The 72,089-nt window shown below is 39.5% G+C and overlaps 1 gene segment (V, D, J or C); it reads left to right on the forward strand.

Annotated features, from left to right (window-relative positions):
* Window positions 1-17,271: 17,271 nt before the first annotated feature.
* LOC147918139 (T-cell receptor gamma chain C region C10.5-like) lies at window positions 17,272-33,990 on the forward strand. The segment is given in 6 exon segments: window positions 17,272-17,380; window positions 26,969-27,296; window positions 30,808-30,869; window positions 31,123-31,170; window positions 31,449-31,496; window positions 33,652-33,990. Coding segments are annotated over 6 exon segments (738 nt in total).
* Window positions 33,991-72,089: the final 38,099 nt, after the last annotated feature.

Genomic DNA, 72,089 nt, shown 5'->3' on the forward strand with positions numbered 1-72,089 from the left:
CACTCATAAGCTCTGTGGTATGTTTCATGAATATATTCTGGTGTCAAAAGTGCCCTCTTTTCATTACTGTAGCTCTATAGTTCTTTGTACATTCTGGTGGAGTAGTTTTCTTTTTTTGCTCTTTTACGAATTTTCTTTCCACTCTAGTGTGATGGCATTTTCTCCTTTCTGAGCTGTAACCATGACTCTGTCCAGCAGGGATGTTCTGGGACTCTGAGGCATTGAGCTTGCTTCCTGCATAGTGACCTGGAATGTTCTCTTGCAGAGCTGCTGCTGAGACCCCTCATGTCCCTGCACATGGGGTCCCTGAGGCAAAAGAAGGAGCAGCCCGAGTCCCCTCCCTTTGTCATTCCCCAGCTGTCTGTTAGGAAAGGAGAAGAGGAATCAGCTGAGAGAGAAGCCAAAACAATGATGGAGAGGGGCTGTGTCTACATTCTACTACAAATATTGTAAACATGTATCCAAATCCATTTACAAAAGTGGGGGCTCAGAATCTGTGTGCACCACTTCAATTCTCCCATCATTTCACTATTCTTGTTTGATCACCTATCTACCCATCTGTGAATCCAAGTAAATCGCAGATGTGGGTACACTTCCTGAGGGGAAGCCCGCCTAATAAAACACAGGATGCCCGAGGAAATCTGAATTGCAGATAAACAACAAATGCTTTTTTAGTTCAAGTGTGTCTCAAATATTGCAAAGACCATGCACTTTTTTTTTAACACTAAATTTGGCAACCCTATATGAAGTGGCCTTTTCACTTGAAGATGAACAGAAATCGTCTAACAAAATGACTTGTTGCCCGCACACACACACACGCACACCCATTTACCTTTAAGGAGAGTCAAATGTAGACCAACATAATCGATCTTAATTTCTTTACTAAAGTGGGCTCAGTGCTTATCAGCTTTGCTGTTGTGCCTCCAGGTTGACTCACAGACGTGAAAAGGAAGGAGGATCAGGGCAAGAAGCAGCTACATCGCAGGAGAAGCCCATGGCAGCAGCGTGAACATGGAAACCCTGAGTGGCAGGGCAGTTCCCCGACTCAGGACTGCTCCCTGCACTAGGGGACAGGCCAGCTTCATCCGTGCTTCTCCTGCCCACCCCGTGGGCTCCAGACTGTCCCTCCCTCTGTCCTGGGCTTTCAGGGCCCCTGGCCTCTCCTCTTCTGGAGAGGGCCTGCTCTCAGCCTGCCACAGGAGGGCTCTCAAGAAATGGGTGGGCAGAGAGGCAGGCTCCTCCCCCGTCCTCCCCCAGCACCGCCCCCTCTGGATGATCAGCCTGGTGGTCTTCTAGGAGAGCCCCTCAGTCACTGCCCTGCCTGGGACGCTGTCCAGAAGCAGCTCTAACTCCCTGCCTCGTGTCCTGGGCTCACTGTCTTCTGAGCGGGACTGGAGTTCTGAGAGGGTGCTCTGCTCCTCCCGTCATCTCTCCCTTTCCTTCTGAGGCCCAAGGAGGAAGGCATGCTGCGGGCTCTAGCCCTCCTTCTAGCTTTCCTGGCTCCTGGTGAGTGTGCTGCCTAGATGCTCACGGGATTTTTCTTTTCTTTTTTTTTTGTCAATAGGAGGCCACACTAAGGAATTACTGTTACCTCTTCCTCATTACTTTTTGTTTTTCTCATTGCAGCCGCTGAGCTATCTTCCAATTTGGAAGAGACACAGATGTCCATCACCAAACAGGCTGGGTCATCCGTTGTAATCATTTGTGATATTAAACAAAGCAATGACTATGTCCACTGGTACCGGTACCAGGAGGGGATGGCCCCACAACGCCTTCTCTACTACGACTTCTCCAGCTCAAAGGTTGTGAGGGAATCCGGAATCAGTTCATCAAAATACCAAGCTTATTTAGGCACAGGAAGGACCTGTAAACTTTATATCAATGTTGTGGAAGAAAGTGATTCTGGTGTGTATTACTGTGCTGCCTGGGAGAGGCACAGTGATTCAGACCTCCCCTACACTGCACTGAAAGTTTTGCTTGTGGCTGCCAAGAGCAGCCTTGGCACACAGGCTAGACCAGCCCCTGCCCCGCTTCCTGCCCTGACTTCACTGTGCTCTGAACAAAGAGAGACCCTGAGCTCAGTGCCAAACCCGGCACCCTTATATCCCACTGGCCTCTCCCCTCCCCCAATGAGCCATTGCACTTTCCTAGAGATGAATCTCCCATATCCAGGCCTTAGGCAAGCAGTCTGGCAGACAGAATGTTCTTTGAGCTCTCCTAGGAGGTACTGGCATCCAATTTAATTTGCTTCCTGTGACAGACAAGGTCACCTAGAGTTGATGTGTTAGGGGAGACATTTAGGAGAGCAATATGGGAAGGTTTGTGGTACTGAATCATTTATCCAGAAAAAATGGCTGGGAAAGGAGTTCACGCATCATTCAGGAGAATGAAAAATGATGGAATGAAAACTTTGGACTTCATGAAGAACTCAAGCTAGTATATGATTTATCTTTTGGACAAACTGACATTGCCCTCACGATAACCAATGGTATCACTATTGATCCGTGAAAATGTAGGAATAAAGAGATTCCTGTACAGATGCTGATATTGTATTCTACTCACACATTCTTTTCAAGATCAGCAACAGCCAGAACTGCTCTGTCCTAAACAAGCAAAGCTCCTTTCTAGCCAATTCCCTAACCTTGACGTGGCGGATTCCTAAACTGGAATGAGTCTTATCAGATTATTTTTTTCTCAATCATTAAAATTAAGGGACATTTTGGGTGTACAAAAATTCTGGATTCATGTGTGTATGGTCTCTTGTGTACTGGATCCTCCAACTTTCCACCAGAACTCTTAACATTGACTGTAGCTTAGAGTTTAAGCTCCTAGAACAGTGTTTCTCAAACTGTGGTCCATGAACCGCCTGCATCAGACGCACCTGGGAGGTTTGAATAAAAGTGCAGGTTCTCAGTAACATCCAACACAATAAATCACAATCTTAGGCTCAAAGCTGAAAATATGTATTTTTCAATGACCTCCACACTCATTCTTATTCAGATTGATTTGTAACAACTGCTGTCCTAGCAGTAACAGATAGATTAATGTGCCTCTCTCTGAAATGGGTGGATTCCCAGCCTCACACAAGAATGCATTCTAGAAATGTAATCACAGGCTTCCTCCCAACCCACAAACCCACCCTCCCTTTTCATACCATGGATGCTGCTGCTCTAACATGTCATCACATTTCTCCATGATAATTCCACCAGAACCAAGTGGGAACTTCAGATTCACCTCACTTCTGTGATCTCAGGCAAAAAGCATTGTATACTAAATGAACCAGCTTTAACTTGCTCTACTGTACCAGTGACCATGTATTTCAACTATTTTGCAGCTTTCAGAATGTTTATTCCTTACTTTGAAGTGTAAACGTTTTCTGATTTTTGTTTTTCTAATAGTGTTAAGGCTCTGTTCTGCACATTTATCTTTGATCTGCTTTGAATTGAATTTTTGTGTATGGGGGTAAGGTAGGAACCTGAATGCAGAGATCCAATTTCTCCCCAAATTATTGACTAATCCCTCTTTTCTCCCACTGTTTTTCATTGTCACCCCCGAGATAACTAAGCTTCCATAGGCTCACACAGCCTTTTCTGCTCTCTTTCTTTTTTTCCACTGTGTGTGTCCGCTTCCACGTGACATTTTCTCTAAGGATACAGCTAGAGGTGGAGTCACTGTGTGTGCACAACTTCACCTTTTCCAATGGGATGAAATCCCTATTTCATCTATTCCTGTGCCAGGAACACAGTATTCTAATTAGTATAGCTTTATAATAATTCTTGCTTTTTGGCAAGCAAATTTTCTTGCTTTTTTTTTTCAAAATTTTCTTGGCTTTATTTTACCCATGAATAAACCCTCAATATATGTACATTTACTTATTTATTAAGCAATAAGTCATAAGAACTATGGTAAAAATGCATTGTGCATATTACCAAACAAAAATATAAACAATTAAAAAATATGTGATAAAACAAAAACAAATAGTAGTTCTAACATTCTCATCCCCCACACCAATGTATTATCATATGCACCCCACTTTGGAAACCACAGCACCACCAACACCAATGCCAATAACACATTTCGTTGTAAATTCTTCCTCTACCCTAACTTACCTCACATCCCTAAGACAAATCATACTCAATGTCTTCTTTTTTCTTCAAACCAAATTCTCATAACCCCTTTATAGTGCACCTTTGTTTCATTCTCTGAATTCCTTCTGGGCTTATGAATGGACACGTGATGGTGTCTTTTCATGTTCTTTACAAGGAAATTCTCCCAAACCTGAGAAATCTTGGGCTTGGTCAGCTCTTTAAAGAGCCCTTTGTGAGGAACGTCCAGGGAACCCGACTTTCACCATCTGTTGACTGAGAATACTGGTGTGCGCCTCACAGAGGTTCATTATCTTCACTGGTTATAAACATGAGGTTACTGCTGTGAAAGGGCCTGGCCCCACACCTGGCGTGTCCTGGGTGCTCTGGATGAGGTTGTTGAATTTGAGATGACAGGTTCACTGCATGAAAGGTGCTCACACTAGAAAGGAGGGAGGGGGTGTTCTGATCCTGCCCCAGCTGCTCACGGGCCTGTAATGTTGAAGGACTCACCTTCGTTTTTGGAGCTGTTTTCTCATCTTTAAAAATGAGAAACAGTGAGGCTTCTGGAAGGAAGGGTTCCTATTTCATCTTCAAGGGTCTAAGCTTCTGTGTTTCCTAAGCAAACCTATGACTTGGTTTTATAAATGGGGTTACTAATTCTAATAAAAGGCAAATGATTTTTTGAGAAAAAATATTTACTTAACACACAGTGTTATAAAGATGTAAATTGGAGATAAATGAAAGAAAATTGCATCCACAGTCCTCTCATCAAAATATCTCAATGGCTTTCTTCTTTTTGGTTTTCCAGGCTTGTCCATTTCACAAATAATTGTCCTCACGTGTACATCTAATTAAGTCCATGTGACTCAAATGAAGAAGTCAGATTAGATTAATTCTCTGATTCTGTGATGGTCAGAAGAGCACTGTCCTGAGGGAGATAAAGTACACCAGGGTCTCAGAGGTGACATTAAAAGGTCCAAACTTCAGTAATTGGATCTCAACACGCTCATCTGCCTGAGTCTGGATCTGCTCTCCTGCACCCACTGCCCCCAGGCTGGCTGAGGTCTGCTTCCATCAGAGCAGGTTCATTCCTGGCAGCAGCAGGAAGACCCGGGATGAGAGGAAGTTCTGCTCCCTCAAGCAACACCTATTTCTCTCTTCCTGGGGACCAGTGGCGTCTCGATGAGGACCCTCCAGACTCCACGTGAGGGCTGAGAGGGAAAGCCCTGGCTGCTCTTTGACTGTGTCCTGCCCCAGGGTTTTCCTCTATTATTGTTTAAACATGTGTCTCTTTTAGACGAGTGAAACCTTTCAGTTCCCCTTAGAGAGGAGCACAGACACACCACAGCAGGAAGAGAAGCAGAGGAAAGGAAAACAAATGTCACCTGTTGAAATCATGTTCTAGGCCCAACATGAGCCACTCCTGCCCAGGATGCCACGTCAGCAACCCGAAACCTAGATGACTTTCCTGTCCCTGTAAATCCTGTGCTTGACCAGAAACACAGTGTATCCAGCCAGCCAGTCCCCAACTGCCAAGAATGTGTGATGATCTCCCTGTTCTCAATAAGGTCCCATGTGCAACTCCAGCCACTACCTTAAGCCAAGTACTCTTTCCTTATTCCCTGATTGACCTGCTGGCCTTATAAGGAAATCACTGAGCTCCCAGCTAGTCCTGCCCTGTTTCTGCATTGCTGCCTCTAAGGCTCCATAGAACTCCTCTCGCCCAAAATCCTTGGGAAGAGGGCTCCACTGCCTGTGAGGCGCTGGACTCCCCAGTCCATGGATTGTGTTCCCTTGAATAAGGGCATCAATCTCATTACTAAATTGTATTGTTTTTGTAATTGGATGCACTGGAAAGACTATTTGGCTGGGTATTTGAACAGAAAACTTTAAAATCTCTGGCTGGTTATTGTCACCATTTGTTGAGCTTTAAATTTGAGCAGTAATTAAATAAAAGTGGTAATAATAATTGAGACAAACACAGTTTTGAATGTTGACAATGTGAAATAAAATAAAATTTTTTTCATAAACCAGTAAATGGATGTGGATTTTTGTCCCCCAAAGCAATGTTTTCTTATTGGTCAAAATCTAGAATATAAAGAAAAATACAAGGGAAACGGTTCACCCAGTTTCTCACCACCCAGTTGCTCATTGACTATTTTGAAATTCTTTCCATGAATCCTTTTGCCATGCAGATGTCACCACAATTGTCACTTTCTTTTCCACTTAACATTTTACCACAAGTGGACTAGACATCTGAAGAATGTATAAATGATAGCCCTGGAATAATCTTGTACTTGTAGTGCATCAGAATTGGCCACCCCATAATGTGTCTCTTTGCCTTGATTATTTATTTTTATTTTTATTTTTTGTGAGGAAGATCAGCCCTGAGCTAACATCCACTGCCAGTCCTTCTCTTTTTGCTGAGGAAGATTGTCCCTGGGCTAACATCTGTGCCCATCTTCATCTATTTTATATGGGACGCTGCCACAGCATGGCTTGACAAGCGGTATGTCAGTCTGCACCCAGGATCCAAACTGTGAACTCTGGGCCACCAAAGCTGAGTGTGCTAACTTAATCACTACACCACCAGGCTGGCCCCTGCCTTGAACATTTTTAAGAATAAAAGACTCTGAAAGAAACTTTGACCTTCCCCCTAACTGCGTAAAAGAATTTAAGATAGAAGGCCTATTCCAGGAAGGAGCTAATACCATAAGATAACATTGTCCACAAATGGGCCAACAAACACTGTTTAACAAACATTTGCTTTTCCATCTCCATGTGAATTGTCTTCCTCCCCTTTGAAGTCCCAAACCACTACCCCCAACACCTTCCTTTGTCTTTAGCTGAAGATAATATTTAAGATCATGGCTTTGGTCGTTCTGGCAAGTTACTCAGTTTTTCTGAGTTTCTCCCATGTATACATGTTATAAAGCTTTGTTTGATTCTCTCCTGTTATTCTTTCTCATGTCAGTTTAATTCTTAGACCAGCCAGAAAGACCTAGAGGGAGAGGAATTGTCTTCCTCCCCTACATAGCAGAGTATTCTATTGCTTTATATTTGGCCAACACCACATCAATGAAGCAGAACCCAAAAGCCTACATTTGGGGAACTTGGGACTTGAATCTTGGTTATAGCTGAGCGAGTCTGGCTTTCAGTTTGTACTGTAGAAGAGGAGCTCAGGAACTGGGTCTGGTAATGCATGCTGAAGGACCCACAACTTCCCTCCTCAGGCCCAGTCCCCTTTCCATCTCCTTCCTCTTCTTTGCCACCAGGGTATAATTAGGGTAACTAGTTAGCATAACTATACCCACCAGGCCCTGGGTATGGTTAGCATAACTGGAAAGGAAGCTTCCTTTCAGTTGGAGGTCTAGGCTACCTGTATATCTCAAAGCTGCATTTCAGATGCATTCCTCTCTGATCTTTCACAATGCCCTGTCTTACCATTTCTGAGGATATGGCACTGGAACAGGAGGACATGGTCCTGCCCCCTGGCCATCACTGCCTCCTGGTTCAATTTAATCTTCTTCCTTTGGCTATTCACTCACACACACACACACACACACACACACACTTGATTCTCCAAAAGAGCGATATTCTCTATAACTTCTACTTTATGTGAACCCCAGAGACCATCTACTGCAACCTAGCCAGTTTCCAGGTGAAACAATAATTGGTACAAATGATTAATGAAGGAAAAGTCTAAATAATCTGCAGGAAATCTGTCCCTCAGATTATTATATCATCCTCTATCTCCCTCAGTTTATGTTTTTGTGCTTAGAAATTTATAATTAAGACATGTCTGCTGTGAAAGAGACCAACACCTCCCACCCTCCTCTGAAGGCCTGGGTTAAGGCTAAGACCTCCCAGTATGTTTGAGAAGGGGTCCGGGTAGAGGAGGCTGAAACTTACTTTCGCTCTGTTTTCAGGTTGTTCCTTCATTTAGTCTTCCCCGTTGTCCTAATAAAACACAATCCTCTTCAGGCACCATCTCAGTGCCTGACTCCAGGGAGGACTGAGCTCTGTGAACTGGTGATAATGAGGGGCGTGGCCAACAGGGGGAACAAGCTCCTCACTCATCTTCTTACAGAACATCATCCCCATTCCCCAAGAGGAGCTGCCCAGTGCTCTGCTGTGAACCCTCACACCACTCTAAACCCCCATCTTCACCCCTCACTGACTCCTGCTTTGGCTTTATAAGGTCTGTGACATTGAGCGAGATCTTAACTCTGCTTAAAGGGGGGAATTGAGGCTGACAGTCAGGTTCCTGACTTGGACAAAGTTGGTAGCAAAAAGTCCTTCACTGAGACAGGAAGAAGAGATGGGTTGGTGGGAGAAGGAGTTCACCCTGGTATGTGTACAAAGTCAGTTTGAGCTCCTATGTCAGACACTTGAACATGCCCAGTAGTCAGCTGGGTATGTGGGTATGGAGCTCAGGAGATGATGTGGGATGGAGATGGATCTGTAATTTCCTCCTGGCATCCCTTGCCCCCATTCCCTCAAGATATTTAAAGCCAAGAATGGGAAAAGATCTCTCAGGCAGAGAGGTAAAGTGAGAAGAAAAATCTGGAAAACAGTAACTTGGTGGATTTGGAAGAATAGTCGATAAAAATAAAAAACATACCCTAGGCCAGATGGAATGTCTTGGGTTAGAAAAAGTAAAACAGAGAAATAGGAAACTCAGGAACCCGGAAAGCAGAAACCCAGTTTCATAGAGGAGGAGCTGGGGTTTAGTAGAGATACATTGTTCCGGTGGCCGAGGGAGAGCATGTCAATCTGAATCTTAAACAGAAGCAAACAAACCAGAATAGAGTATTTAGACCCCTGAAGGTGCCAGTATCTCTCAGCTGTTTGGTGTGTGGGCAGCTGAACAGGTGGAAGCAGACTGAGGAACCAAAGTCTCTCCAGCTGGTTACAGAAGTTCTCTGTGGGCCCAATGATGCATAACACAGCCTGGACCAGCCTCCGTTCCCCCCACCAACTTTGGCCTGAAAACTCACTGGGGTTATTGAGGATTTATCCTATGACAGGCAGTCGGAGAAACAAGAGAAGACCAAGATCATAGCATTAAGTCACACCATCTCCCCATTAGACAGCTCTCCAGGGTTAGGTGCCATATCATTGCACCTTTATTATACCCAAATAATTTAGCATAATGCCTTGCACATACTGAAAGCTTCATGAAGAGTGTTTGTATTAATGAGCCTACTCAGAGTTCTGTGGTGGGCACCCGTACTTCTCGTGTGATCTAAGGTGAGGACCTGGCACTACTGTCTTCACAGAGAGTGGATATGCTAACTGGTGGTGAGGACACTCCTTCACAGTGAGTCAAGGGAGCCAAGTTCACCCTCCCCATTGGGAGGTTTGACTTGGTGACTCAGCCAAGCCACAGTGGTCTGAGACTTTCCTCAGCAGTGGTTGCAGGCTGCCCTAGAGGAGAGCACAGTTCATTCTGACATGCTGTCACTCTTCCCAGCATTACCTCTGGCAGTCCTTGGAGCTTGAAAGTTGTGTCCCTCCCCAATTCCCTTTACAGATATTCTCTAACTTTGTAATTTTAAAAAATTTGTAAGGTTTTGCTGATTACTCTTCTCCTCCTCTTCTTTTTCAGTGTGTGTGCATGGTGCGGGTCATCTAGAGCAACCTCCACTTTCCAGAACCAAAGGACTGTCAGAAACAGCCCAGCTGGAATGTGTTATCTGCTGTAACAATTTCTACGAAGTCCATACATTGGGATCAAGAAAGCCCTGGTCAAGCCGTGCAGCACCTGCTGCACATTTCATCTGACAACACTGTCACAATGGAGGCAGGCATTCCCTTGGGTAAATTTAAGGTAGACAAGACACCTGAACCTTCTATGTCTACCCTCACCGTTCACACTGTAGGGAACAAAGACTAGCCACTTACTATTGTGCCTTCTGGGAGGTGCACAGTGGCAGACGTTAGAGCCATGTCAGTCAATAAGTGTTCAGTGGTTCTTCATTCATTGTTATGAACTGGGAAAGCACAGTTACCACCTGTATGCTTTATGTAGTTTTCTAGATACACATTCATATGGGTGACTGTGTATCGAGTTGCCAAATTCTATATTTTCTCTTGCACTTGCATAAGTAAGTGCAAATTATCAGCCTCGTTTTTTCAGGAATCTACTCTCTCCCCAACAGGCTTTCCCATGGCATCCATGTTTATTGATCTGGGTCAACCTCTCCACTCTCTCCATTTTATTTTTTGCCAAGATATGTACATCACATCATTTCTGTGACTTCTTTTCTACTAGTCAATTTGCATTACCTTGTTTTTTTTGTGATCTGCCTTTCTGCTTTTATTAAAAAACTGGATATTAGATTAAATGCTCTTCATTCTCTTAGAGGCTATAATGTAACAAACACAGCATGACCTAACCACAAGCAGGGCCGACTGCATCATAATATATCAGATGCATGCCCTGGAGTGGTGATATTTGATTTTTCACAAAAGTTATAAACACTGATACTTAATGAGTCCGATTCATAGTCTACTTTGGATTGGAGTTTGAGGAGTCATTCATCTTCTGGCTTAGGATTCCATTCACCCAATGGTGAGTGTTTGATTGACTCCTCTGAGCCAGGCGCTGTCACAGCAGACAATACAGATCTCACCTGCTCTGTCAAGGCTGCAGGTTGCTCCTGTAGAGCCCTTTCTCCTGCTGGGCTGCCATTTTCTGGCTACACATACGGTACAGCAAAGTGGTTAGGACCTAGGCCTCTTGTACAGAGAGATCCAGGTCTGACTTGGGCTCTGACACTGACTAGCTGTGCATCAGGTGGATATCTTCTCCAGTCCATTTCCTCACTTGTAACACAGAGGTCCTATAGTTACCTCACGGGTTGTTGTGAGGGTTCCTGAGATGATGCACACTAAGGATTTGGTCCAGTGCATGGCATGTTGTCAGAACTCAGTAAATGTTAGTGAATAAAAAACAAAGAAACAAAATAACAACAAGTTTACATATACATACAGAAACACACACACACACACAGGTATCACACATCTTTGTATACTAGGGCTTAGCACCACATCTGTTGTAGTGTGGTTGACTATTACAGTTTAGTTAAAGAGAGATTAACTAGATATCAAAAGACTCTCATGAGTAGTCATCCCAAATCAATTTAAATCTGTTTTCAATCATCGTTCTGTAGTCCCCTTGACTTACGCACATTGGGGAGGACAGTGGCCTTGTGCTTGGACCCAACAACCACTATTGAGGGAAAGCGAAGTCCATATTTGGAGTCATTTCCTCCTCTGTTAGGCTGTGGTGAGCTTCCCCAAGGTATTTGGTAAACACACAACAAAGGCAAACCAGCCAGAGGAAACCAGCCCCGTCCTAAGTGAATGTTTGCCAACTGAATGGTGGTTTAAATTGCTGATTCGTAGAAAGACTGAAAGCATCTTACTAGAATGTACAGCACTGAATATAGTGGGGACTCAAGTAATGTCTGTTGAAGTGAGATGAATATTTTGATTTTTATTGTGGTGTTCACATTCTGTAGTGGGTGGGAGATTTTGTGTACTTGGATGCCTGAAAGATCCTGATGATTTTGGCTCAAATTATTTTCCTTTCAGACCTGAAGAGAGTGAGACACAATGACTCTGAATAATAGAAGCAACATTATATTTTCTAATGAATGTTGCAGAAAATTCAAGAAATTCTTCAGAGTCACTGTTTTTCATATAACATATATATCATCTAACTCCCCACACTAACTCCTCCTAGTACTGTGGGAAAGTGATATCTATAACTTAGGAGTCATCTTGTAAAAATCATGATTCAAAAAACTGTGAGGCCCACCTGAAACCCATGTTGACTGTTCTGTCTTGGGGGCTCTTTTTATTCAGCCCCAAGAATGTGTTCAGTGGAAAGGGCACAGCTCTGCAGTGGTCATCTCTGGATGGTGGGATTGTGGATATTTTTTTCTATGTCATTTCTGTAGTCCTCAAATTGTCTAGTAGAAAACATTCATGACTTTTGAATTTTATTTTAAAATTTATTTTGAAAAAAAAATTCACATTTCAAAATATTAAAACTCTCTCTGCATATTATTGAGCGCATAGAGACCACATGTGAAATTGGGCGATTAGAAAGGCCTGTAACGGGCTCTGTCTTGATGATTTTTTCTCCCCTTTTCTTTAACAACTTTTGATTTTTACAACACAAAGTCTGTTTTCTCTCCTGATTCTTACGGAACCTGTCTGCCAAGTCAGAGACATTGTTTCTGCTTGGGGTGCTGAGGGTGGCTTATTGGGCTTGAATGTCTCTTTTGCCTTAAGTTGTACAGATACGAAATATTAATGATAGCAGTAAAAATGCTCAGTTCTTTTTTTTCTTTTTCAATTTACTGAGATTTAATTTCTCATTATATTTATTTTAATTATTTTTATTTTACTTAGGTCACAGTGATTTATAACGTTGTGTAAACTGTAGGTGTCCACCATTATATTTTGGCTTTTGTATAGACTGCATCATGTTCAACCCCAAATGTCTAGTCTCCGTTCACGTGTAGTCACCATACAGAAGAGCCCCTTTACCCCTTTGCACTTCCCCCACCCCCTTCCCCTCTAGTAACCAGCAATCTGTTGTTCTTATCTGTGTGTTTGTTTATCTTCCCCATCTGAGTAAAATCATGCAGTGTTCATCTTTCTCTGACTTTTTTCGCTTAGCATAATACCCTCAAGGTCCATCTATGTTGTTACAAATGGAACTATTTCATCCTCTTTTGAGGCTGAATTGTATTCTAATGTATATATATATACCATATCTTCCTTATCCATTTATCCGTTGATAATGGGCACTTGGGTTCCATCCAAGTCTTGACTATTGTGAATAAAGCTGAAATGAACATAAGTGCGTATATATATTTTTGAATTAGTGTTTCCGTATTCTTTGGAAATACCCAGAAATGGAATAGAGGGATCAAAGGATATTTTTACATTTTAATTTGTTGAGAAATCTCCATACTGTATTCTATACTGGTTTTCCCTGTTTGCATTCCTTCCAGCAGTGTTTGATGGTTCCCTTTGTTCTGCAACCTCTCCAACACTTGTTATTTGTTGTCTTTTTAATAATAGCCAATCTGACAGGTGTGAGATGATATCTCATTCTAGTTTTGATTTACATTTCCCTAATAATTAGTCATGTTAAACATCTTTTCATGTGCCTGTTGGCCCTTTGTTTGTCTTGTTTGGAAAAATGTCTGTTCATACCCTCTGCCCATTTTTTGATCAGGTTGTTCAATTTTTTTGTTGTTGAGTTGTGTGAGTTCTTTATATATTTTGGAAATTAAACTCTTATCTGATATATGATTTATAAATATTTTCTCCCAGTTGGTGGGTTGTCTTTTCATTTTGTTGATGGTTTCTTTTGCCATGCAGAAGCATTTTAGTTTCATGCAGTCCTATTTTTTTTTAATTTTTTCTTTTGTTTCCCTTGGCTGAGGACACAAGGTATTCAAAAGGTTGCTGCTAAGAGCCAGCCCTGATGGCCTAGTGGTTAAGGTTCCATGTGCTCTGCTTTGGTGGCCTGCATTCGGTTCCTGGGCACAGAATCACACCACTCGTCAGTAGAAATGCTATGCTGGCAGCTCACATAGAAGAGCTAGAAGGACCTACAACTAGAATATACAACAATGTACTGGAGCTTTGCGGAGGAAAAAAAGAAAAAGATGAAGATTTGTAACAAATGTTAGCTCAGTGCGAATCTTTCCCAGCAAAGAAAAACCAGATACTGCTAAGACTGATATCAAAGAGTATACTGTCTATGTTTTCTTCTGGGAATTTTTGTGTGAGGTCTTACATTTAATTCTTTAATCAATTTTGAGTTAATTTTTGCATATGGTGTAAGATAATGGCCTACTTTAATTTCTTTTCATGTGGCTGTCAAGATTTCCCAACACCATTTACTGAAGAGACTTTCCTTTCTCCTTTGTATGTTGTTGACTCCTTTGTCAAAGATTAGCTGTCCAAAGAAGCGTGGTTTTATTTCTGGGTTCTCAGTTATATTCCATTGATCTAGGTGTCTGTTTTTCTTCCAGTCCCATGCTGCTTTGATTACTGTAGCTTTGTAGTATGTTTTGAATTCAGGAGTCTGACACCTGCATCTTTGTTCTGTCTTCTCGGGATTGCTTTGGCTATTTGGGGTCTTTTGTTGTTCCATATAAATTCTAGGATTCTTTGTTCTATTTCCTTGAAAAATGTCATTGAGATTCTGATTGGGATTGCATTGAATCTGTAGATTGCTTTATGTAATATGGACATTTTAAGTATGTTAATTCTTCCAATATGTGAACACAGAAATTCTTTCCATTTCTTTGTGTCTTCTTCAATCTCTTTCAACAATGTCTTTTAGTGTTCAGTGCACAGGTTTTCACCTTCTTGGTTAAATTTATTCCTAGGTATTTTATTCTTTTTGTTGAAATGATAAATGGAATTTTATTCTTGATTTCTCTTTCTGCTACTTCCTTGTTAGTGCATGGAAACACTACTGACTTTTATATGTTGATTTTGCACCCTAGAAATTTGATGCTTTCATTTTTAATTTCCAATAGTTTTTTGGTGGATTCTTTATAGTTTTCTATATATAAAATCATATCATCCACAAAGAATGACAGTTTTTCTTATTCCTTTAAAATGTAGATACTTTTTATTTCCTTTTCTTGTCTAATTGCTCTGGCTAGGATTTCTGATACTATGTTGAATAAGAGCAGCAAAATTGGGCATCCTTGTCTTGTTCCTGTTCCTGAGGGATAGCTTTCATGTTTTCACAATTGAGTATAATGTTAGCTGTGGCTTTGTCTTATATGGCCTTTATTATGTTGAGGTATTTTCCTTCTGTACCCATTTTATTGAGAGTTTTTATCATAAATGGATGGTGAATCCCGTCAAATGCTTTCTCTGCGTCTATTTAGATGATCCTGTGATTTTTATTTTTCATTTAATTAATGTAGTGTATCACATTGATTGATTTGTGGATGTTGAATGACCCTTGCATCCTTGGAAGAAATTCCACATGATTGTGGTGTATCCACAATGTATTGTTGTATCCAATCTGCTAATATTGTTGAGAATTTTGCATCTATGTTCATCAGCAATATTGGCCTGTGATTTTCTTTTTCTGTGTCACCCATATCTGTTTTTTGTACCAGGGTAATGTTGAAATTGTAAATGACTTGGGAAGGGTCCCCCTCTCTTTAATTTTTTGGAAATGTTTGAGAAAAAAAGGTATTAAATCATTTTTGAACCTTTGGTAGAGTTCACCAGAGAAGTCATGTAGGCCTGTACTTTTGTATTTTTGGAGGTGTTTCATTGCTGTTTCAATCTCCTTGCAAGTGATTGGTCTATTCAGATTCTCAATTTGTTCTTGATTTCATTTTGGAAGGTTATATCATTCCAGGAATTCATCCATTTCTTCTAGCTTATCCAACTTGTTGGCATATAGCTTTTCATAGTATTCTCTTATAATCCTTTGTATTTCTGTGGTATCTGTTGTAATTCCTTCTCTTTCCTTTTTAATTTTATGTATTTGAGCCTTCTCCTTTTTTTGTTAGTGAGCCTAGTAAAGGTTTGTCAATTTTGTTTATCTTTTCAAGGAACTGGCTCTTAGTTTCATTGATCCATTCCATTTTCTTTTTAGTCTATTTCATTTATTTCCACATTGATTTTTTTTTTTTCTGTGAGGAAGACCAGCCCTGAGCTAACATCTGATGCCAACCCTCCTCTTTTTTGCTGAGGAAGACTGGCCCTGGGTTAACATCCACGCCCATCTTCCTCTACTTTATATGGGACGCCACCACAGCATGGCTTAACAAGTGGTGCGCCGGTGCGCACCTGGGATCCGAACCGGTGAACCACGGGCTGCTGGATCGGAGCACGCGCACTTAACCACTTGCACCACCGGGATGGCCCCCATATTGATATTTATTATTTCTTTCCTTCTATGGATTTTGGATTTGGGGCTTCATTTGTTCTTTTTTTTCTTGTTCCCATAGGTGTAATGTTACAGTGTTTATTTGAGATTTTTCTTGTTTTTACAACTAGGCCTGTATTGCCATAATCTTTCCTCTTAGTACCATTTTTGCTGTATCCCATAGAATTTGATATGCTGTGCTTCATTTTCATGTGAATTTAGGTATTTTTAATTTCTCCTTTGATTTCTTCATTGATCCGATAGTTATTTGGTAGCATATTTGTGACTTTTCCAGCCTTCTTCTTTTTCTTTTTTTGTGAGGAAGATCAGCCCTGAGCTAACATCCATGCCAATCCTCCTCTTTTTGCTGAGGAAGACTGGCATTGAGCTAACATCTGTGCCCATCTTCTTCCACTTTATGTGGGACGCTGCCACAGCATGGACTGACAAGCTGTGCGTCGGTGTGCGCCTGGGATCAGAACCTGGGCCGCCAGCAGGTGTAGCACTTAACTGCTACACCACGGGGCAGGCCCCTCCAGCTTTCTTCTTTCAGTTGATTTCTAGTTACACATCTTGTGATCACAAAAGATGCTTGATGTGATTTCAGATTTTAACTCAAATAAACAATCTATTATTTCTTAGGAGATAGAATTCTACAAATCTCTTCTTTTATTCCAGGAAAAAAAATGTCTTCACAGAAATTTTTTTCTCCTTTGGCATTACCAGGTAAAGAATCATATTGCCAAATGATAAAAGTGCCCTTAATAAAAGTGAAGAAATTTCTTCACATTTCTCAAGTATGTTTGCATTGGCATGTTTCCATTTCAGTTACTGAAGAGTGTCTTCCTTTCAAAAATACATTCCCAAATTGCTAACGAAGCAACCCTGGTAATTGCGAGAACAAAGGGGCCTTTGCTTTGATGTAATCTCTGAGCAGTTTCAACACAATTGAACACCTGGAAATTAAAAAAAAAATTTAATTCACTGAATTCTTTTTCTAGTAATTTAGAAAAGTAGTTGGTTGACCAGTTGGGTTTGATCTCTTCTTTTTCTGCTCTTATTCTTTCCATTTTCCATCAGTGCTTTTCAATGATTAGTGCCTTCTTGGAAAACAGACGTTTTGGTCAATTTATCTGAGGAAAACTTATAAAATATCTGACGCCACAAAATTTATGTTCAGGGACTTCCAAAGGAACCCAGAAGATCAAATTGCCAGTACACAGTTTTTTCACTAATAGTTACATCATGAAGCTTAGGAGGAGGCTGAGTTTTTGTAGAAGGTGTAACCAGTGTGACAGATCAAATTGGATCAAGATATTTGGAAAAGGGACTAAGCTCATAGTAACTCCCTCTGGTAAGTAACGTTTTTCTATTTTTGCCCTAGTAATGAACAACTGATAGATGCTTTTTAGAAAAAAACAATGTAGGATCACCCTTATCTGACTGCCACATACTTGGCCTCAGCATAGGAACAGCAAGTTTGCAGCTACTAGTCACTGTATATGAAAACAAAACTACTTCATAAATTGTTTGTTCACATTCCTGCTTGTAAGCAGATTAAAATTCTACTTTTAGAGTATACACACACACAGATGATCAGGTCAGGCTAAAAATTATGATATTTTTTGGACCATATCTGTAAACCATTGTTATATGTTACTGGTTCAAGATACTTTTCTTGTAGACAGTCTTTAAGGTGAGAGACACATTTGTTATTTACTTCTCTTCTATATATTGAGATAAAACACAGTGCTCTTTTCTCACATTAACCTGCAAAACCTATGTTACTAGTTTTCCTCTCATCCCTCACAGCAGTGCAAAACATTAATTCTTAAAGTAAATGACTATAGAACATTGATAAATCTCACTTCTTATTACTCTAGCTTCTTAGAGATAGGCAAGATCAGTCAAAATTTATGTTATTACAAATCTTGACAAATTGTCTAAAGATGGGCCCATTTAAGGGAATTTGTAAGCCCCATAGTCATTCCAGCTCCAAAATCCGTGAAAAGAGTCTGCATGGTTTTACGTTCTCTTTTGGTCATTCATTCTGTCAGCAGTATTCATTGATGGCAGTTTCTGTGCTGGCTACTTGAGATAAATGGGAGAAGAAGATAAAGCTAGAACAAATCCCAGTGTTCCAAAACTTCTAGCCTAGTGGATAAGTGTTCTAACACCAACCAGATCCTCAGAAGCCATTCTCCGCCTGGGGATATTAACAAGAATTACCTAGTTACATCACTTATGAGTCCCTAAGGGGTGGAGATGTTAGATCCATTTAGTCTTTCTGTATTGAAAGACTTGTAATGATGTTTAGCTATTTTATTTTCCAAAAATAACAAATGGGGAAAAATTAACAAAAATTGCTAAACATATCATTTGGTGAGAGGATGATTAATAGCAAGTATTAAAATATTAACTGGGCAGCCATATTCAAGAATGTTACAAGATGGGGTTTTTTTTTCCTAAATTCTGTCCAGTAAATTTGCTCAGTCCTCATTTGCCTTAAAGAAGAAATTTTGCCTGAATGAGGGAGAATATCTCACTAGTATATTCTCAGCTTACTAGATCTATCGAAATGAGAGTTTTCAAAGAATTTTCACAAAGTTGATAAAACATTGAAAAATGAAAGAAATTATATATTTTGTTTTCTTTAGTGGTTGTGATCATATGAACAGGGAATTCATAGATTGAAAAGCAACTTTCTAGTCTTTTATTTTTCATCTGAGTACATATTCATGTAAACTGTAGCAATCAAATTAAATAATGGTGACATAGAAATAATTCATGTTGGTCCTGAAATGTTTTTAGGAGAGTCTGGTGCAGGGACATACATGGACTTTGATTCTGGGTCTATCATTCCTGTAAATTCATCATTTAGCAAATAAATTTTGATTCACTCATTATGGGTCTACTAAAATTATAAAAATAGCACTTCTCCATTATGAAAAAAATTAGAAAATAAAAAAATAAAGAAAAAATTAAAATTTCATATCAACACATACCTCTGTTAACTTTTTATGTTTCCATCCATTCGTTCTGCCTATACCATCTCAGTGAATGCTCTGAATATTAAATGAGATTAAGTAAGGAAATTACCAGCATGGTCAGTGATAAAAATGTGAATTCTCTAGAATTCAAATTACCACCGCTGGAATTCCTTATGAAATCAGGAGTACAGATAAGTACATTAATTACCCTCTAGTCTCCAGGTCACATAAGGACAAATGGTCAGTATTTGGATAAAACTTTCAATTTCTAAGACTAATTGCTACTTGCTTCTGAAAAGGATTAGAATATAATAAGCATTCTCTCAAACATTATTAGCCTGAATATGAGGTGATCTCTCATTTTCCAGTAGAACTATCTGGAAGAAAAAACAGAGGCTTTTGCAAATTGAATGTACTAATTTATAGTGATACAGATAAAAGTCAAATACCCAATTATATGTAATTTTCTAATTGCATTATAGCTACAAAGTTAAAAATTATATCAATACAAATACCAGTTGATAAATATTGCTCTTTTTGCCCTCACATTTCATTAAACTTTTGTTCAGAATCTTCACACACATCTGAAACATCTACCTTAGAGGAACTTTCTAGGTCATCTCAGGGTCTGAGTGTCTGTTCTGGCACCTCCGTAGGATGATGTCACTGGATATTTTGTCTAAAGAGACAATTATCTTATAAAACAAAAGGAAAGCATTTTTTTCATTTATTCTGTTATATTATAAATGTGCAACACAGGCATAAACTGTAGAAACTTTATTCCCAAGTTATAGTCACCAAATCCTTGTTAAGCTTCTTTATTTTCTTTTACCAGTGCTAGCTCCAAAACGAGCATTAATTGAGTTCATTTCAGGTGGAGATCTTGTCCAAGTAGTATTTTTTGATGACAGCAGAGTATTAGAAGAGCATCTTTTAATATGAGAAGTTACACAAGGACTGAAACATGAGTCAACTCTTGTTTTCTGAGGGGTAATTTTGGGAAAGCAAGCCTCACCTTACGTTCCAGGACTTTCAGTCTGTTTGAATTCTGCATGTCTTGTGTCTAAGTCACAGAGCTAGGATTTGCAAACATATTCTCCCATGTCTCATGTCATATTCAACTCAAACCTCACTAAACTATCAACCGCTGGGGTAGAAAAAGAAACAATATAATACACAAATTATTTATCATTTATTTCAACTGCCTATTTCCAAAATCTACTTGAGAAGACCTAAAATCAAAAACACAACTACAGGCGTATCTCATTTTCTTGTGCTCCGCTTTATTGTACTTCATAGATATTGCATTTTTTAAAAATTGAAGGTTTCTGGCAACCCTGTGTTGAGCAAGTCTATAAATACCATTTATCCCAAAGCATTTGCTCAGCTCATTTCTCTGTGTCAAGTTTTGGAAATTCTCGCAATATTTCAAGACTTTTCGTTATTTTTATATTTGTTACGGTCATCTGTGATCAGTGATTTTCGGTGTTGCTATTGCTTTGGGGCGTCATGAACCAGGCCCATATATGATGGTGAAGTTAATCGATAAATGTTGTGTGTGTTCTGACTGCTCCACCTACTGTTCCCCCATCTCTCTCCCTCTCCTTGCGCCTCCTATTCCCTGAGACACAACAATATTGAACTTAGGCCAATTAATAACCCTACAATGGCCTCTAAGTATTCAAGTGAGAGGAAGAGCTTCACGTTCCTCATTTTAAATTAAAGTCTAGAAATGAGTAAACTTAGTGAGGAAGGCATATCGAAAGCCGAGATAGGTTAAAAGCTAGGCCTCTTGTGCCAGTTAGCCAAGTTGTGACTGCAAAGGGAAAGTTCTTGAAGGAAATGAAAAGTGCTACTCAAGTGAACATAAGAATGATAAGAAAGCAAAACAGCCTTATTTCTGATGTGGAGAAAGTTTTAGCTTTCTGGATAGATGAATCCAGCCACAATGTTCCCATAAGCCACAGCCTAATCTAGAACAAGCCCCTAACTCTTTCAATTCAATGAAAGATGAGAGAAGTGAGGAAGTCACAGAGGAAGAGTTGGAAGCTAACAGAGATTGGTTCATGAGGTTTAAGGAAAGAAGCCATCTCCATAACATAAAAGTGCAAGAGGAAGCAGCAACTGCTGATGTAGAAGCTGCAGAAAGTCTTCCAAAAGATCTAGCTAAGGTGATTCATGAAGGTGGCTACACTAAACAACAGATTTTCAATGTAGATGAAACAGCCTTCTTTTGGAAGAACATGCCATCTAGGACTCTCATAGCTAGAGAGGAGAATTTAATGCCTGGCTTCAAAGCTTCAAAGGACAGGCCGACTCTCTTGTTAGGGGCTATTGCAGCTGATGACTTTATGTTGAAGATGATCCTCACTTACCATTCTGAATATCCTAGGGCCCTTAAGAATTATGCTAAACCTACTCTGCCTGTGCTCTATAAATGGAACAACAAAGCCTCAGTGAGAACACATCTATTTGCAACCTGGTTTACTGAATATTTTAAGCCCACTTTTGACATCTATTGTTCAGAAAGGAAGATTCCAAGTATTATTGCTCATTGAAAATGCACCCGGTCACCCAAGAGCTCTTATGGAGATGTACAATGAGATTTATGTTGTTTTCATGCCTGCTAGCACAACATCCATTCTGTAGCCCATGGATCAAGGGGGAATTTTGACTTTAAAGTCTTATTATTTAAGAAATACATTTCACAATGTTATATCTGCCGTAGATATTGTCTTCTGATGGATCTGGGCAAAGTAAATTGAAAACCTTCTGGAAAGGATTCACCATTCTAGATGCCATTAAAAACATTCATGGTTTATGGGAAGAGGTCAAAATATCAATATTAACAGGAATTTGAAAGAGGTTGATTCCAATCCTCATGGATGTCTTTGAGGGGTTCAAGACTAGTTGAGGAAATAACTGCAGACATGGTCGAAGTAGCAAGAGAACCAGAATTAGAAGTGGACCTTGAAGATGTGACTGAATTGCAGTAATCTCATGATAAAAATTTAATAAGTGAGGAGTTGCTTCTTATGAATGAGCAAAGAAACTGTTTTCCTGGGATGGAATCTCTTCCTGGTGAAGATGCTAAGAATATTGTTGAAATGTCAATAAAGGATTTAGAATATTACATAAACCTAGTTGATGAAGCAGTGGCAGCTTTGAGACGATTGACTCTAATTTATTTATTTTTTAATTTTTTTTATTTTTTTTAATTTTTATTTTTATTTATTTTTTTTTGTGAGGAGATCAGCCCTGTGCTAACATCCGCCAATCCTCCTCTTTTTTTGCTGAGGAAGACGGCCCTGGGCTAACATCTGTGCCCATCTTCCTCCACTTTATATGGGACGCCGCCACAGCATGGCCTGACAAGCAGTGCGTCGGTGCGCGCCCGGGATCCGAACCAGCGAACCCCGGGCCGCCGCAGAGGAGCGCGCGCACCCAACCACCTGCGCCACCGGGCCGGCCCCGATTGACTCTAATTTTGAAAGAAGTTCTGCTGTGGGAAAAAAGCTATTAAACGGCATCACATGCTACAGAGAAATTGTAAAAGGAAGAGATAATTGATGCCGCAAACTGCATTGTTGTCTTATTTTAAGAAATTGCCACAGCCAAACCAACCTTTAGCAACCACCACCCTGATCAGTCAGCAGCCATCAACATCAAGGCCATACCCTCCACCAGCAAAAAGATGACAACTCGCTGAAGGCTCTGATGTTTAGCATTCTTAGGCAATAACGTATTTTTCTTATCTGAGGAAGATTCACCCTGAGCTAACATCTCTCCAATCTTCCTCTATTTTGTATGTGGGTCACTGCCAGAGCATGGCCACTGATGAACTGTGTGGGTCCACACCCAGGAACCGATCCGGAGCCGCTGAAGTGGAGCCTGCCGAACGTAACCACTAGGCCTCGGGCTGGCCCCCAGAGGTTTTTTTAGTTAAAGTACGTACATTGATTTTTTTAGACTTAATGCTATTGCACACTTAATAGACTACAGTTTAGTGGAAACCTAACTCATATGTGCACTGGAAAACCAAAATATGGTATGACTTGCTTTACTGTGATATTCGCTTTATTCTGGTGGTCTGGAATCAAATCTGCCATATCTCCGAGGCATGCCTGTACACTCAGACCATGAAACACAAAAAGAAGATCAAAACCACCAAGGAAGGCAGAAAACAGAATATCTGTGATTATCTAGCAAGAAGCAGAGGGTCAAATTTTATGCTCAGAGCTAGGAGAAAAAATGAAGTGGAATTCATAGTTTTCATTAACTGATGAAATGAAGCACAGTAAAATTTCAAATAGGCCATGTTTTTCCCACCATAGTATTAGAAAAGGACTTCAAAGTATGAGTCCTTTAGGAAGAAAGTGAAGTAAAAGTGTGGACATTGACTTTAACATCCATTTTGTAAAACAGAAGAAATTGTCTTTCAGCAAACCCATTTTATCCCCCCACTGCCTCAATGCTATGGGCATCATAACTTGAATGTCAGCCACAGATGGTGACCCTCAGCAATATGGTCATTTAGTGATCTAATGTGACAATAAGAGGATTTGAGGACAGACATCCTGCCATCTCTCTAGTCATTCTGCCTTGAAGCCCACTGCCAGGAATTTCAAGCTGAATTTTCCCACGAGCTGGAAAGATGTCAGTTTCAGTCTGAAATTTCTGGTGAAAACTCAAAATGCAAATAGGTTGTGTTCTTGATTAGGGAAAGAGCCATTTTTTTGGACAACACGTGTGAAGCAGTTCCATATACTGACTGCATATTATTAGGCTTTAGCTAACGTTCCCTTTGATTTTCTTAACACTGGGAAGGCAGCAGGAAAGACAATGATTCCCTGTTAATTGGGTGTGTGAAAGGCACATTTCCTGTGTTTATGGCTTTGAGAATTCCAGGCATATTAGAGCAAAGTGGAATGCAAAGGAAGGAACAAATCTTCAAGCTTTCTTGCCATGGATCTAATTGCAACCCCAAAATACTGAATCCCGTATATGAGTGCATGCTTGGTCCCATGAGATTAAAATGTCATGTTAGAGCACACAATCCTCATGAAGAAATTGTTAATAATAATGATAATAATGACCATAATAATAATTATAATCTCTATTTCGATAGCATTTTTACTCAAATGAGCTTCATGCTCATGTTTATCAGAAAAAAAGTTTAAACTCATGCAGAAAATAGTCAAGATGTAAAATCAATTATAGTAGAAACTTGTCATAAATTTTAAATAATATTTAAATATGAAATAGCTATAATGATTTATTTCATAAAGGAAAAATTACAAGAAGAAACTAGAAAACACAAAGTCAATATCAATAAGTTAGTTTGAAATATCATACTTTAAATGAAAAATGTAGTTGACATTTAGTAAATTTATGTAGAATTCATGATGTTGCATCATAATAAAATGTAAACAATGCAGGCAAATATTATTTGATTATGCAGATGAATGTATATAAATGAACGATAGAAGTTTATTTTTTTACCTGGTTTCCATTCTATGCATCATGAAAATGACTTTGACCATAAATACACTATTAATAAGTATTAAACAGAATGCTTAAAGGAATAATGTGTAATATAATTATTTAAAATATAGGTACTAACCATATACAAAAAAGTACACTATTTAATGCTCACTTAGCTATTACACTGAAAAAGTAATGGAAATGTGAGATTCATTTTGTTTAAAAAGAATTAAACAAAGAATATAGGTAAAGAAAAGGGACAGGATAAGAATAGTGTGTTATCCTACTGAAATTTTTCAATTCAGCATTTTATTTTCAATTTCTTTACTATAATGAATCAGAAGTATTCTTGTGAAGAAAAAAAGTTCCTAAGATGAAAACTAGATTCTTTAGTATATTGACTAAGGACTAAAATTATTTAAATATAATGTATGATTGAAAAATTAATCTTATTTTATATAACATGATTTTAAAATCAAAAACAAAGTATAGGGGCCGGCCCAGTGGCGTAGTGGTTAAGTTCGCACGTTCTGCTTTGGCAGCATGGGGTTCACCGGATCAGATCCTGGGCGCAAACCTACTCATCGCTCGTCAAGCCATGCTGAGGTGGCATCCCACATAGAGCAACTAGAAGATGTACAACTATGACATACAACTATCTACTGGGGCTTTGGGGAAAAAAAGGAAAAAAGTAGGAAGGAGCTAACATCTGTTATCTCAGGGTGAATCTTCCTCAAAAAAATAAAAATAAATAAACTCCTTCTGTAAATAGAGTCTATAAAAAATGTATAAGGTTGGAGAAATATAGTGTCCTACTGTCATAATGAAAAATACCATTTACACTAAAAGCAAAATGTATAAAATTAAAATAAGCACAATATGACCTAACTGTATTTACAGCATGAAAAAACCCTCAACATTGTTTGCTTACTAATTTACTATAAAAATCAAGAGCTTTGCTATATAGGCAGAAATTTCAAGAATTTTTTTTCTATTATTCTCAAATAAGAAATCAAATTCTTCTTTTCTTAAGAAATTGCCGATTGAATTATTTAACTCCAAGCTAGCCCCAAAGAGAATATTAATAAAGCATTTGTGTCAAGGAAATCAAACTGAAAAGAGTTTTGACATTTATAATTCCCAATGTTAGATTCACAATAAATGTATAATCAACTAACATTCCAGAATCCAAGGGACATGCCTTTGTAAACTATGATGTTTTGTTATATATTTCGACATTATGTCTGCAAGAGACTCTGGAACAGTGACATTTAACATTACACCAATTATATATATACTTTATTCAGCAGGTGAAAACAAAGAAAATAGTGGAGCTCTAAAACACTTCAGCAGTCTTACAGGGTAGACACAAATTTTGGAGGAGACATTGAGAGTCAAAATATGGTGTATTCTTAGTCATGCTTTAACATCAAGAATTTCCAAAATAAAATGTGTTTTTTGTGAACATATTCTAAAGGGAAACAAAATTCTGATAAGTGTATTACTTGATAAGATTGATATAATAGCATTTCTGAAAATAATGAATCAATGTTTCAATAGGAGTTTTTGAAATACAGCTATTTTGCTTCTAAGTTCAAGGCATTGTGATATAATTTGGAGGTGCAGCTTAAATATTGCCCTATTCAGAAAGCTGGGGTGGTTCAGATGTGGAATTGCGACGTTATATAAAATTAGACATTAAGTACGAGAACTCCCTTACCTCAGAACTGGGCATGAGATCCACATTTGAGCTAAAGGCCGACTTGATTGTCAAGTACACGTGGAAATGGATTCCCATTAACAAGTGACCGTGTGTTTTTAAAAAATGAAAAATTTCCTCCTCATATTTATTTATATAGCAAATAAGATGAATATGGGTGCATTCCAGAAACAGTTAAATGAACAGCAAGGTTTCACAAAACTGCAGACCATGAGAAAGTGTTATTTGGCCAAAAGAGCCTAAGTTACAAAATTCCCAGGATGGGAAAAGGGAAGTACTTTAGAAAGTACTAAACATTCTCATGTGTAGAGAGATTATCAAAGTTACCTCATCTTCTCTCCCATCCCCACCACCTACCTACCCACCTTGAAAACATGCTCCATTATGATAGGGACAAAAGAGATTTTAAAAAATACGTGTGCTCATGAACGTTAGATGCCTTGAAATGCGGCAGTTAAAAGTCATACTCCATCTTAGCGTGTGGAGAAAGAACAAAAGCCACATTTTAATACAGGCTCTGCCACTTATAGTTGTGACTCTGGGCAAGTTACATAACCTCTGGAAGCTCTTTTCCTGTTGAAAATAAGAACAATAAATACCTCACAGTCTATTGTGGATGGAAGGCCACGGTAAGCACTAATTCAATGGCAGCTTTTCTTCCATTTACTATATGCACTAGGTTGTTCCGGAACAATGTTTGTGCTTCTCTAATGATTCTTTTTAACTGCTGTTCCATTTTCCCCCACAGACAGAAGCCTTCCTGCAGACGTTTCCCCCAAGCCCACTATTTTTCTTCCTTCAATTGCTGAAATAAATCTCCATAATGCTGGAACATACCTTTGTCTTCTTGAGAAATTCTTCCCAGATGTTATTAAGGTATATTGGAAAGAAAAGAATGGCAATAGAATTCTGGAATCCCAACAGGGAAACACCATGAAGACTGATGACACGTACATGAAATTGAGCTGGCTGACCGTGACGGGAACGTCAACGGATAAAGAACACAGATGTATCGTCCAACATGAGAATAACAAGAGAGGAGTTGACCAAGAGATTCTTTTTCCTTCAGTGAACAAAGGTATGTATATATAAACATAACCTCCCAGAACACTTTTTTTCAAAGGGATATCCCATTTTTTCTATCATGTATTAATGAAAAACAAACACAAATCTTTCTTAAATGTTGTTGCACTTATTGGTAGCATAAATATCCCTCTATTTCCTCTTAGAATTAAAATAGTATAGAGTTTGGAAAACAGGAAAAGAAAAGGATAAAATTCCTTAACTTTTCTCTGCCTCAGTTTCATCAACCAAAATATTAAGGTCTCAATCTTGGTTTTTAGAGTTATTGATGGATTAAATGAAACAACATACGTGAAAGCACCTAGCAATTTAGCACACAGGAAATGCTCAAAAAGAGATTCCTCTTTTGATGAACTTACTGGATCAGGAAATAAAGCAATTATACATCTTTCTGGAATATTCTACTCAGTAAACAAAGTCACTCTCACTTTAATCTTGCTATGATCAGAGTATAAACGCAAAACAATGTTATTAGGTGACAAACTTGTGGTCTTTTGATAGACCCAAATTGTGGCTCAAGAAAAAATAGCATAATTTGGCCATTGCAGTTTTATTATGGTCTTAGGTTTTCTGAATTTGTATTTTATATACCACCATAAGGTAAAACTTCATAATTAGACTTTGGATGAGGCTAATGCGTACACACATACTTTCATTCTACATAATGAATGTATTTCTTGCCATTGGTAAATGCAGGTCAACAAACATTATTGCAGACCTAGCCTGTGCCTGGCCTGGTAGGGATGTGTGGATGAGCACACTGGGATGAATTAATTCCCCAAGGAGGCTGCACTACAGTAAAGAGAATGTATTCTTTTCCTAATCTCTCAAGTTCACTTGTGATTCAGGCATGATGTACCAAAGGAGTCCTGGCAGTGGTCCAGTAGCTCACTAGACTCAAGACTTGAAGTCCTGAGTATCAACACAACAGACCAAAGGTCCCAGAGTGCCCATCAGAATGAATTAGTTTGTACTTTTCCCTGTTGTTAACGGCCCTTTTGAAGCAGTGGGGAACAGGCACACAACAAAACGTGCGAAGACCTGTGCTGTGCACCAGTCGAATTTCTGAAGTCAGGCTTTATCTTCTCAGATCCTCAGTTTCTTCAATGATCAAATTATGTTCCAACACTTACCTTGACTTTCTCCTGGGGCCGTGATGAAAAGTAAATGTAATAATGTCAGTGAAAACACTTGATTTGAAAACGTAACATGATATATTTATTTATGTACTTATCGTATTTTTTAATACTTTCCTAAAACTCACTGATATAAAATTTAAAAACCAGCTCTAATTTACTATTTCTACAGCTGAGAAACAGAAAGTAAGCAAATATGCAAAGCACACATTTAATGTAACCACCAGGCTGAAGTGTCCTATTAGGTTTGATTTTTCTAGTGACTAGGGAAAGATAAGAAGTATAGTAAGTTCCATGGTGATGATTATTATAGAGTTCTAGTTCATAATGTGTTTTACTTGGCACCTACTTTCTGAAACAAATGCCCCCCATGGCCTTCTCAGGGCAACAAAGCTAAGGAGGACATTTCTGTTACTGTCATTCTACAGCAAATTTCTAATGCTGTTTCCTGGGAGTTTTTTGTTTTTGATAAAAGTTAGGAATATAACATGGAAGCACAAATCAATGAAGTCATTTTGAAGAGATAAAACTAATCTGGTCCAAGTTTTTCACCAACCTTGACTGAAAAAGAGAAGTTATGATATGTACACAGATTTTATTATGAAAAATTGTTACTTTATTGTTTTTCCTCAATTAATGCATGGTAATAAAAGAATTTTATTTATCTTTTAATGAAAAAGTCACTGTTAAGAAAAAGAAAGAGACTTCTAAGACACATTAAAGTCATTGTTGCATATATTTTAACATCTAAACATGACTATGTTACTATTTTTACTTTTGGAATTTATTCCAAATCCTATATCTCAAATCAAGTTTTAGAGTTGTAAAAAACATATAGCTCATTGAGTGCATAAAATTGTATACCAGATCCACATCCATATGGACAAGATCACATCTAGTAGAAAAAGAATACCAAAACGATTGATTCAACTCTTGTTTTCCTCTATCCAGCAGTCAATTATCTTTTAAAAAAAATTTGTTTGTATGTTTGCCTTCCTTTTTTTTTTTTTTGCGTTGTTATAAGCCTCACCTCAGGTTGTATATATTCAAGAAGTATAGATGTGATTTAGCTGATATTTGGAAAGAATTACAGTGAAATGTTGAGTTCCTGTAATAAAATGTTCATTACCTAAAAATATTTAACATATTTTGAAGAGAAGATGTTTTCAGTGTTCACAATAGTGGAATTATGTTTTTTCTCTATAGATTATTTTCTATTTCTATGGATTATTTTTACCAAGTACTTTCCACATGCTGTACCTCACTTAATTTCCCACAAGGATCCGTTGAACACTGGCTCTGCTGTCAGGGCTCTGACTCTCAGCAATTACATACACTCTCAACCTTGCTTCCTCATCTGCAACAAGGAGTCCTCCAAACTACAACTCACTTCAGGGTGACTGGAGCATTAAAGGACATAACACATGTGGAGCATTTAACATAGTGCCCGGCACAGTAATAATCACTCAATAGCTATTACCTGCTTTTCTTTTTGGTGAGGAGGACTAGCCCTGATCTAACATCTGCTGCAAAACCTCCTATTTTTGCTGAGGAGGATCGGCCCTGAGCTAACATCCATACCCATCTTCCTCTACTTTATATGTGGGATGCCTGCCAAGCATGGCTTGACAAGCAGTGCATAGGTCCGTGCCTGGGATCGGAATCTGTGAACCCCAGGCCATCAGAGTGGAGCACACAAACGCAACCACTACGCCACTGGGCCAGTCCCAATAGCTATTAGCTTTTATTCACATGGTTGTCATGGCCACAAACACCACCGTTCCAGAAAATCACGTGTATGAGTTGGGGATATTGGGATACGCATGCTTTGGAAAGGTATGCCTGATTTCCTTTGTTTAGATGGGAAATTTGCATAAACCAGACTCCTTCAAATCTGAGATCCTGTTGTGGATTCTAAGATTTGATGAGTTGATTTTGGTAGCAACTCTTCATGTCAGCATCGTGTGCTGAAGACTGTAGAGTAGCCACATTTTCGGTTTATTTTTCCATTCAACAAGTATTTCTCCAACACCTCTTTTGTGGCAGTCACTGTGCTAGGAGCTATGAGTACAGAAGGAAAACAGGATAGTCTTTAATATTACCAACCAATTCTAATAAAGAAAACAATGTATCCTTCATGAAGGTCAGCATCTTCATGTGCAGAAACACAGTACATGAATTAGATCTACTGAATTGCATAGAATCAGGTGAGCTACTCCTGTAATCATAGGGCTCATATTTTTAAGGAGGGTCTCTCTGTCAGCGGATTGTATGTGTGTGTGCATACACACATACTCATATAAACAGATACACACCCTGTCAAATAATGGGCATGAATAATTGACTAATACTTGCTCTCATTTCTTCTGGTTGCCACCTCAATTTTCACTACTGTCGATTCCACAAAGGCTTATCCGAAACATAAAAGCAGTAAGTGATTGTCTATGTTTGCCTCTCTGTCGTGCTGTAGCCTTTTTTTCCCTCCCGATCATCTTAACTTTGGCACTTCTCAGGCTTAAAGTAGAAAAGACCAATTATTCTTGGAATTGTGGGACTCATAATTTTCATATTTTTAATGACTATCTCTCTTGTCTCGGCATATTTTATATATATACACACACACACACACACTTCAGGTAATGGGCACGGACAATTGACTAATACTTGGTCTCATTTCTTCTAGTTGTCACTGCTACTGATTCTACAACAGCCTCCCCAACAGAGGAAAGTGGTAAGTTTTGTACACGCTTGCCTTCATGTCATGCTCTAGCAATTTTTTCCCTCCTGATCAAATTACCTTTTGAACTCCCTGGTTCATAGTAGATAAGACTAATTATTCCTGAAATGGTGGGGCTCATATTTTTCATGAGTATTTCTCCTGCCTCTCTTTGACATATTTTATATAAATATGTGTGTGTGTATATATATATATATGTACATATACGTAAATATCAACTGTCAAATAGCAGGGGTGAACAATTGACTAATACTTGCTCTCATTTCTTCTAGAGGTCGCTGCTATTAATTCTACAAAAGCTTGTCTGAGAGATGAAAGCAGTAAGTTTTGCATGTTTGCCTTCATGTCATGTTTTAGCATGTTTTCTTCCTGACCAACTTAACTTTTAAACTCCCCTGACTTAAGGTAGAAAAACTAGAATGGCTGGATGTCACAGAATAGACTGAGTGATACTTTAAATCAGTCCATCCTTTCCTGGGAGTCATCTTAACCCCATAAATGCTGGTTTGGGGATGAGATGACTGAATTAGTGGGTGCAGTGATAGGCTCTGAATTATTTCGACAACGGACTTCATTCATTTGCATGGCTTTTGTTTCTAATGACTCAGGAATTTGTGACATCAACGTGCTTCTAGATTTTTTTTTGAAGTCTTTGGTCCTTGCTACTAGCTAATAACATGAACTGAGAAGTACTGAGAGCTTCCTGTACAGAAGGCATTGTGCTGGGTTTCGCATGCATTTTCTTGTTTAAGTCTCATAATACTCCTAGGAGGTGGTATGATATTTTTTCCCCATTTTATAGATGTTGAAAATGAGATCAAGTTAATTAGGCCCTTGCACCAGACCACACAGCTAGATCTGGGGTTTCAACCTGGCCATCTGAGTTAAGAGTTCATACACTTACCCAGTCTTCCTTTCTTCCTCTAAGATACAGTCTTAGAACAAGAAACCCCAAAACCAAGGCCCTGAGACACGATGGACATGGTGGGGGGTGGGTCTGTGCATGGGATTCACAGTATCACTGAGCAGACTGAGCAGTTCTTTTAATGATTAGTTACATCAAAATAGGAAAATTACTTACATTTTCTAAGCAAGGTTTTCCTCATCTGCCAACCAGGAATTTATACACCTAACTCAGTTATTGAAGAGATAAAGTCACCTGTGTGGAATGTCTAGTATAGGGTGTCTCATTTGGCTGTCACAGAATCAGTATTAGTTTGAAGCCCTTTCTCCCTACATATGTACAAAAAAAGGGACTAGAAGTGCTGGCTTGAGTCCTGCTGATCTTTCCTTCATTTCCAATATCAAGGCAGCTCTGGACCTCAGCGAACACCTTACTTGACCAAGAGCAAGGAATTATGAGCACATTACCTCTGAGTTCCCTTTCTACACAGAGTGCTAATGATTCTGGAGTTTTGACTCCATCAAGATAAAACACGTTAAAGAGTAATTTCCACAGGAAGAGACTTGGCATTGTGGTTCATTCAATAGCCAGACTGGCTTGCCATCATTGTCATTAATTATTTCTTGACATCATATATTTCTTTGAAAACTTCAATGGTATTAAGAGCAGATATCCTCTAACATCATAGTCGCAGTGAGGGACGAATGAGCCTTGACTTCCTAAAGTTTCAGAGAATTTGGATTAACCACTCTCTTCCATTTTATATAATGCCCTCTTTACTAACACTCCCACCCACTGCACTGTGAATACCACCAAATTTCCATGGGTTGTACCCTTCATAGGAATCACATTGCATGCACAGCATGTAATGGCTCAGATGCTTCTGAATCAGAATTCAACTTTATATGTATGCTTAATGTTTTGATGTCTGGGGAATTTATTGCACTTGGAGAGGCAGAATTACAGAATAGCTAAGAATGTGTTCTTTAAATTCATGGTGCTGGGATTGAATCTGGTTTCTGATACTAAATGCATGACGTCAGGCAAATTACTTCTCTTTCTGTCCTCAGTTTATGTGAAAAATGGGAATAAAAATGATAAACTCACAAAATAAAATCTCATAAGTTATTATAAAACTTAAATATGATTAAAGCTTTGCATGCAAAGCTCTCAGAACAAGTGTTTGGCGTTTGATTAGTGGTTAATGAATATTAGCTATTATTATCACTTAGGGACATCGTGGGAGTGAAGAAACGTTAAACGTTATTTGTCACAAATACTTTTTTCCCATTGGACTCATTCATTAAAAATACAGCCTTACTTTTTATATTTTGGAATATTCGAAGTGAATTTAGCAGAGGTTGTTGTTTGACATGTCCTATAAACTGGATTCTGATTTGTCCTGTTGTTGTCTGTGGTGGTGGTGGGGGTAGATGTTTACTTTTAGGTTTTGGTGGTGTGGGGTGTCACTGCAATGTAGGTCATCAGAAATAGATAACTGTGACCACTCTCCCATTAATATGTCCCACCATTTTTGAAGAACAGTCAAACTAACCAAAGTCTTCTCTTAGACACCCTGCAGCTGCAGCTCACCAACACTTTTGCCTATTACACCTACCTCCTCCTCCTCCTCGTGAGCGCGGTCTACTTTGTCATCGTCGCCTTCTGCCTGTTAAGGAGAACAGCAGTGTGTGGCGGTGGAAAGAGTTCGTAACAGAGGGTGGCATAAAGAAGACAACTTTTCTCCATTGTTTATTCTCCCTAAAACTGTCTCCTGAGGATCTAGCTGGGCTTTCTCTCTGGGTTTGGGTTATTTCAGTCACCTGTGTATTTTTCTATTATGTCAATATTGCAAAAATTTTTTTTTTTTGAGGAAGATTGGCCCTGAGCTAACATCTGCCAGTCCTCCTCTTTTTTCGCTGAGGAAGACTGGCCCTGGGCTAACATCCATGCCCATCTTCCTCCACTTTAATATGGGACGTCTGCCACAGCATGGCCTGACAAGCGGTGCGTCGGTGCATGCCCGGGATCCGAACCTGCGAACCCCAGGCCCCCGCAGTGGAGTGCGCGCACTTAACCGCTTGCGCCACCGGGCGGGCCCACAAAGATGTTTTTTTACACCACTGGGCAAACTGAAAATTTCACTCTGTAGCAACAATGAATTCTGCCATTACTCAGGGGCAGGGCTAAGGGATAGTCCTTTAGCAACACTCTCCATGATCTCCATCAGCTGCTCCAGCAACCCAAATAATCATGCCTTCTGAGTACAGACAGCATGCAGCTTCTAGTCATGTCCCTTACGGCCATTTAACCAGATGACCACCTTGAAGATTTCCATTTTTACACATCCTTAAGTTGCCATCATTTTTCCTTGAATTCTTTACTTAATTTTTCATAATAGGCACAATAAAAAAAAATCAAAAGTCTACATTGGTCTTTGTGTACTTTAATTTGATGAAATCTAACTGAAAGTTCAAGAGAAGACACAACATGACAACTGAGTTACCACATCTAGCATTGGTTGTAATAATGGTCAACACTATAGTTCTAATTCTTTCCCTGAGATAGTGGTTGTGATGCTTTCTTTGGGGTACTGTCTACAAGACAAGCCAAAGTCAAATGAAGGCACCCAGGTTGCTTCTCTTTCAAAGGTCACCAGATTCAGACTCATTTCGTTTGGGACATTCCAATGCTGTCAGTATAACATCTAGCGTGACTTGCACTGTGTGTGCTCAGCTCTACACTAGTGTTCCACAAGCACCATGTTTGCTGCTCATCATAATAATCCCATGAGACCTGCACTAACGCCAAGAGCCATCGCAGTGGAGGGGTTAAGCCCCTGGCCTCTGAATCCTGAGTCTATGGGTTTGAATCCTGGGTCTACTATTTGCATCTGTGTGACCGCAGGCAAGCTATTTGAACTCACTGTGCCGTAATTTCCTCATGTGTGCAATGAAATTACAGAACCCTGTCTCCTGGAGTTGTGTGGATTAGATGAGTTAATTATGCCTGGTACTTGCAAGTCCTCAACAGCATTAGCATCTGCTATTGGCAGGTCTCTTTTGAATAGTAAATACTACACAACACAAAAGCACTGACAGTCATCTCTAATCTTGTTTCCACACAGAGAGGATAGATGTGGGCAGATAGGGACGCTGAGTTTCTGCTATGAGGCCAGCAATCCTGTTAATCCTCTAGTAGCCCCTGGAGACAGGTACAATTATAGTCCACAATGTAGATATTGGAGAAATTAAGTTCTCTGCTCAAGGTCACTGCTTTGTAAGTAAGAGTCATTTAAAGCCAGGCCCCTGTGAACGCAGAGCCAGTATTTTCTTACTTACTATCAGGTGGCTTTCCTTTCAACCATTGTCAACAGGGAAAAACAAAGCAAAGCAAAACACACGCTGTTTCTTCACTAAAGGCATCCTCCAAGGAGTCATTGAGAACTGTCTTGAGGACTTGTGGGTTCATCTGTTTTCTCCTCATGTATATACTCTGTTATTACTGTAATTGCTCCCTTTGTTATCAACACTAGGGAAATCCTACTTTATTCTATGAGTGTGTGTCCTAGATTTGCAACTGCCTTTTTGGGGGCTGCTAGCGAAATGGACTGAGAGTCTTGGGCAGAGCAGGCCTGTTGATGGTGCTCTCTGAGTGTACCATTCTGACACCCCAGCACCTCCTTTAGACTGAAAGGGCCTGGATGTCCTCAGAAGCACCTGTGGAAGACTCTCGTAGGTCCAGGTGCATTTATGAGTTAGGAGGTAGGTTATACATCCTTTTTGGTCATGTGCTTTTGCACCACAGCACAACTACCATGTGGTGTGGAGGGACAAACACTGACCCAGAGGTCGCACCTGACACCCCCTAGTTAGAGCCTCGGCTCCTTGGTCGGGCTCTAACTAGCTGCGTCATTTGTTCTTGATCGTGTCACATTGCCTAAATTCACCCAGCTTTAAAAGAAAGAGTTCTAATAAAATAATGTCAGATTTCTAGCGCGATTTACAAATCCAATGATTAACATCCAAATGAATTAATAATAGCAAATGTTAGGGTAGCACTTACTGGTACTGCTCTAAGTACATGTTAACTTATTTAAGTCTCACAAGAAACCTGTGAGACATGTACAATTATCTCTATTTTATAGATATGGAAACCAAACAGTTGGATGATAAAGAATGTCCCCATAGTTAGATGGCTAATAAGAAACAGAGCTGGGATTTGAACCTAAGTAGCCTGGCTGCCGGAGCTCTGCTCTTAATGCCTACATTATTTGCTACTGGAGTAGAAACAGGTTACCTTACTTTCACCTAAAACAGGAATATTTCTTTCTTTATTGGGCTAAGAGCTGGTGAAGAGAACTTTACCTGTCCACCCTTCCTCTCCTTGCTCCTATGCTGTTCATACAATTTGAGGGACATTGGCCAACCTCCCACACAATATTCATGCTGGGAAGACTTTTATATGCTGACCTCCCACCCACCAATTGGACTTCTGTGATTCAACTCCATGGCACTCTGTGGGATAAAATTAATACCAGAATAACAGGTTGCATCCACAGATGTGCAGTGGATAAACTAGGCAAAGATTTACACAATTCCACACAAAAATACTTGTGTCTCAAAAATCTATATAGAGCTAGAGTCTCCATACACTTCTCAACTATAAGAAAGGGAAACTTTAAGGCAACAATTCTCCAAATTTCCCCATTATGAATTCTCCATACTGTTTTGAATTCTTTTCCTCAGAGACTTTATTTTTGAAGGCTTTCTGTCAATCAAGCAGGACACAATTAAGTAATATTTGATTTACCCTTTTATATTAATCAAAGTCCCATATAACTGCTCATTAGCAATTCTGAGTAATAAGACATAATCAGAGATACTATACCTACATGATACAATTCACCCAAAAGTCTAGAAACTCAACATTTTCATTAGCCATGAAATCTTATATGGGTAAATGCATGGTCTCTGTCACATTCTGTTAGGCTATTTTTTTTTGTTGTTTGCTGTCTTTTATTTTGTTTGAATAACAGCAAGTACCTGCCACTTAGTTAGTACCAGGAATTCTGCTAGGCAGTTTGTGTGCTTTGTGTCTAATGCTCTCACTGTAACACATATGAGTATCACGCTGTTATGAGAGGTCTGGGGATTTGATTGGAGACGTAAAAGAAATTTTCCACAAACAAACCGACTGAAGGTATATTTTATTATATAGAGGATAGTAAAGGCGATAGTCCACAAACAGATTTGGATAGTTCAAATAATAAGAGGGAAAAAACACCAGCTCGACTGGAAAGGGAAAACATCCACATGGGCTGAGATAGCAGCAGATCCCAATAGGTCATATAATGAGAGGGAAAAACATCAGATCCATCGGAAAGGGAAACACCAGATCGACTGAAGGGAAATGACACAAATCAACCGGAAAGAGAAACACAAGGTTGACCGAAAAGAGAACACATCAGATCCAGTACTTCACAATAAATCAATTACTCACAACATCCACGCTCCACTGCCGGGAGAGTCCTGTCAATCAACACGGCTGGGCAAGGATCACGTGTCCTGGGCAAGGCGTCCCTTCCACAGGTGGAACTCTCACCAGGTCTCAGTCTCCAGCAGTTTTTTATAGCATCAATAATTTCCAGAGTAAGCAGTTACAGAGCTTTTTTCAGAGCAAGCATCTAGTGTTCCCATGCACAAATGGTTATCAGTGGCGTACGTGCACTGAGTGCCCCCTCCCCCCGCCCCCAGGCTATCATCCCAGCCCAGTAGTTGTGTACGTGCATTGTTTATCCGGCTTATTGTCCCAGCCCGGCACAGAGGGTCAGTCTGCCCCAGGCTGCGGCGCCCGAAGGGCCTTGAAATTTTTACACATTGGAACTATCTCCATGGGAGAAGGGCCAGTTCCCACCACGCAGAAAGCAGCTTTTATATTTGTTTTTGTGCTGGTGCCTGTAGGTTAAGGGAGCAGCCAAACATGGCTGGACTCATGTCAAGACACACGCTCATCTCACTGGTGAGAAGACTAGGTCCCAGAAAGAATAAGAAATATGCCCGAGATTAAACATGGAGTAGTGCCCGAGTCCACATGGCTCCAGGTCTGCCTGACTGAAGCCCTGCTGCTCTATCCCTTATACCAGCGGCTCTCCTCTTGGGAGCCTTTCAAAACCACTGAGGCTCAGACTCCATCACAGGCCAGGCATCGGCCTTTAAAAACCTCCTTCAGTAATTCTAATGTGCTTGGGTTGGAGGCCAGCAAGTGACGGAAAGAGCTCCTGGGCTCCAGTGCTGCTGTCCCAGATCACACGCAGTGAGGAGCCATCACAGAGCCCGTCACACACGTGAGAACCTGCTGCAACCCGGAGAGTGTTCTCACCATTCGACACATCAATTTCCTAGGGAAATGAAAGACGTGTACTGAGATTTGTGTCCAAGGATGTTCAGTCACTGTAGCACCATTTGTAGCATTCCCAAATTAACCCAAATGTCCAAAAAGAAACTAAAAAATAAACTAAAGAGTATCATACGTTTGCCTCCTATACATCTTCAAGAAATGTAGGCTGTTTGAAAAAATGGAAAATTAATCAGAAAGGGTTGTTGAAATAATAATATGCATCTCATGACCCTCTAAAATTGTTAGATAATAACATCACATGGTTCAAAAATCAAAACACTCTAAAAAATGTATTAAGAGATCTTGCTTCAACCACTGTCTCTATCTTCCCCTGTTCTTACAAGTCATACTTTTGATTCTTGCGCATCCTTCCAGTTTTTATTTATGCAAATATGAATGTACCTATATAAATATATGCATTATATATATTCTCATTTCTTCCCTTCTTACACAGAGGTAGTAAATGATACACATTATTTTGCTCTTCTCTTTTCCTTTAAACATCCCAGAGCTCTCTATATCCATCTAGAGGGATATGTAGATGGCTACATGATATTTCACTGGTGAATGTGCAACACTTTATAAAATCAGTTCTCTGTGGTAGACCGTTGCCTCATTTCCAATCTTTTGCTCTTATAAGAAATGCTGAAATTATCATAGTGTTCTCTGTCATTTTGAATGTGTGTATTGGTCATTTTGATAGGTACTGGCAACTCACCCACAATACAGAGAGCACAATTTTGTACTTCTACCACAGTGTTGGTAAAAGCCAAGAGTGCACCTCGGAACTTTCTAATCTGACAGGTGAAAATAGTGTCTGATCGTGGGTATAATTTGCTTTTCTCTTACTATGAGTGAGATGAAGCATCTTTCCTTCCGTTGAAAGTCTATATTTCTTTTCCTGTGAAATATTTTTTCATGTCCTTTGACCATTTATTCTATTGAGTCATAATACCAACATGTATGGCATTCATTTGTATGTGTCTCTGTATTTCTACAGGCATAGGTATAAAACAACATGTTCAACGTATGGTAGAAGGTGAAAAAATGATAGAGATTGTATATATTTCTATTTTCTCTAAGTAATCATTTGAAAGTAGACAAATTAACACATTAAAAATAAACAATTTGGGGAGGCCAGCCAGGTGGTGTATTGGATGTTTGTATGCACCGTTTCAGTGGCCTGGGGTTCTTGGGGTTCTCAGATTGGGACGCCAGGCGCAGGCCTATGCATCACTTATCAAGCCATGCTGTGGCAAGCATCCCACATATAAAGCAGAGGAAGATGGGCACAGATGTAGGCTCAGGGCTAATCTTCCTCACAAAAATATAAATAAAAAATAAATGATCTGTCATTTAAAATTGGGAAATTTTTTTTGTTTAATTCTTCACAATCAGCTTCAGACCTTCCTTGGAAACCATGGAGAGGTTCCCATTTGGAAACAAAATAAGACCCACCAGCTACAAGAAAGATTAAATTTAAATAGATCTACCCTTTGATTCTCATGAATTTGATCAGATGCTCTAGGCCAAATACCTGGCCTTCTACTTAGAGACTTGGAACTATTTCTACATTGGAAAAGCATAGAAACAAAGAGCAGAAATTACAAATCACAGAAAGCTTTGTGTGGTTGACTTCATTGCGGGGCACTACTAGGCAGTGTCTCCTGTGGTTTCAAACTTCTTAACAACTTCCCTCCGCCCTGGGCCTGGGCTGCCCTGAACAAGGCGGTACAGAGAGGGAGAGCACAGGTGGTGGTGGAGGAGGCAGCCTGGGTGGCGGGAGGGGGCTGGTATGGGTGATAGTGTGTTATTTTCTCAGGGTTCTTTGCTTACGTGCTCTGTCAAACGTGGTTGATTCTGGGAAAATACTCAAACTCAAACCAACGCATTTTGGTTGGGGTTGTTCAAGCAGTGGCTGGGTGTCATAAGATAAAATAAGGACAGTTAAACCATAACCAACCCTGCTCACTTTCAAAAGGTCACAGCTAATAGAAGGAAAATAACCGTCAAGACATGCATGTGATTGCTGTCAAACATACCCTTAGGCTGTGGGCAGGGTGTTCCTTGCTTTTTATACACAAAGTTTACCCCAATTAGCTACCATGTGCATGGGAATCTTATGCCCAGGACTGTTCAGATGCTGCATCTCAGTCCACTCTCCTGACCCTGTTCTGAAGGAAAGAGCAGACAGGGCATCCTGGAGCACTGAGATAATCCTGACAGTCCACCAAGTACCTGTGCTCCTCCATGGTGTTTGATTTACTGAGGCTGGTACCTTTGGGTTTCATTTTCTCAGTGTGGACAGGGTGACACAGGTCTGTGCCCATGAACCTGGTAGCGTGGATGGACTGTAGATGTGGGCAACAGTGATGTGCTTTTTCCCTCCCAAGAACACAGAGATACAGAGGCCCTGAGTTCAACTGCGTAATTGAATGTGGTATAGTGAATCATATAAGTCCCCCTAATGAGTCCGAGTCAACCTGAGCAAGGCTTAACAGAGGACATTAACATCAGATGAAAGTGTGATTGGGCTCAATTAGAAGAGGGCTGGTCAGCAACGTGAACACAAAGAGCAAATGTCCCCACCTCCACACACCCAAGCAGGGTACAGAGTGGGTGCCCAGGCCCACGGACTCAATCTGTCCAGTCCCAGGGTGAAGCAGAGATCTATTGTTGAGATCAACACTTTAGGTTTTCACAGTCTGACCTCATGGAGCATTCATATCATACACTTCATTCTTCTTGGTCTGTGCTCTGAGAGCCCATTTCTGGGTGAGCCTTGGTTTCCTGTGGGGATCGGCTGCATCTGCTGGTTGAGCCCAGCACGTCTGGATGAGAGCTCTTAGGTTAAATTAACACACTGACGCCCGGCTTAGGCGTCATCTGTGGGCTTGGTGTATATGCGACTCCACTCCTGAGACAGGATGTTCTCACTGTGATAACACCATTGAGTTCCTGAGGTTTAATCCCAAGGCAGACCCTGGAGCTGTTCCTCACACCTTCTCCTCCATAGGAAGCTCTTCCTCGTCAGGACCCAGCCTCCCAGTGAGCCTCCCAGTTGCATTTCTGTCACTTGGCCCATTCTTAGAAGGAGCATACATGGAGTTGATGTGATCTGCACAAATGGCCAGTTTCCACCCAAACCAGAACCATTCCTACTACACACAACTGAGTTTTTCTTGAATGACTCAATGTATAATAAAAGAAAAGCAATAGACATGCTGCCTTCCTAAGAAGTGTTGAGATGAATATTCTTGTTTGAAAAAATAGCTCACCACGTGATTTAGTTTATTTTAAGTCAAATTAACCAAACACAAAGGGATAATGATGGCAATGACTTCATAGTGTGGGTTCAAAGTAGGAGTACTCAGATGTTTTCAGAACCATACTTCTAGGAGAAAGATACTATTTCATGATAAAAGTAATACAAAATATCTGGTGACATTTTATATGTATTCACAATCCCTCCCTGTCCCCTTTTTGTTATTCCAACACTTTAAGCCAAATACACAATGCAAAAGAAGAAAAATATAAGTTTTTCATATATTGGGTTTTATTATTTTTTAAATTGTACAAAGAGCACGTGTGCTTGAGCTAAAAAACAAAAGGAAAATGTAGAGTTTTAAAAAAATACACAAGAAATCTGAGACAGGAAACAAAAAAATTCTATTCTGTGAATCAAAATAAAAAGATACTTTGCTTACTAAGACAGCGGTATTCCATCATGTTAAGAGATCTTCTGTTTAGGAATATAGCATAAGACTTTTCTGCAAGTACTCGTTAACAAATCAGACTTGATCTTGTCGAATATAAGAAGGATCATTCCATTATTGTACCAGCCACAGGCAGACTACTAGATGTATGTGGATGTGGTACAGTGTCTGTGAGGTGTTACAGTAAATGAATTCTTGATCAGCCGTTCAATGGAGTCAGCAGGGAATGTCACCATTTCAACCTTCAATAGGGAGACCCCATCTCCTGTCCTTCTTTTCCTCCAGGTGACATTCAATGAGGGTTTTTCACACTAGAAAAGAGAGAACACAAAACTATTTGAGATGTGGTATAAAGGCAAAATGCTACATTTGCCTTATGTTTTTATAACAACATCTGTGTACGGAAGATGAGCTGTGTTACAGACACTTACAGGACCATGGCTGTGGCCACGCAAGAATTTATTTAAGGCATTTAGAAAAGGATCTACTATTTGCATGATCACATTTTTGCTTTATGTCCAACTACTGTTGTGGAAAGAAAGGGCAGAAGCGTGTTTGGTGCTTCTGATGCAGACACGGGGCCTCCGGTCACCACGACTCTGGCCGCCTCTGCTTCCCAAAGACTCTGGATCCATCTACTACGTTTCCCTTCTGTGATTAAAAAATTTAGTAGAGTTGCTGCTGCCATGATTTACTTCCTGTTTATTTGTTTGTATTTCTGAGGATGAAATATTTGCTTTGAGGATCTGAAGGGATTTAACAACGTGCCCACCTTGAGGCTCATCAAGAGCTGCTGCTCTGACTGGATCACATCCTTCATCTCGGAAGCTCCAGAACACTGGAGAGACATTCCAGTGCAGGGCTGGAGCGGACCCTGGAACCAGGCTGGAGCTGACCCTGGCTCTGTCACTTGCTCCCTGTGTGACCTTGGACAAGTTACTCACTCCCTCTAGTCTCACTGGCCTCAGGTGTGAATGGAAACAATACAGGCACCGCATCTTACAGGTCTGCGGTCCACGCAGCACACGTAAGTTAGAGTTTGTAAATAAACAACGTCTGACACAGAGACATTCTGGCTAAGTCAACAATAGTGAACTCATGTTCATTCTTCAGAATGAACGAGGTATTTTTCATACTTCACAAATTTATGCACATGCAGAAAATGTTAATAAATATCACCTTAAAAACTGTTACTGATAAATTCATGCCAATAGGACAAATGTGGCTATTTATACACACTTGTATTCTTGAATTTTACTTTGAATCTACTCAATGAAATGCTTCATATGTAACTACTTTGTACAGTTTCATTTTCATAGACTTACTGTAACAAAAGTAGTACTCATAGTTGTAAAAGTGGTTTTTCACTGTCTTGATTTTCTTTTTCCGATCCTACATGATAGGGAAAGGGAACGAGAAAAAGCATCGCATTTCATTAAACTAAGAAACTATTTCTTTAAAATTACAACATATACGCACAATAGATTAAGTGAGATTCACATGTTTAATCCTCAAGAGATTTAGGTTAACTGTAACTGTAAACTAAAGTTTTACTTTATTTCTTGTAAGAGGAAAGCCTTTAAAATAGAATCTATCACTCCCACTGATCTGTCAAAGCGCATTCCTGTATGTACTTCTAAATATATTAATATAGACCAAGAATTATTATCCACTGTTATTCCTTTTTGCTGACAAGCTTGCATATATTTTTCAAGTGCAAATAACTTTGAGTTTTGGTACAAGTAATTTAATCTGCATAATTTCAAAATCGCTGTCCTCAGTGACTGAGAGAGCTGTGAGGGCTTCCTAACACTGAGGGTGATGCCTGGTGGTCACTCACTCTTGTGCACTGTAGCCAGCGACCACCGCTACAAACATTCTGGTCACTGCCTCATGAGCCTTATCTTATTCGTGCATTTGACCCAGTCATTCCACCCTGGAGTTATTTCCTAAGGATATATCCCTGTTCTCCATTATATAGATTGTCCCTATAAAAATTACAAAAAATATCTAAATGTCTGATACTAGAAGAAAAGTTAAATAACTATTATATTTCCATGAAATATCTTACATTGTCTTAAAATTATAATTATTGTTTATAACAACATGGAGAATGCATATGCTCTAAAGTGATAATAAATATGCAATAAATAAAACTGTATGTACTATATGATCATATTTGATAAAAACAAAAAATTAAGTATAAATGTGCAAGTCAGAAAATCTAGAAGAAAATAACCAGGTGACCTACGTGCATTTGTGGTCATCCAAAAATTTCTACAATAAACTGAAATTTACCTTTTAACTTTTAGGCAGGGTATAAATAATATGGGTAGTGTGACCACAATTATATAAAATACAAACACAAATAGAAGGAAAGAAACTGAACTGTCACACTGATGTTGCGAGTAGTGTGAAGGACAGGTGATCTTTTATTTTTATCTTTCCACATTTTTATAAAAAGCATGCATTACTCTCACAATCAGGGAAGGCAGATGAAAAAGGAGTGGGGAGAAGACCCAGGTAGCAGGTTGGGGATATGAGCTATGCACACACAGAGGCAGCCTGCCTCCCTGGTGCTCTCCTCTCGTAGATAATACACTTCAGGAGGGACATTTTCCTTATGATAACATCAGCCTGGATTACAGGCAAGAACAAACCTGCTGCAGGAGAAAGAACGGCCGAGAATCCTAAGAAAAGATGGTGTCCCACATCATCAATGTCATGTCGTTCAGGTTCCGTTTGTGGTGAAATAAATAGAGAAAGGTATAGGAGTTGGAAGGCCTCGCTTTCCAGCCTGTTGAACTGCTGTAAATCACAGAGACACGGGGGGTTTAACTGCCTTCTCACTTTGAGGGGAGTCTGAGGAAGATGGTCACACCAAGTCTTCCTGTTCCTGGGCTCACTTTCCACCTGGAAGCTAACAACATTGGAGCCACAATGAGACGACATGTCTTGGACTGATATGGGAATTCTAAATAAGCCAAACTTTTAATTAAAACAAAACATGTATGTTTTACATAATATAAAAGTGAACACTAGCAAGGCCTTCTGGCTCTGGTCAAGAGAGGAGGTCAAAAATTCTCTATCGAAAAGCAGCTATAAAACTGGACTAGAGGAACAAATCTAACCATTTCAGCACTTGGAAAATGACCAAAGACATGCAGCAATCTGAGAAATGCTTATGCTTGACAAACTGAAGCATTCAGGCAATAACACTGGTGTTCCTGCCTGGAGATGCTCCCGTTCCTCCCCCACCTCCCAACACACAGCTCAATGGGCGTGAAGGTTTTCCTGTTTAGGGCAGGCCATGAGGACTGTCATAAAAATCACACAGTTGAAGGGAGCTCACCTGATTTGGGGTGGGGAGTGATGTGAAGGTGAACTGACAAACTCAGTGGTGTGCAAGCAGGAAGGGCCAGAGGCTCTGCTGGTTTGAAGTTGTGGAGGTGGCTGCAGCAAGCACGTGCTTGGCTGAAGCTGTGTGCACGCTTAGCCAACACACAAAAGAGCTTAAGCCGGCCAAAAACTCCTGGTTGACCAGGAGGCTGTGAGCATATACAGAGGAGGTGTGAAAGGACTCAGCAAAAAGTACAAGCTGGGGAAGACTCAAAAAGGCTTGAAATGTGAATGTGCTATCGAATACCTACACATACTCACCTGGCAGAGCATAGAAGGCTTAATCCCGGTGCTTGAGAACAATCTCCCTCCAATCACTGGATTCCGGGGGGTACCTCTAAGAAGGTAAGCTTACAAATAAGAGAATTAAAAGGAAAAAGAGCTGAGAAGAGACATCTGCTACCATACCTCACAGTGGACATAATTTCACAGAGTTAGCTCAGGCAATATTCTAAGCAAACAAACAAAAATATCAGCAACCTTATGGGGGAAAAATCAGAATTTAGAGATGCAACAATCTATTTTCAACAAAATATTTTTCAGTAAATAGCTAGAAGGCAGGCAAAGAATCAGAAAAGTTTGACTATTCTCAGAAGAAAAAAAAAAAAACCAAAAAAATCCACAATTCAATACAAACTATCTCTGAATGCGTCCAGATATTTTTATTTAGCAGAGGCTTCACAGAAGCTATTATAAATATGTTCAAAGAAATACAGAAAACCACGTTTAAAGAATTAGAGGAAAGTATAACAACAAAAGTGAACAAAAATGGATTCCCCAGGAGACAAGTTACAAAATAAACAGATTAAAAATAAAATCTGAGGGTTGACCCAGTAGTGTAGTGGTTAAGTTTGCATGCTCTGCTTCGGCAGCCTAGGGTTCACAGGTTTGGATCCCAGGCATGGACTTACACACTGCTCATCAACCCATGCTGTGGCAAAATCCTACATAGAAAATAGAGGAAGATTGGCATACATTTTAGCTCAGACACAATCCTCCTCAAGCAAAAAAAGGAATACTGGCAACAGATTTTAGCTCAGGACCATCTTCCTCATGAAAAATATATAAATGAAATAAAATAAAATCTCCAGTAGAAAAGTACAATGATTGAAGTGAAATATTCACTAGAGGGGGTTAAGATACTATTGAGGTTGGAAGAAGGCACAATCTGTAAACTTGTAGATAGGGCAATAGAAATTATCCAGTCTGAATAACAGACAGAAAAGATACTGAAGAAAAACTGAACACAACTCAGAGACCCATGAGAACACATCAAGTCTAGCAAGATGCATATAATTGGACTCCCAGAAAAAGAAAAGTGGGAAAAAGTATTATCAGGAAAAATTATTGAAGGAATAATGGCCCCAAATCCCCAGATTTGTTGAGAAATACTACTCTACAAATCTAATAAGCTAAACAAACACTGATTAGGATATATACAAAGACATCCACATGTAGACACATCACAGGCAACCTGATGGAAATGAAGGAATACATGAAAACACAATATATCAAAATTTATAAGATGTCACTAAAGCAATGCCTAGGGGGAAATTTATGGCTTTAATTGCCTTTATCAAAAAAAGAGAAAGATGCAAATCAATCATAAAAATGATGAGGAAGCTAAACCCAGCCCGAGCAGAGTAAAGGAAATAATAAAAATCAGAATGGAAATAATTGAAATAGAAAATGGAAAACGAGAGAAAACCAATGAAAACAAAAGTCACTTATTTATAAATATCAACAAATTGGACAAACCTCAAGCTAGAATTACCAAGAAGAAATGAGAGAAGACACAAGGAACCAAAATCAAGAAACAAAAGAACATCACTACCAATCATACAGAAATTCAAAAGGATTATAAGGGAACAGTATAAAGAATTTACATCAACAAACCAGATATTTTAGACAAAATTGATGGAAGCCACAGATTACCAAAAGGGACTCAAGAATAAGTAAAAAATATGAGTAGACCTATATATAATAAGTAAAGAAGTTGAGTTAGTCATTAAAAATCTTCCCACAGGGGCCAGCCCGGTGGTGTAGTGGTTAAGTTAGCGCACTCCACTTTGGCGGCCCAGGGTTCACAGATTCAGATCCTGGGCATGGACCTAGGCAGTGCTCATCAAGTCATGCTGTGGTGGTGCTCCGCATACAAAATAGAGGAAGATGGGCACAGATGTTAGCTTATGGCCAATCTCCCTCACCAAAAAAAAAAAAAAAAAAGAAAAATCTTCTCACAAAGAAATTCCCTGGCCGAGAATGCTTCATTGGAGAATAATTAGAAAAATCCTCAAGTAAATATTAGCAAATTGAATCTGGAAACATACGTAACGTATTATAAACATGACCAAGTAGGATTTATCCTAGATGTAAACACTTGTATTAACATCCAAAAATCAATTAATGTCATATACCATGTTAACTGAATATAGGACAAAAACCACATGGTCATCTGAATAGATATATACAAAGCATTTGAAAAATTCAATGCCCACTCACGATAAAAACTCTCCAGACACTAGGAATAGAATGGAACTTCCTCAACCTGACAGAGGGCATCTGTGAAAACCCAGAGCTACCATCACACTTCATGTTGAAAGACTGAATGCTTTTCCCCAAAGACCAGGAACAGGACAAGGATGTCTGCTCCTGCCACCCACTTCTCTTCACCATTGTATTGGAGGTTCTAGAAACTGCAACAGAAATAACCAAAATTAAAGATATCCAGCAGATTGAAAAGGAAAATATAAAATAGTTTTGTCCATAGATGACATGATTCTGTATGTTGAAAATTCCATGGAATCCACACACATGTAAAACCAAACCTCAAACTAATAAACATGAATAGCCAAGTCACACGATGCAAATATCCAATACACAAAACACCAATTGTGTTTCTTTTTTTCAATTATTATATTGAGATCATAATGGTTTATAACATTGTGGAATTTCAGGTGTACACTACTGTTTATCGATTTCTGTAGAGATTGCATTCTGCTCACCACCAAGAGTCTAATTTTTATCCATCACCATATATATGGGCCCTTTACCTCTTTCACTCACCTTCCAGCCCCCTTCCCTTCTGGTAACCACTAATCTGTTCTCTTTATCCATGTGTTTGTTTATTTTCAACATATGAGTGAAATCATGCAGTGTTTGTCTTTCTCTGTCTGGCTTATTTCACTTAACACCCTCAAAGTCCATCCATGTTGCTGCAAATGGGATGATTTTTTGTTTTTTTATGGCTGAGTAATATTCCACTGTATATCTATACCATATCATCTTTACCCAATCATCAGTTGATGGGAACTTGCGTTGCTTCCACATCTTGGCTATAGTGAATAATGCTGCAATGAACATAGGGGTGCATAAGTCTCTTTGAACTGTTGATTTCAAGTTCTTTGGATAAATACACACTAGTAGGATAGCTGGATTGTATGGTATTCCAATTTTTAATTTTTTGAGAAGTCTCCATGCTGTTTTCCATAGTGGCTGCACCAGTTTGCATTCCTAACAGTAGTGAATGAGGGTTCTCTTTTCTCCACATCCTCTCCAATATTTGTTATTTTTTGTTTTGGTAATTATAGCCATTCTAACAGGTGTGAAGTGATATCTCATTGTAGTTTTGATTTGCATTTCTTTAATAATTAGTGATGTTGAACATCTTTTCACGTGCCTGTTGGCCATCTGTATATCTTCTTTGGAAAAATGTCTATTCATATCCTCTGCCCATTTTTTGATCAGGTTGTTTGTTCTTCTGTTGTTGACTTGTATGAGTTCTTTATGTATTTTGGAAATGAACCCCTTGTCAGATGTATGATGTGCAAATATTTTATCCCAGTTGGTGGGCTGTCTTTTCATCTTATTCATGGTTTCCTTTGTCTTGCAGAAATGCTTTTGTCTGATGTAGTCCCATTTGTTAATTTGCTCTCTTATTTCCCATGCCCGAGTAGACAATTAGCAGATCCTGCTAAGACTGATGTCAAAGAGTGTACTGCCTATATTTTCTTCTGGGAATTTTGTGGTTTTAGGTCTTACCTTCAAGTCTTTAATCCATTTTGAGTTTTTGTGTATGGTGTAAGATAATTGTCTGCTTCATTCTTTTGCATGTGGCTGTCCATTTTTCCCAAAACCATTTATTGAAGAGACTTTCTTTTCTCGCTTGTATGTTCTTGGCTCCTTTGTTGAAAATGTCCATAGAGCTGTGATTTTACTTCTGGGCTTTCAATTCTGTTCTTTGATCTGTGTGTCTGTCTTTTGTGCCAGTACCATGATGTTTTGATTACTATAGCTTTGTAGTGTATTTTGAAGTCAGAGATTGTGATGCCTCCAGCTTTGTTCTTTTTTTTCAGGATTGCTTTAGTTGTTTGGGGTCTTTTATTGTTCCATATAAATTTTAGAATTTCTTGTTCTTCTTCTGTGAATAACATCATTAGGATTCTGATTGGGATTGTATAGAATCCGTAGATTGGTTTAGGTAATATGGACATTTCAAGTATGTTTATTCTTCCAATCCATGTGCATGAAATATCTTTCCATTTCTTTATGTCATCTTTAATTTCTTTCAATAATGTCTTATAGTTTTCAGTGTAAAGGTCTTTCACTCCCTTGGTTAAACTTATTCCAAGACATTTTATTCTTTTTGTTGTGATTGTAAATGAGATTGTGTTCTTGAGTTCTCTTTCTGCTAGTTTGTTATTAGTGTATAGAAATTCAACTGATTTTTGTAACTTGTATTGTACCCTGCAGCTTTGCTGTAGTTGTTGATTATTTTTAACAGTTTTCTAGTGGATTCTTTAGGGTTTTCTATATATAGGATCATGTCATCCACAAACGGTGAGAGTTTCACTTCTTCCTTTCTAATTTGGGTAACTTTTATTTATTTTTCTTTCCTAATTTCTCTGCCCAAAACCTCCAGACTATGTTGAATAGGAGTGGAGAGAGTGGGCACACTTGTCTTGTTCCTGTTCTCACAGGGGTGGCTTTCAGTTTTTCAACATTAAGTATGATGTTGGCTATGGGTTTGTCATATATGGCCTTATTTATGTTGTGGTACTTTCCTTGTATACCCATTTTATTGAGAGTTTTTATCATAAATGGATGTTGGATCTTGTCAAATACTTTCTCTGCATCTATTGAGATGATCATGCCATTTTTATTCCTCATTTTGTTAATGTGGTGTATCATGTTGATTGACTTGCCAAAGTTGAACAATCCTTTTGTCCCTGGTATAAATCCCACTTGATCATGGTGTATTATCCTTTTAATATATAGCTGTATTTGGTTAGCCAATATGTTGTTGAGGATTTTTGCATCTATGCTCATCAGTGATATCGGCCTGTAATTTTCCTTCTCCGTATTGCTCTTGTTTGGTTTTGGTATTGGGGTGATCTTGGTTTTATGGAATTACTTAGGAAGCATTCTGCCTTCTTCAATTTTCTGGGAACGTTTGAGAAGGACAGGTATTAAATCTTCTTTGAATGTTTGGTAGAATTCTCCAGGGAAGCCATCTGGTCCTGGACTTTTGTTTGTTGGCAGGTTTTTGATTTCTGTTTCAGTCTCTTTGCTTGTGATTGGTCTATTCAGATTCTCTACTTCTTCTTGGTTCAGTTTTGGGAGGTTGTATGAGTCTAAGAATTTATCCATTCCTTCTAGGTCATCCGTTTTGTTGGCATATAGTTTTTCCTAGTGTTCTTTTATAATGCTCTGTATTTCTGTAGTATCTGTTTTAATTTCTCCTGTTTCATTTCTAATCTTATTTATTTGAGCCTTCTCTCTTTTTTCCTTAGTGAGTCTAAATGTTTGTCAATTTTGTTCATCTTCTGAAAGAACCAACTCTTAGTTTCATTGATCATTTCTGCTGTTTTTTTGGTATCTATTTCATTTCTTTCTACTCTAATTTTTATTATTTCCCACTTTCTACTGACTTTAGGCTTTGTTTATTCTTCTTTTCCTAGTTCTGTTAGGTGTAGTTTAAGATTACATATCTGAGATTTTTCTTGTTTGTTGACGTAGGTCTGTATGTATTGCTATGAATTTCCCTCTTAATACTACTTTTTTACTTCCTTTAAGAGATGGCATGGTGAATTTTCATTTTCATTTTTCTCTAGGTATTTTTTGATTTTTCCTTTGATTTCTTCATTGATCCAATGGTTGTTCAGTAGCATATTGTTTAGTCTCCATATATTTGTGACTTTCCCAGCTTTTTTCTTGCAGTTGATTTCTAGTTTCATAGTATTATTGTTAGAAAAGATGCTTGATATGATTTCAATCTTCTAAAATTTAATGAGATTTGCCTTGTTTACCAAAACATGGTCTATTTTTGAGAATGTTCCATGTGCACTTGGGACGAATGTGTATTCTGCTGTTTTTGGATGGAATCTTGTATACATATCTATTAAGTCCTTCTGGTCTAGATTTTCATTTAAGTCCACTATTTCCCTATTGACTTTCTCTCTGGATGATCTATCCATTGATGTAAGTGGGGTGTTGAGGTCCTCTACTATTATTGGGTTGCTGTTAATGTCTCCCTTTTGATCTGTTAATAGTTGCTTTATATAATTTGATGTTCCTATGTTAGGTGCATATATATTTATAATATAATATATATTTAATAAATACATATATGTTTTTTTGCTGAGGAAGAGTTGCTCTGAGCTAACATCCATCAGAAAACCTTCTCTGTTTTTGCTAGAGAAAGATTCACACTGAGCTAACATCTGTGGCAAATCTTCCTCTATTTTGTATGTGGGCTGCCACCATGGCATGGCAACTGACCAGCAGTGCAGGTGTATGCCTGGGAATTGACCCCAGGCCACCAAAGTGGATCATGCCTAATTTGACCACTAGCCCACCAGGGCTGACCGGAGATAGTTCATTTTTTTGTGTGTGTGTGAGGAAGATTAGCCCTGAGCTAACATCCTTTGCCAATCCTCCCCTTTTTGCTGAGAAAGGTTGGCTTGGGCTAACATCCATGCCCATCTTCCACTACTTTATATGGGACAAAGCCACAGCATGGCTTGATAAGCAGTGTGTTGGTCTGTGCCTGGCATCCGAACCTGCGAACCCCGGGCAACTGAAGTGGAGCGTGGGAACTTTACCGCTACACCACAAGGCTGGCCCATGGCCAGAGATAGTTCATTTTTTGATAGCCTCTTATCTCCATTAACCTAAGCAGGTTCCATCCCTTGCATCTATCCTGTCTAAGTTATTGTTGTCACAAATTATTTTGTTTTGTTTTGTGTTTGTGATTAAAATGAAATGTTTATACTTATTTTAGAAGCTTTCCTTCCCTTTATCTTTTATGTTATAATGTTTGCTAATGTGTTCTGATAGAGAGCTGCAATTTTCTGATTTCATCTGTCTATTTGTCTGCTGTTTAAAGCTTTGTAAATGCTTTTTGTTTCAGGTATGAGGGCATCCTTCATCATTTCTTATAAGGGAGGTCTATTGGTGATGAACTCCCTCAGCTTTTGTTTATCTGGCAAAGTTTTAATTTCTCCATTGTATCTGAAGAACAGTTTCATTTGATAGAGTATTCTTGGTTGGAAGTTTTTGTCTTTCAGTATTATGAATATATCATTCCAACCTCTCTTAGCCTGTAAGGTTTCTGCTGAGAAATCCACTGAAAGTCTGATAGGAGTTCCTTTGTAGATTATTCTCTTCTCTCTTGCTGCCTTTAATATTTTTTCTTTGTCATTGACTTTTGCCAGTTTTACTATGATATGCCTCGGAGAAAGTCTTTTTCCATTGATGTAATTAGGAGTTCTATTGGATTCATATACTTGTATGTCCAGTTCCTTCCCCAGGTTTGGGAATTTCTCAGCTATTATTTCTTTGAATAAGCTCTCTGCTCCTTTCTCCCTTCCTTCTCCCTCTGAAGTAACTACAATCCTTATGTTGCATTTCCTAATTGAGTCGGATCTTTCTTGAAGAAATTCTTCATTTTTTTAAAGTTTTAGTTCTCTCTCCTTCTCCACCTGAGCAATTTCTATATTTTTGTCCTCTAAATTACTCTTTCTGTCCTCCATTACATCAGCTCTGTTTCTTAAGGTTTCTAGATTGTTCTTCATCTCATCTGTTTGTTCTTCATCTCCAGAATTTCTGTTTTTTTTCTTGAGTTTCAATCTCTTTTGTGAAGAATTCCTTCTGCTCATTAATTTTATTCCTGAGTTCATTGAACTGTCTTTCTGAGTTTTCTTTTAACTTGAGTTTCTTTATGACAACTATTTTGAATTGTCCATCACCCAGACTGTAAATTTCTGTGAATTCAGGATTGATTTCTGGAGACTTGTCATTTTCTTTCTGCTCTGGAATGTTAATGTAATTCTTTAGGGTGTTTGATGAAGTGATCCTTTGCCAGCGTATAGTGGTAGTATCAGGTTGCAGATTCCACCTGCCTCCACTATGGTGGGGGCAGGAGCTGTGTTTTCTGAAGTTGTGCTGATAGGTCTCATCAGCATTTGCTTGCTGGCCACAGCTGCTTGGCAAGTCACTCACGCATGCACAGGTGCTCTGGTGCAGATCTGCTGCCTTGGCTAGGCACTTGCTCAGGTGGCCCGCTAGGCAGGGAGGAGGGGCACTTTCTTTTGCACATGTGCAGACCCACTCTCACTCATGGGCAGATAATCCAGGCTGCTGTGCTTGATGGAGGTGCCCACATGGTGGCTGAGCCATGCCGTTTGGTGTGGAGCATTCCCACTGGCCCGATTGCCACTCCCAAAACAAAAGTGTTCATGCACATGCCTGCCTGCTCCCCTGCCTCCTCTTATAGCCATGCACTGGCTGATGTGTGAAGGCTGGTGTCCTAGATTGCTGCTGCTGGGATGGGGGAGAGGATCTGCCTACTTAATTACACTTCTTCCCGGGGATCTAGTACCCCCATTTTCAGATGTATGGCTGCATGGATCTCTCAGATGGCCTATTGTGCTTTGTAGGGACTCCTCTGTTGGTTAATGAATGTCTGTTTTTTTGTAACTAAGTAGGGGTGAGACTAAGGGAGCTGCTCACTCTGCCATGAAGTTGATGTTACTCCACCAGTTGTTTTTCTATATATGAGCCATCAACAATTTTAAAATGGAAATAAAACAATAATTACATTCACATAGTGCCAAAAAGAATAAAATACTTTGGAATTGATTTAGCAAAAGAAGAAAAACAGTTCTATGCTGAAAACTATAAAACAAAGCAGAGAAAAATTAAAGAACATCTAAATAAATGCAGAGAGACTCCATGCTCATGTAGTAGAAGATTCAGTATTGTCATGATGGCAGTTCCTCACAAATTGATCTATAAATTCAATGCAGCAGGCTTGGGGGCAAAACTTAACAAACTCAACCTAAAATTTACATGAAAACACAAAAGACCTAGAATAGCCAAAGTAATTTTGACAAATTTGGAGGACTGTCACAGTCACTCTGCAAAAGCAGTGGAGGGAGGGAGCCCCAAAATGTGATTTGGATGTTGAGATTGATGATGCCACACACCCCAGAGGGTCTGACAAGGGTCATTGCTTACAAAATTGTGGTCTCTGGGGCAGCATGGCAGGACTTTCAAGCAAGGCCTCACAGGGCCTGATTTCAAAGTCACATAAAGATAAAATCACAGTAATCAAGCCAGTGTGGTCCTGGGGCAAGGAGAGCACACAGGTCAATGGAGAGAACTGAGATTCCAGATATAAACTTTTATATTTACGGTCAACAGGTTTTTGAGAAACGTGCTGAGTTAATTCAATGGTGAAAGGATAGTCTTTTCAAAATGGTACTGTCTCCAAAGAACGAATTTAGTTCGTTACCTCCTTTACACACAAAAATTAATTCCAAATAGCCAGGAGGGGGTGCTAGAAGGTAGTGTAAGTAACTAAATGCAACCAAAATATAGTACTTTTCAATCAGGAAGTAGGAATTGAAAACAAATAGGAAGTATAAAAACATCACATTTTGCATTCAAATGCAACGGCCCAATGAGGACAGAAATTAACCCCTGAATCACAAACAGCCAAGGAAGTTACTTAGGGCACAGGCCCAGGAGACTGGCAGACTTCGTTCAAATTCTAGGTATGGTCTTTATTAGCCAGGCAACCACAAGTAAGTTACTTAACCTCCCTAATCCTCTGTTTTATCTGCCAAATGGCAATAACTCTCTCTTACCTTATACTTGCAAGAAAGGAATAAATATGTACAATATTTGACAATTAGCAAAATGAATTTGTTATCATTTCATGGATCCCTGATTTCTGTTATGATTTAAAAAAAATTAACTTTTATAAAAGGTGATCAACTCTTAACTTAAAAGTGCTAGAAGGGCAGACCCCGTAGCTTAGCGGTTAATTGCGCGCGCTCCGCTACTGGCGGCCCGGGTTCGGATCCCCGGCACACACCGTGGCACCGCTGCTCCGGCCATGCTGAGGCCGCGTCCCACATACAGCAACTAGAAGGGTGTGCAACTATGACATACAACTATCTACTGGGGCTTTGGGGGAAAAAAATAGGAGGAGGATTGGCAATAGATGTTAACTCAGAGCCGGTCTTCCTCAGCAAAAAGAGGAGGATTAGCATGGATGTTAGCTCAGGGCTGATCGTCCCCCCCCCCAAAAAAAAGTGCTAGAAGAAACTTCTACTACATTTTGACTTCCACCACTATTAATAGAATGATTGCTCTTCAAGAATATCTTCAGCTCTTTGCCTACTAGCATGGGATAGTTATTCTTGAGGTTCTGCAATCTTTCTGAAATTTTCTTCACAGTCCCTTATGCTTTATAGTTTAAAAGGAGAGTATATATATATATATACACATATATATATATACATAATAATTATATATATATATATATACATAATAATTCTATATATATAGAGTGAATAGTGACATGGGTTTTGGAATTTGTTAGCCTTCAGTTTTAATCCAAGCTCCACTAGTTACTTAATGACCTGAGGAAGTGAAACTTTTTAAGATTCTGATTATCTGATCTAAACAAATGTGGTTGACTATAACTACTCTGAATTATTATTATAGGAATTAAATTGTACTTAAGACTAACAATAGTATTTATTTTAAAGACAACTTGGCACAATCCCTGGCACGTGGTGGATGATGAATCCAGAGTAAGTGTTATAACTCCCATTTACAGAGACTTTCCCAAGGACACATCCTCCAAGCAGCAATGCTAAGACTCAAGTTGTCATTCTGTCTTTTTCAAAGCAATATATCCTCACAGAATTAGAAGGTCTCACATCAAATGCTCCAAAGTGTCCTCTTTGGCATCTCTGTTCTGAGAAGGACCATCTCCCCTCAGCTCACGGTTTATCAGATTATATCAGTGGCTGCCTGGGGAGCTGGGCTGCCAGGCTGATCCCATGACTGAACCATTCATGGGGAAAGGAACTCTGGAAGGCTGGCACCATGTGGAATGGATCAGAACCCCCTGTTCCCTGGAGACCACATGCTCCTGGCAGCCACAGAGCCTGTGGGAAGAGCAGGCAGGCTGTGAAGCTGGGGTTGAGGTGTCTGGGCTACACTCAGCTTCCCTGGAACCTGCGCCTGGCCCAGCCCTGCCACAGCACTGGCAGGAGAGGCTGCTGCTCTCTGGGAAGCCACAGGGCACACAGAGCAGCTCAGGGCCAGGGACACGACCTGGGCCCTTTGTCCACCTAGTGTGGCTTCCACCTTCTCCACTATCAATGTTTAGTTAAGTGTTGTGTGATGAAGAATGATTTGCATTAGAGTCACTACTTCCCATCTCTGTCCCAGCCCGGACTGACTGTATGTAAATGTTGTTCATTTCATCTTCTATGGAAAGAATACACAATATATAATTCAGTTTCTCTGACATCCTTATAAGAATCTTCCAAATCACACATGGTACTTTATCCCATAAATATATACTAAATACCTTGGCTTTGCTCCCAGTGCTCTTGATACGAAGTATGTGCCCTCATGAAGCTCATTACAAACACTACTGACCTGCCTCACTGTGGTCACACAACAGTATAGACAGGAGAGACACCCATTCACAGGTCAGGAAATCATAGGGAACTCTAATAATTCATGATAAACAGACTATTTCCCATATTGCTGCTAGGTGACACCACACAGCCAGCTGAAATAGGAGTATAGGCAGTAGTCTGTATGCTCTACTCTTCTCCCCAAGGCAGCAATCTTTTTAACAGCTCTTCTATCATCCCCACAATAATTCTGATCTCTTGATATGTAGCAGATATAATTATTGGGAGAAGCAAAAGAAGTAAATTTACATTTGTGAGCTTGGACTCATTCTCCCATCATAGCGAGCTGACAATACCCACAGGCCTACATGCCACAGGCCCCCAGGATACCAGAGAAGAGGAAGAGATAGAAAGAAAGGGAGAGAAGGAGGAGAGAGGTCAATATGAGAGAGGGAGAGGAAGCTATAGACACTGATAGCATAGAAATTAGTAATAGAAACAGAGAGAGAGAGGGCTACAGAGCAGAGTGGGAGTGAGAGGAAAAGAGAGAATGACTGAGACAGTGGATACAGAGATAAAAGGAGTTAGTGAGAGACAGAACTGTACATAGAGAAAGATAGATCTCTGAAATGAGGAGAGAGAAATCATAACAGAGACAGAGAAATAAATAGAGAGCGAGAATGACAGAGACAAAGGGATAGAGAGATAGAAAGATGCAGAGAGGGAAAGAAGATAGCTATAGAGACAAAAAGAACAGAGAATACAGAGATATTTTGATATAAATATGGTGATAGGGAGAGAGATGGGTAGACACACAGAGACACAGATAGAGAAATAGGGAAAGATACAGTGAGAGAGAGCTGGAGATAGAGGGAGAAAGAGAGAATGATAGAGCTATAGAGATAAATAATATCTGTGGGCACATTGAGTGTGATAGAGTTAGGAAGTTCGAGATAGATATACAGAAACAGAAGTAAATAGTGACAGAGACAAAGTTAAAGATACATGTATACTTATATACTTATTGTTACAAATTGTATATTTATATATTGTTACACATTTATTTTTATTTATATGCATATATTTCTAACTTATTTCCTTTATATATATTATCTTTCTTCCCTTATGTATCTATGTATTTATGATTCTGTCTATCTCTCTCTCTATCTCTCTATCTATCTATGTATCTATGTATTTATGTATCTATCTCCTACCATTTATCTATCTACCTATCTCTGTCTTATGGCACAATAATGCTGTATGACAGACATCTGAAACATCGTGGCTTGAAACAACAGACATTAATAATTCTCACAAGCCCATTGATCAGCTAAGCTGTTTTGCTGACCAGAGCCAACCTCAGCTGATCTCTGTTGGACTTAGTCACATGGGTCAGCTGCTGGGCTGGCTAGGGGCTGGCTGGTCAATGTGGCCTGGGCTGGAAGGAATCAGCTCTGCTCTAGGTGGTATTTCATCCTCCCTGGCCAGCCTGGACTTGCTCTCAAGACAATGGTGGGGGTCCAAGAGAGCTAGCCTAAATGCATAAGGCCTCTTGAGGCCTAGACTTGGAACTGGAACCCCACAACTTCCTCCCATATTCACAAATGGGGAAATAACTGCCCCTCTTGACTGAGGAGCTGTGAATCCACATTGCAAAGAGTGAGCTCCAGGCTGGAAAATTTGCAGTGAGCACACTTGGCCCTGTGTCTCATTGAATGCAACTATACCCCCTGACTCTGAGGACTCTGAGCATGGAGAAAATCCTGGTGGCTTCTGTCCTCTCTTTATCCTCTCCCAGCTTCACCTCTAAGGCAGACACAGTTGCAGGAAATGGACAGCAGAGCAGGTGTGCTAAAGCCACACTTACTGGGCCAGAGGGTGGGAAGTGGGACCCCTGTCATTTGGAAAGTGTTGTAGAGATTGCAGAGGAGAGAGTTTAAGAAAGAAATCTCATACAATGGTTTGAACAACTGGGTTTACCTTCTAGCTGCACAGGCATAGATATGACCCTAAACAGCCTACCCAAGGCTTTGCAAACTGATCTAGGGGTAATCCATTGCCCAGGTCCTAGACTGGCCCCTGGGTGGTGCACACAGGACAGATCTGAGTAGTACTATAAAGGCTTTGAAAACCACAGTGATTGGAACTGCCCACCAAAAGCAGGTGGGAACTTGCAACCCCTAACTGGGTCAATTGCCTGCCAACAAGAAACTCAGCATTCTCCATAGTATTTAAACATTGCCTAGAGCCCCTAATGTAATATTCAAAATGTGCAGGACACAATCCAAAATTACTCAATATATGGAAAACCAGGAAATCGCAACATTTTTTTATGGAAAAGCCATTAACAGATGTCAATCTTGAAATGACACAGATGTTGGTATAACAGAGAATTTAAAGTAGCTGTTATGAACATGGGAAGAAATGGAAAGAGAGGTAGAGATAGACATGGAATGTAACATAGATAAGAGAGATATTTATAAAAAGAGAAATAGAAAAAGAAAGATAAGTAGTAGAGATAGGCAGATAGAGAGATATAGACAGAGAGAAGTGTAGAAAGATAAGGTGAGAGATAGTAAGGAAGAATAGAGAGAAAGAGAAATAGAGAAGGAGAAGGAGACAGAGTTGGAAAGGGAGACAGAAAAGCAGAGAGGGATGGAAAGCAATAGGCAGTAGAGAGAAAGGGTTGTGGACCTAGAGATGGAGAGATGGAGGGATATGAAGAGCGATAGAGAAAGCAAAGGGATAGATAGAGAAATGGAATGGTGGAGAATGAAAGAGAGGCAGTGCAACAGGCAGAGCTATACAGGAATATATGGAGTCGTCTAAGTCCAGGACATCATTAGGGTTGCATAATGGTAATTTCCTAAGTTTCATATTTCTCCTGCATTTATTGGCTGTAATACTTGCATAAAGAAGCACTTTTCTTCATAAGCTCTGTATCCTGAAATACAGTTTGTACAGAAATGGCAAGATAAAGGTTTGATTCTTTTTTTCATTTGTTTTATAATATTCTTTTAGTGAGAAACGGTATTTGATGCTAAAATATGGATGCTAGGAGAGCTCATTACTTCTGATTTCTCATTGCTTTCTATTTTTTCACTAGATAGCCAACAAAATAAGGATTTTTTAGAAAAAAAGATACAAATTATAGATAATAAGGTTTTTACTATACTTCCAAAATTTTATGTTTGCATTTTCCCTCATACTGAAATCTTGATTCTGTTAGGAATCAAGTTAGGTATCAACATAATCTATAAAAATATAAATACAAACAATACTATAATTACCACTAACAACACTACACCCAGAAGATGCAATTTCACTTTTCTTTTTCACTTTTTCTCTCCCTTCCTTCATTCTTTTTTTTTCTCTCTCTCTGCCTGTCTCTCTCAGGGTACATTATGTTCCATGAATATATTCTGGTGCCAATAGTGCCCTCTTTTCATTACTGTAGCTCTATAGTTCTTTTTACATTCTGGTGGAGTAGTTTTCTTTCTTTACTCTTTTAAGAATTTTCTTTCCACTCCAGTGTGATGGCGTTTTTTCCTTTCTGAGCTGTAACCATGACTCTGTCCAGCAAGGATGTTCTGGGACTCTGAGGCATTGAGCTTTCTTCCTGCATAGTGACCTGGAATGTTCTCTTGCAGAGCTGCTGCTGCGACCCCTCATGTCCCTGCACATGGAGTCCCTGAGGCAAAAGGAGGAACAGCTTGAGTCCCCTCCCTTTCTCATTCCTCAGCTGTCTGCTAGGACAGGAGAAAATGAATCACCTGAGAGAGACGCCAAAACAGTGATGGAGAGGGGCTGTTTCTACATTCTACTATGAATATTGTAAACGCATAGCCAAATCCATTTATAAAAGTGCGGGGTGAAAATCTGTGTGCACCACTTCAATTCTCCCATGATTTCACTATTCTTCTTTGATCACCTATCTACCCATCTGTGAATCCAAGTAAATCAGAGATATGGGTCCACTTCCTGCAGGGAAGGCTGCCTAATAAAACACGGGGTGCCCAAGGAAATCTGAATTGCAGATAAACAACAAATACTATTTATCTCAAGTGTTTCCTGAGTATTGTCTAGCACCCTGCACTTTTTTTTTAAAATTAAATTCGGCAACCCTATGTGAGGTCGCCTTTTCACTTGAGGATGAACAGAATCCTCTAACAAATTGATTTGTTGCCCGAACACACACACACACACACACACACACACACACACCCATTGACATTTGAGGACAGTCAAGTGTAGACCAACATAACTGATCCTAATTTCTTTTACTAAAGCAGGTTCAATGCTTATCAGCTTTGCTGTTGGTCCCTCCAAGTTCACCTACAGACGTAAAAAAGGAAGGGGGTTCGAGGCAAGAATAAAGAAGCCGCATCGCAGAAGAAGCCCATGGCAGCAGCGTGAACATGGAAACCCTGAGTGGCAGGACAGTTCCCCGACTCAGGACTGCTCCCTGCACTAGGGGACAGGCCAGCTTCATCCGTGCTTCTCCTGCCCACCCCGTGGGCTCCAGATGGTCCCTCCAACTGTCCTGGGCTCTCAGGGCCCCTGGCCTCTCCTCTTCTGGAGAGGGCCTGTTCTCAGCCTGCCACAGGAGGGCTCTCAAGAAATGGGTGGGCAGAGAGGCAGGCTCCTCCCCCATCCTCCCCCAGCACAGCCCCCTCTGGGTGATCAGCCTGGTGGTCTTCTAGGAGAGCCCCTCAGTCACTGCCCTGCCTGGGAGGCTGTCCAGAAGCAGCTGTAACTCCCTGCCTCGTGTCCTGGGCTCACTGTCTTCTGAGCCGGACTGGAGTTCTGAGAGGGTGCTCTGCTCCTCCTGTCATCTCTCCCTTTCCTTCTGAGGCCAAAGGAGGAAGGCATGCTGCGGGCTGTAGCCCTCCTTCTAGCTTTCCTGGCTCCTGGTGAGTGTGCTGCCTAGATGCTCACGGGATTTTTCTTTTACTGACAATGGGAGGCCATACTAAGGAATTAACTGTTACCTCTTCCTCATTACATTTTGTTCTTCCCATTGCAGCCACTCAGGCATCTTCCAACTTGGAAGGGACACAGATGTCCATCACCAGACAGGCTGGGTCATCTGCTGTAATCACTTGTGATATTCAACAAAGCAGCGACTACGTCCACTGGTACCGGTACCAGGAGGGGATGGCTCCACAACGCCTTCTCTACTACCAGTTCTCCAGCTCAAAGGTTGTGAGGGAATCTGGAATCAGTTCACGGAAATACCATGCTTATGAAGGCTCAGGGAGGACCTGTGAACTTTTAATCAATACTCTGGAGGAAAGGGATTCTGGCGTGTATTACTGTGCTGCCTGGGAGAGACACAGTGATTCAGACCTCCCCTACACTGCACCGAAAATTTTGCTTGTGGCTGCCAAGAGCAGCCTTGGCACACACGATAGACCAGCCCCTGCCTCCCTTCCTGCCCTGACTTCACTGTGCTCTGAACAAAGAGAGACCCTGAGCTCCATGCCCAACCCCCACCCTTATATCCCACTGGCTAGTCCTGTCTCCCAGTGAGCAGCAGCAGTTTCCTATAGACCTAAGTTCTGTCTCCAGGCCTTAGGCAAGCAGTCTGACAGACAGCATATTCTTTCAACTCCCCATGAGCTGGTGGAGTCCATTCAATCTGCTTCCTGTGACAGACAAGTTCACCTAGAGTTGATGTGTTTGGGGAGATATTTAGGAGAGTAATATCGGAAGGTTAGCGGTACTGAATCATTTTTTCAATCCTTACCCAGAAAAAATGGGTGGCAAAGGAGCTCCTGCATTACTCAGGAGAATGAGAAATGATGGAATGCAAACTTTGGACTTCTGAAGACTTCAAGGTGGTATCTGACTTTTCTTTGGGACAAACTAATATAACCCTCACCATAACTAGCCATGGCACTGTTGATACAGTGAAAGTGCATGAATAAAGTGATCGTTGTAGATAACGCCAACCATTGTATTCTACTCACACCCTCTTTTGAAGGCCAGCCACAGCCAGAACTGTTCTGTCTTAAACAAGTAAAACCAAAGCTCCTTTCCACCCCATCCCCTAACATTGACCCAGCCAAGTCCTCAATTGGAATGAGTCTTACCAGATTATTTTTCTCTCAATTATTAAAATTAAGGGTTGAGGTGAATAATCAGACAATAAATAGTATATATTTGAACTGAAAAGTCTTATAGGAAAGGGCTGTGACTGCCATATTGGGCCAGGTTTAAGGATGTAAAATTAATTTTGAAGTACAGAAATGCTGGATTCATATGCGTATGGTCTCTTGTGAATTGGATCATCAAACTTTCTGCCAGAACTGTTCACCTTGAGTCTAGCTTAGAATTTAAGCTCCTAGAACAGTGTTTCTCAAACTGTGGTCCATGGACCATCTGCATCAGAAACACCTAGGATGTTTGAATAAAAGTACAAGTTTTGGACAACATACAACAAAATATATCAGAATCTTAGGATGAAAGCTGAAAATGTGTATTTTCAATGACTGATTTCAATCCACACTGATTCTTATTTAGATTGACTTGTAAGAACTGCTGTCCTAGCAGTGACAGATAGGGTGATGTGTCTCCCTCTGAAATGGGCTGGTTCCCAGCTTCACATAAGAATGCATTCCAGAAAGGTGCTCATGGGCTTCCTCCCAACCCACAAACCCCTCCTCTCTTATCACACATGCTGGTGCTCTAACAGCTCATCACATTTCTCCATGATAATTCCACCAGAACCACAAGTAGAAACTTCAGTTCCTTTTCACTTCTGTGACCTCAGGCGGGATTGTATACTAAATGAACCAGCTCTAACTTGCTCTACTGTATGAAGGACCATATATTTAAGTATTTTTCTTCCTTATGAAAGTTTATTCCGTATGTTGAATCATAAACATATTCTCACTTTTATTTTCTAATAGTGTTAAGGCTTTGTTCTGCACATTTATTTCTTTGATCTGCTTTGAATGGAATTTTTGTATACGGGGCTAAGGTAGGAATCTGAATGTGGGGATCCAATTTCTCCCCCAGATTATTGACTAATCCATCATCACTCCCACTGTTTTTCATTGCCACCCCTGTGATAACTACGTTTCCATAGACTCTCACAGCCCTTTCTGCTCTCTCTCTTCTTTTCCACTATATGTGTCCACTTCCATATGACAATTTCTCTAAGTATACAAATAGAGATGGAGTCACTGTGTGTGCACAACTTCACCTTTACAAATGGGGCCAAATCCTGATTTTGTCTATTCCTGTGCCAGGGACACAGCATTCTAATTAGTACAGCTTTATAATGATTCTTGCTTTTTGGTAAGCAAATTTTCTTGCTTTTTAATTTTTTTTCAAAATTTTCTTGGCTTTATTTTATGCATGAGTAACCCTCAATATATATACATTAATTTGTGTATTAGGTAATATGTCATAAGAACTATGGTAAAAATGCATTGTGCATATTACCAAACAAAAAATAAATAATTTAAAAATATGTGATAAAAACAAATACAAATAGTAGTTCTAACACTTTCTTCTCACACACCAATGTAGTGTCTTATGCACCCACGTTGGAAACCACAGCACCACCAGCACCAATGCCAATAACACACTTCACTCTCAATTCTTCCTCTTCCTGATTTGCACACACCCCTAAGACAAATCATACTCAATGTCTTCTTTTTTCCTTCAAACCAAATTCTCATAATCCCTTTATGGTGCACCTTTGTTTCATTCTCTGAATTCCTTCTGGGCTTATGAATGGACACGTGATGGTGTCTTTTCATGTTCTTTACAAGGAAGTTTCCCCATACCTGAGAAATCTTGGGCTTTGTCAGCTCTTTAAGTAGACCTTTGTGAGGAACGTCCAGGGAGCCCGACTTTCACCATCTGTTGACTGAGAATACTGGTGTGCGCCTCACAGAGGTTCATTCCCTTCACTGGTTATAAACACGAGGTTACTGCTGTGAAAGGGCCTGGCCCCACACCTGATGTAGACTGGGTGCTCTGGATGAGGCTGTTGAACTTGAGATGACAGGTTCACTGCATGAAAGTTGCTCACACTAGAAAGGAGGGAGTGGGTATGCTGATCCTGCCTCAGCTGCTCACAGGCCTGTAATGTTGAAGGAGTCACCCATATTTTGGGAGCTTTTTTGTCATCTTTAAAAAATGAGAAACAATGAGGCTTCTGGTAGGAAGGGTTACTCTTTCATCTTCAAGTGTCTAAGCTCTTATGTTTCCTTAGCAAACTTATGACTTGGGTTTAAAAATGGGTTTACTAATTCTAATACAAGACAAATGCTTTTTTAAAAGAATTAATATTTACTCAACACACAGTGTTATAAAGACGTAAATTAGAGATAAAGGAAAGAAAATTGTATCCACAGTCCTCTCATCAAAATATGTCAATGGCTTTCTTCTTTTTGGTTTTCCAGGCTTGTCCATTTCACTAATAATTGTCCTCATGTGTACATCTAATTCATTCCATGTGACTCAAATGAAGAAGTCAGATTAGAATAGTTCTCAGATTCTGTGTTGGCCAGAAGAGCGCTGTCCCGGGTCAGATAAAGTATGCCAGGGTCTCAGAGGTGACATTAAAAGGTCCAAACTTCAGTACCTGGATCTCTGCACACCCATGTGCCTGAGTCCGGATCTGCTCTCACCCACCCACTGCTCCCAGGCTGGCTGAGGTCTGCTTCCATCAGAGCGGGTTCATTCCTGGCAGCAGCAGGAAGACCCAGGATGAGAGTAGGTCCTGCTCCCACAAGCAACGCCTATTTCTCTTTTCCTGGAGAGCACTGGGGTCTTGATGAGAACCCTCTAGACTCCACATGAGGGCTGAGAGGGACTCTTTAACTGTGTCCTGCCTAAGGATTTTCCTCTATTATTTCTTAAACACGTGTCTCTTTTGGAGGAGTATAACCTTTCAGTGCCCCTTAGAGATGAGCTCAGACACACCACAGCAGGAAGAGAAGTAGAGGAAAGGAAAACAAATGTCATCTGCTGAAATCACCTTCTAGGCCCAAGATGGAGCTGTTCCTGCCCAGGGTGTCAGGTCAGCAAACTGAAACCTAGATGACTTTCCTGTCCCTGTAAATGCTGCTCTTGACCAGAAATGCAGTCTATCCAGCCAGCCAGTCCCCAACTGCCAAGAATCTGTAATGATTTCCCTGTTCTCGATAAGGTCAGATGTGCAACCCCAGCCAATCACCTGAGGCCAAGTACTCTTTCCTTATTCCCTATTTGACCGGCTGGCCTTATAAGGAAATCGCTGACCTCCCAGTTAGTCCTGCCCTGTTTCTGAGTGGCTGCTTCTATGGCTCCATAGAAGTCCTCTTGCCCAAAACCCCCGAGAAAAAGGCTCCTCTGCCTGTGAGGTGCTGTGGTCCCCAGTCCGTGGATTGTGTTCCCTTGAATAAAAGCATCAATCTCAATACTAAATTCTATTATTTTTGTAATTTGGCAAGCTGAAAAGAGGATTTGGCTGGCGGTTGGGAACAGACATCATTAAAATCTCTGGCTGGTTATTGTCAACAGTTGTTGAGCCTTAAATTGAGTAGTAATTGATAAAAATGGCTATAATAATAGAGAGAAACAGCTTTGAATGTTCACAGTGTGAAATAAAATAAATTTTTTTCATAAGCCAGTAAGTGGTTGTGAATTTTCTCCCCCAAAGCAATCTTTTCTTATTGGTGAAAAGCTAGAAGAGACAAAAATAGAAAGAAAACAGTTCATCCAATTTCTCACCACCCAATTTCTCACTGACTATATTGAAACCCTTTCCACCTGTCCTTTTGCTATGCAGATATTAGCAGAATTATCACTTTCTTTTCCACTTAGCATTTTACCACAAATGGACTAGATATATGTGGAAGGTACAAATGATAACCCCGGAATAATCTTTTAGCTGTAGGGCATCAGAATTGGCCACCCCAAAATATGTCTCTTTGCTTTGATTATTCTTAAGAACAAAAGACTCTGAAACAGACACTTTGACCTTCCCCCTAACTGCCAAAAAAATCTAAGACAAAAGACCTATTCCAGGAAGGAGCTAATATCATAAGATAACATTGTCTACAGATGGCCCGACGAACACTTGCTTAACAAACATTTGCTTTTCCATCTCCGTTTGAATTGCCCTCTTCCCCTTAGAACTCCCAAACCACTACCCTCAACATTTTCTTTTCTCTTTACCTGAAGATAATATTTAAGGTGGTGGCTTTGGACATTCTGGTGAGTTACTCTGTTTTTCTGGGTTTCTCCCATGTATACATGTTATAAAGCTTTGCTTCATTTTCTCCTGTTAGTCTGTCTCATGTCAATGTAATTCTTAGACCAGCCAGAAAGACCGAGAGGGTAGAGGACTTGTCTTAGTCCCCTACAGTTTGGTGACTTGGACAGGATAAAACTTAACTGGCTGGTGGGGCTGGCCTGGTGGTGTACTGGTTAAGTGCATGCGCTCTGCTTTGGTGGCCTGGGGTTCGCAGTTTCAGATACCAGGCGTGTACCGATGCACTGCTTGTCAAGCCATGCTGTGGTGGCGTCCCATATAAAGTAGAGGAAGATGGGCACAGATTTTAGCCGAGGGCCAATCTTCCTCAGAGAAAAAAAGAGGAGGATTGGCATTGAATGTTAGCTCAGGGCTAATCTTCCTAAAAAAAAAGTCACAAAGAGCAAAAAACAAAAAACTTAACAGGCTGGATGCTGCTTGCTCCTGGACTACTGTAGCTGAGACTTACTGGACCCCTGACAGGAACCAGCAGGAGGTAAGAGTTCTTACCACGTGAGTCTCCCAGATCTCTGCCTGCAGGGTCCAATGGAAGCAAGAGTGGTGTGTTTTGCTTCCTTTTCTAAGTTTAGACTAACAGGTGAAAATATTGGTGAAGCTAGCTTCTTGGACTCAGCAACTCTGGGAAATTTGGTTTGAGTACTCATTGGTTTATTGATCCTTTTCCTCTCAGACATGGTCACTATTTTTTCTTGTTCTGTCTTTTGTGCCATTTGTCATAAAAAAGAAAAACCATAGGGCAAGATGCAAGCACCTCTATGAGCCTGTTATCTGGGCCAGTTCCACAGTCCATGGGTTACGAGGTTCTTTCTTTTGTCTTGTTCTATGTCTTGAGAGATTGGCTTTGTGACTTCTTTGGTCTCTGCCATCCAGAGGATGCACTTACCAGCGTACATTGTGTTGGCCAGTGGAATAGACTGGGATTCTGAGGTGCACTCTCTTTGTGTGGCTCTGTCAGCTCACGGGGGAGTTTGTCATCAGGAGTCCCAGTTGCTTTCATTAGGGTTCTTTGTTGTTTCAACTTGTGTTGCTTGTTAGTGCACTCTGACTATGCAACAAAGGCCTTTGCTTTCTTAGACTACTTTTGGGAGTGAACTTTCTGGATCTTGTGAGGGCTGCTTCTTTTGCACTCTTGTCTGGGGTTGCCTCTTGTGTCCATGGTTAAGCTGTAAAAGGCTTATTGGTTTGAGTTGCTATTAAGATCCTACTTGTCAATGCGGCCAGATGGTGGACCATTTAAATTGGAAAATCTTCTAAATTCGAAAAAAATTTTTTGAGAGCTCTCTTCATAAATGTTTTATTGTTACCTATGAAAAGACAAAATTAAAGAGGAAATACAAAAAATAATGACTAGCATTAAGACCCCAACACAAGCTACAATTGAATTGAGATAATGTAAAAGTATAAGTGTTAATAAGATTATAAAGTTTGAAATGTTTGAGCTAATTTTATATAAAAAGGTTATATCAACTTTGGCTGAGTATGTTTTAAAAATGTCTGACTGGGAATGCTTCCCCTATGTGATATCATAAGACCAAAACCTACTGATAAAGTCCTAATGGAAGCTCTGATTAGAAGTGTAAGAGTTGGTAGAATTCAGATAAAATTTTGTAGAAAAATTGATACGTTTATGGGCTTTATGTGAAGTGATTGCATGTCGTTTGCCTGATTGTATTATAGATTGTATTATAGGCATACACATTGTGTCTTACCGGGGAACATTTCCCCTGCCCGATTATAAGACAACATATAAATCAACCCTTCAGATAATGTTAATTAAACATACTAAAGGGAAACCAATAAGGTTGCCTGAGCCCACACTGTATGAGATAAAAACTAGAGACTAATATCAGTTGCTAATAAGAAAGATAATAAAAAAATTCCCCCCCTCCCACAAGGCAAATTTTTCTAGGGTTAAATTGTACTCTTAGAAAGAAGACCTTTGTTAAATGCTTTCTGCAGGCTTTTAAGGATGTGGTACATTATCTTGAAGTTTTAAAACAATTGTTGTGGAGTCTTTGTGTCTGTGTGACTATACATATGCTATATATGTGTGATATTTTACCTCTGGAGGGTATGGTCAAAATTAAGAGCTCTATTTAATTGGCTTAAAGTAAATGCTTACATAAATTATTTCTAAACATAATAGATACTAACCCAAATGATTTTCAAGTTAACATCATACGAAATAATCTTTGGTAAATGAAAACTTGTTTAAATTTGTTGGTTTGATTAAAATAGACATATTCTCAGAGTTATCAATATTGGATCCGATGCAAACATGCACCCTGGTTTTACTAGCCAAATAAGCTCATGTTATCTCTTTTAAAAATTTGTCAGCAAAATAACTTAAAATGATAGCTAATTTTGTCTAATGTCTCATGAAGTTTTCATGGGTAATCTAAACATAATTGTTGGGAACAAATAATTTAGATATAAGTGAGATAAGAGTTTATATATAAACTTTTAGCAATAATTATAGTATATGACATGTGTACTTAAAATAACTTCCAAAATCTCTTTGGTAACTTGAAACTGAAATTTTTCTAGGTAAAATCAAATGCTGGAAAATTCATTGAACATCCAGATGATTTCCAAATAAGATAAAATATTAGGCATTAATTATTAAATATAGGTTTACCTACTCGACTTCTTATTACAGAGAAACTAAAAAGGTGTTTGAGGCTATCGGTAAACATGTCTTGTGTTTTATTAAAAGATTGTACTATGAAGTAACATGTTTATAGAAATAATAAAAAATATTTATAAACTTGCCAAGCCACAGAATGCTGATGTAGGAGACAGTTCATAATTGCTTACTTCTTAGTTTTCACTAAAAATTAAGGTCTATAAGGATTAAGAATTCTAATTAATATAAGTAATTAAAGCTACCAAAAATTAGTAAACAAAACGTCTTTATATTCAAGGAAAGTAAGATGTATGTTTTCAGTAAAAAAGGTATAAAATGGAATGGAAATATTTTTGTTTGTTTTGTTAAGAAAGATAAATTTGTCCTAAAGTACTAGGAAAGAATAAAAGGAAAAAAAAAAACAAAAAAAAAAAACCATGGGACAAATTCTGTATGTAAAAAAAAGAAGGGTATAGAAGGTTTATGGAGGAAGAACCCTAAGGAAAGAGTTGTGCATGGTCATGTTGACTAATATTGAAATAAATTTAATTAAATAAATGAGTTTTAATATCAAAAGTAAGCTGGTGCAAGGTTAGAATATGTTTTTTTCCCCCTCTCTTAAAAGGATAATTTTCTTAAACTTTTAGTCTGCTCTTGGTAAAAAGATTATGAAAGGTTTTTATGTTTTATCAAAATAAATTTCCTATATTGTTTGTATCAGGTATCTATAATATTGGGTGGATAAATATATTGACATAGTGTTTTAAAAATTATATAACATTCCTAAAATTCTGATCTGTCCTGGGCATCAGTCATAATTATAGTTGTTATCTTAAAATGTTAAATGTCACAGAATTAACCGAGTTTCTTTGTCAATTGCCATTTTTAAGTCTTTTGTCAGCTAGTTTTGTTTTACTCTGATGTTTTTGCAAAAATGTTTCATCTTTAGAGAGAATTATGGGTAGGAGTCTGATGCTTACTCTAAAATACAGGTTTCTAATAAAGTTTCAGATCATAAAACTGAACTGGGTAAAAAAATTACAGAACTCTAATGGAGAAACTGATGACTTCATGAAACTACTAACAGAAGATCAAGATTTGATTACATGGGACTAAATGAACTAAGGATGATTATAATTTACATGACTTTTCATTTAAAATATTGCTGATTATTTAAAAAATGTTTTGTTTTGTCAGATTAAGGAGATCATTTCTCTTTTCTCTTAAGCTGTTACTTATAACAATTTGGTAAATTATACTTTTGTAAGCAGAATTGAAACATTTGTCTTTTTCTTTCTACCTGATCCCTTCAGAATTTAGAAACTTTTAGTTAGTAAATATTCTTATTTTCACAGCAATATAGTAGTTTACATAAATTCATTAAGGCTCTGTTCTCCTTATAACAAGACACAATTGGAAACATCAGTTATATAATCAAGGCTTTGACTGGAATGTCATATTTGAAAGAAACATGCATAGAGTCAGATATGACCAGACAGCTTTTGAGGAAGAAAGATTGGACTTTGTGGAATAAAGCCACTTGGAAATATTGTCCTGGTACCTTGTTTACAGTGTTCCCAGCAACCTTACCATGTGAGTAAATGGTCACATCCTGGCAGGTGCAAGGAACCTGGAAATATTTGGGGAA

This window comes from Ceratotherium simum, chromosome 1, assembly GCF_057802395.1.
Source record: "Ceratotherium simum simum isolate JZ-2026a chromosome 1, ASM5780239v1, whole genome shotgun sequence".
Lineage (NCBI taxonomy): Eukaryota > Metazoa > Chordata > Mammalia > Perissodactyla > Rhinocerotidae > Ceratotherium > Ceratotherium simum.